Source organism: Gouania willdenowi, chromosome 18 (genome assembly GCF_900634775.1).
Source record: "Gouania willdenowi chromosome 18, fGouWil2.1, whole genome shotgun sequence".
NCBI lineage: Eukaryota > Metazoa > Chordata > Actinopteri > Blenniiformes > Gobiesocidae > Gouania > Gouania willdenowi.
Window position 1 is genome coordinate 7,729,133 of NC_041061.1, and position 51,001 is coordinate 7,780,133.

The window sequence follows — 51,001 nt, forward strand, 5'->3', positions numbered from 1 at the left end:
AGCTTTGGCGTAAAAAGGGGGACAAAGATGATCCTGGGGTTCATGTCTTCTGTCCTCCGTCCATCGTCATCACCATCTGTATCACCGACTGATGAATGAGTTTACACGAAGACAGAGTGACATCATTGCGGTCCAGCCTTTTCCCAGCGAAGATCAGCTGCATGTCGACCACGATGTCAGCTAAAGGAAAAGAAACACATGGGTGAATTAGTTTTGACGTATACTTACATTAAAGAAAAGCAGATAAATAATAAGTGCAAAATAAAAATGTGCAACTTAATTTTTTGTTATATATTCAAGCTTTGACAATTTGCTAAAAAAAGATTTACTCATTTCTTTAAACGTGGCTAATGGGATAAAATGAACATAAAAGGTCGACAAATTATAATAACATCCCTTTGTTGTCAATAGAAGGGAAGATTGAGGACATTATGAAAGTATTGTGTAGTGCAGTGGTTCTCAACCTGCTATGGTTCAAGTCCCCCTTTGTTTGACTACAACATTTTGCTCAGAATACGATATAAAAACAACTACAGAGCATAATGATGGAATGAATGAGTGATCACACACACTTTTTATCATTTCAGGTCATCACTAACTTTTGTATTTTAAGTTCATGTTCTAATCGAGATCATTTCTATCATTTTGTGTATTTTGTTTTTGTGTATCTGTTGTTTTTATTATTCAGTGTAGTTTTCTCTTATTTTTGTTGTCATTTTTGTGTGTTATTGGTATTATTTATATTATTATCTCAGTGTGTGTGTGTTTTTGGTGTCGTTTGGTTATTTCTGATCTTAAGTCCTTTTGTATGTTTGTTATTTTTGTGTATTTCATAGTGATCTTGTGTGTTGTTTTTACATTTACTGGTAATACTAAGTATTTTTCTCTCTTCGTGTGTGTGTGTATTATGTTGTTTGTCTGTTCTTTTTATTATTCAGTAGATGTTTTTCTTATTTTGTGTGTTTTTTGTCGTTTTGTGAGTTGCTGTAATTATCATTTTTAAGATAAACATTATACATTTTTAATGCTTTTGTTTGTTAACTTTCCTCTCTTTCTCTCTCTCTCCAGTACTTCCTGTAGTGCCGGTGCGTACCCCTAGAGGTACACGTACCGCCATTTGAGAAACACTGGTGTAGTGTATGTATAAACCGGCATAAGTGATTTAATTTGAATTGCTATATACTGTAGTCGTACATTAGCTTGGTCAAATGATAGTGTGAAGAACAAATGAGCAAAGAGAAAGTAGAAGAAGGAAGAAAAGAGTGAGAAAAAAAGATAAAAAAATAAAAATGTTGCTGATAGGTTTACATTTTATACATTTAAAAAAATCACATTTCATATATGGACGTGCTGGTTGGATGTTTCTTATTTCAGCGTAAATCGATTGATGTACATTATTCAACACAAATATTAAAAAGATAAAATAAAAAAATACAATTTCGACGCGCGTTTGTTAATACGGTGCTGCGTTCAAAGACGGCTCGGTTGTTTCCGACACTCACTTGAAGTCAGGTTCATCTTTAGGGCGATTTTCTGCTTCAGGTGCAGCACGGTGAGCTTCTCCATCTCTTTCTCGGAGCTGCAAAGATCCACCGTCATCCTCTCCTTGTTGTAGCCGTAAACTATCACCTGGATCACCATCTTTGCTGCGGGACGAGTCTGAGTTCTGAGGCTGAACACGGTTTGATCCGCTTTTAACCATTAAACCACACGGTGACGTTGCTCTCTCTCTCTCTCTCTCTCTCTCTCTTTCTCTCTCGCTCTCTCTCTCGCTCTCTCTCTCTCTCTCTCTCTCTCTCTGTAGTTAAAAAAAATAAATTCTTTACGTAAAAAATAATAATTTCAGTAAGTTTGAGTCAATAAACAACCTTAACCACAAGTTTTAATGCACAATTTGTGTTTATCTACGAAAGCAAAATTAGTGCCAATTTTTAGGGAGAATAATTTTGGGCAAATCAAGAATAAAGTCGAAATGTTAAGAATAAAGTCGAAATGTTAAGATTAAAGTCGAAATGTTAAGATTAAAATCGAAAAGACAAGTTTCCAAAAATAAACTCAAAATACAAAGTCAAAGGTTTGCTAATGAAGCCGATATGTTGAGATTTAAGTTGAAATGGCGAGAATAGCGTTGAAATCTTGAGATTAAAGTTTAAATTTTGAGAATAAACTTGAAATATCTCAAGATTAAAGTTAAAATTTCGAGAATAAATCTGAAATATGTCGAGATTAAAGTCGAAATTTTGAAAATAATATTGTGATAAAAGTCAAATTTATGGAAATGCACTAGGGCCAATTTTAAAGGTAAAATATAATGTTGAGATTAAAGTCAAAATTTTGAAAACGCTTCTCTAATTTCTGGCTATTTACAATTTTAAAAATGCAAAAATTTGACGCGCCAGCGCCCCCAAGTACGCCACGAATGCATTACGAGATTGGAATTGCCAAAAAAATTGAGTCATCGTAGAATCGTGAAAATTGACACAGAAGTAGACCATGACAAGACAAGTAAAAAATATTATCAAGACCATGTCAAGACATACACAGGAAGTCCAGAGTCTTGAATTGAATATTAAAAGTAGCAAAATTGCTATTCGTTGTATTTTAACGCATTTCTCCGAGGGCGTTTCACTGACGTTTTTAAAGAAGTCAAAAAATGGACACAGGTGTTTTTAGTAGCTGGAATTTAAATACAAAAACAACTTGTTTTAGCCTTGTTGCATGAAAGAAACTAATACACTCAGCATTTCTACAACCTTTGGACTGTGGGACAGTTCTTTATACGCGTGCTGCTGCTACTTCCTCGTCTCTCCACTTCTGTGTCCTGGACACAGTGTACAACATCAGCAGGGTTGTAAATATTGTTCGATCTTGATTTAAAAACTAAATAATCCACTCATTTGTATGTCTTTGCTTGAGTAAAGCTTATGTTGGTGTTGATAGTAGAGCAGATATGGGCAACTGGTGGCCCGGGGTCTGATTTTGTGCAGCCCCAAAACAAATCAGCAAACTTTAATTAAAAAACCACAATAAACAAAATCACTGGAAATGACCACATATTATATAAGTATAAGTATTATTGCTCACATTGATCAGAATTCTACATTCTGAAAATGAATGTTGGTAAATGACTCTTCCATTAACCAACAGCAGTGTAAAAACTTAATTCAGTTCAAAAAATTAAAGCATAATCATCCTAAAAATCCTTTTTTTTAAAAAAAAAAAATTCTGTTTATTTAGTCACAGGTTGTAAATGAAACCTAACCCTAACCCTGCTTTAAAACTTTTTCTCAACATGTTTTTGGTGATTGTTCACGGTGAAACAAGGAGCCAAAATCAACCAACAAACCATTTAATGTCAGCTTTCCAATGTTCTTTAAAAAACAAACAAACAAAGTTTTAATGGGTGATATCTGATGTGTAGCTTGTTTTTTTGCACAGGAAGTTAGGATTTCCAATAGATTTGAATGCAGCACTAGGTGGGCTGGCCCTTCACTGTAAAGAGTGAAACCAAAGTGTTGAATGAACATCTATTTTTCTCAGTGACACTTACTCTGCTGCTGGAAACCTGAGGTGAACAGGATGCCCGGGAAATCACGGAGGAAAGCTGCACAAAAAGGTCCTCCTCCTCCTGATGGTGAGTTTGATACTGAAATACACTGTGGTCACCAACATGGTGCCAGCGGGCCCCAGCTAGCCCACGTGGACCTTGTGAGGTGGTCTCATTAGCTCTAGTCATCAATGAGCTCCATCTCAAATCTGATTAATTTTCCAGGATTCAAACTCACAAACATATGATAGATGTGGTTGGTACCTAGTCACTGTAAATACTGCTGATCAAGTTTTACTATTAATCTTTAAATGTTTATTTTCACTAAAACATTGTGACAAATGTTTTAAGTGACGTTTTTTGCGCTTATCATATGTATATATATCATATTATCATATGTATTATTATTATTATTTTTTTTTTTCCCGCTATTATCCTATGTCAGTTTTTTTCATTTTGCATTACTTGCATATGGTTTTTTTTTTTTTGTTTTGTTTGTTTTGTATTTTGCACTATTGTCCTGTGTCTGGATAATAGTGCAAAATAAAAAATACTATGTTGTGTTTTTTGCACTATTATCCTATGTTGGTATTTTTTAGCACTATTGTCCTATGGTTTTTTGTTGTTTTTTTTGCACCATTATCCTATGGTGCTATTTATTTTTTGCACTATTATCCTATGTTGTTTGTTGCACTATTGTCCTGTGTCAGGATATACTATGTTGATAGTCAGTAAAATAAGAAGATGAGAATTTTCTATAAAATGTAATGAAAATGAAACATTTGCATAAATTAGGAGAAATAAAGTGTTACATGTTGAAACTTCAATATTTCCTATCTTTTTAAGTTACTGCTAGCCTTCCTTATCATCCTAGACTCAAATTACAGTGAAACCGTGAACATTTAGTATTTAAGACGTGCTTTTCTAACCGGTGGACTATTCAGTACCTCTGACGTAGCACACAGTTTCAGAAAGGTTGGTGACCCCTGATCTACGTGTTTTATCTCCTAAGGAAAGACTAGGAAACATGGCCTCTACAACCAGGGCTCCACCTGTTACCTGAACAGTGTCCTGCAGGTTCTGTTCATGACCCAAGAGTTCAGGAAAGCTCTGGAAAGGTTGGTTACTGCTCTGTCATTCTTTGGTATGTTTAGGTACACACTCATTATCGTTTGTGGATGTGATAAACAGGTCCTCAGCACCAGATACCATGGACCAGCATCTTCTTACACTGTTTAAAGACTTGGAGAAAAGAACAGCCAGCACCACTGAAATCATAAAAACACTACAAATCAAAGGTATCGCACATGTTTGCACAAGACAAACAGTCCAAAGTGTGGGTTTAAAACCTCTACACTGAATAGTAGCAAAGCTTAACAAATCAACTATTATTATTATTACTACTACTTTCTGTTTGTTTACCTATTTACTCCAATTTTATATTTTTCTGTTCAAATGTAGCCAAGTTAGTAGTTACCATAGACTGTAAAAAGAAAGGACGGGACAAGCTCCCCGGGGGAGTGAAGCTTTTATTTTTAGCTCCCCCTGCTGACTGGCTGCAGTATAGGTCATAAACCCCGCCTCCTCAATGATAACAGATGGGATGTGAGTCAAACTGTAAAGTTAAAACACTCGTCACCTAATGTTTTTTCTAACCTAAGCTCTGCTGTGATCATTAGTTATTATCACCTTACATTGTGTTCAAGTGTTCATTTTTCTGTGAAGTTTGTTTTAAATAAGTTATGAGGTTGAAAAACTGGACTTTACGTCATATATGATGATGATTGACAGCCGTGGATCTTGAGTAGCTTTAGTTTGTGAATAGCAGTTACGTTGTGAAGGAAAGCTGAGACGCTATTTAACTAAATATTTGAGTTGAAATATGTCGTGGTTTTGTACCAACCTCTGTGATCTGAACAAGCCGTCGGTATTAATTCCAGCGGGAAAGATACGTTTATGTTGTTGGCGTAGCTGGACTTGCGTAAGTCATCAGGGCACGATGCTAAATGGGCGGGGCGTGTTACCAGGGCTCCTCCCGCTGGACCCTACTGCGCAGACTCTGGCTCCAAATGATGTCAAATTTGCAAGATGGAAACGCCCCCAATCGCTGTATTTTGGCTTCAAGAACATTGAGTGGGAACAGCTACAGTGCACGCCCACTAATAGTTACTGATACGTTCATATTTAGCAATTTCAGTGCGTTGTCAACTGAAAATTGTACAAAAAAAATAAACAAATAATTAAAAGAAAAAATATACACGTAAAAAAATTATAATTGCATAATCCTCCACAACACTAGTTTGGAGTAGGTTTAACAATAAAGCTACAATAACAAACGAGTCCCAAACTTGCATCAAAAAACTACACGTTAAATTTTTCATCAAACTACACACTCCTGCCAAGTTTCATGAAATTGTAGCCCCAGGAAGGGCCTCAAAAATCCAAGTAAAGTGGCAGTAAAATAATAATAATAATAATAATAATAAGTATCCGTACGGGAACAATAGGGCCTTCGCGCTAGACTTGAAAATGAATGTAAAAACTGTTTTAATTGAGGGGTACGGTGGCACGTCCGCCCCACAGCAAGAAGGTCCTGGGTTCAAGCCCTGGGTTCAAGCTTTCTGTGTGGAGTTTGCATGTTCTCCCCGTGCTGCGTGGGTTTCCTCCGGGTACTCCGGCTTCCTCCCACAATCCAAAAAAAACATGTTGATTGGGTTGATTGGGGTCTCTAAATAGGAGTGAATGAGGGAGTGAATGCTTGTCTGGCGCCCTGTCCAGGGTGTACCCCCGCCCAGCGCCCTATGAGAGCCGGAGATTGGCACCGGCAGACCCCGCGACCCTGTTAAACGGGAATAAGCGGGTATGAAAATGGATGGATTAAAGTAAAAAAATACTTAGTGAGGATGCATTGTTTGAACAACTTCATTGAAGCGTCCCTCCCGAGATTTGCTCTCCTGTGCCCTTTGTCTAACTACAACATTTTGCTCAGAATATTGTGAAAAAACAACTATAATGATGAGTGAAATGAAATTTCAAAAATTTCATTTTGTAAATAAGTGAAATTTCATGAAATTTCAGTTCATGTTCTAATCAAGATAATTTCCATCATTATTATGATTATCCTTTTTAACTAAAAAAGGGGTTCGCAGTTTTCCCATGCTTACATCACTAGAATGCAGTCATTTTTAATTGCAAATTGTGGGAAAAGCTCTTACTTTTTCCGGAAATCTTGAAATTTCTCACAAACGACTCCAGAAAATTCCTCTAAAAAAACACAAAAATTGTTTACAAAATCAAGAAGTTGTGAAGTGAAGATCCTACAGGGACTGATACAGAAAACTAAGGCACAATGAAGTTAAAATAGCTCGTTTCCCCCCGACCTAAAACCTGCAGCCCACTTGAGATCAAACTGGTCGATATTTGAACCAGAATGAGTTTCACACCCCTGTTCTAGACCTTCTATGACAACTTTCACATTGAGAATAACTCCAGTTGATGGTTACTACATCGTTAACCTCTCGACTAACCTGCCTTGTCATTAATTAGCACAATGTGTGCTCCTATAAAACATTAAATACATATTTGACTTTTTGTCCTTTTAACCACAGTTAACCAACAGCGTGACGCAGCAGAATACTTGGAACAGATCCTAATGCGAACCAGTGCAAAATCCTCTAAGGTAACCACTTTAAATACCAATAGAAAACCAGTTTGATTACTACTTAAGCTGTTACTTTACTTTGAAAGATATTTGAAGGAGAGCTGACGGCAAAATGCAGGTGCCTTACGTGTGAAAATGAGTCCAGGACCACTCAGCCCTTTTGGAGCTTGCCTATTCCATTGGTGGTGTCAGGCATCAATGACTGTAAAGTGGTGAGATCACAAACAACGTTACATCACCTGCTTAATTTGTGGTTTAAAAAACGTGTAATGTCCTAGGAGATTTTTGTTCAGCTCCAGAAAAGACACTTTGGTTTTTCAGGTGGACGGGATTGAAGAGTATTTTAAAGAGTCGTTAATCACTGGTGAGGATCAGCTCGACTGCAACAACTGCAAGTACAAAACTAACTCAGCTTTTGTAAGTAAGACTCTTTAACAAAGTTTTAATGTGTAAAATTAATATATGATTTATTAATATTTGATTCACTTCATATTTTGCCAACTTGAGTTTATTTATAGTAATAAACCTATAGTAAATTAGTTGTCTAGTTCAGTGGTTCTCAATCTTTTCAGCCCACAACCCCAAAATCAAGGTTCCAGAGACCTGGGACCCCCACTGTACCTGACAGTGGTTGAACCCAGACATGAATATTAAAAAACTGTCATGTGGAAACTACAGAAATGGATAAAAAGTTGCAAATTAGAGTGGACAAAAACTGACAGAAAAAGTAGTAAAAAAATGGTTCAAAGTGTCAATATTGGAACAATTAGTTTAAACTAGCAAATAATGGGCTTGGCAAATCATGAATGTGGTTAACTAAGCAAAAAAAGCATCAAATATGGTGAAAAGCAGTTAAAAGTGACAATAATGGGTCAACATATGTGACATTAGGTGGGAAAAGTGGTGGAAAGGGTTTAAAAGTGCCGAAAATGTCTTGAAAGTGGATTGTCCCATTGTCTCCCAACTCCAAATGGGGTCCTGGCCGCAAGGTTGAGAACCCCTGGTCTAGAGCTTCAGTTCAGGCTCTGGTTTAGATTCGGTCTCTAAAAATTTACTTCCTTGTTATAAATGTACTTTAAAAATGAATGCTTTCCGTCTTGTTTTATTCAGAAACTTGCCATGACCCATCACCCTGAAGTTTTGACTTTGCTGTTGAAGAGGTTTCACTTTGACAACAGTAACAGGATGTACATAAAAAACCAACAAAGTGTGGAGGTTCCCTTCAGGCTAACAGTCGAGGTAACCTTTGTTACTTGATGTATCGTCCGTCTTTTATTTGTCTACTTGTCGAGTTTATTCCTTTTTTTAAATTATTTGTTTCACTTGTTATCAGAATCAGAAATATGAGCTGTATGCGTTTGTGGAGCACTTTGGAGGTCTGAAAGGTGGACATTACACTGTAAACATCAAGTCTCAGGACGATGAGATGTGGCATCTCTTTGACGACAGTGTCGTCACGCGGGTGAATCACAAACTGCCTTTTTCTTGTGTTTTCTGTTCACTGTGCGGTAGATAACATGTTTAAATTTGCATTTACAGTTGGATTACCAACCATTCCAGGTGGATTGCAGCCAAAGGTCTGTTCATATCAATTCATGATCTCATCAGTGCCTAAAAAGAAACAATAACCACTGTTTATGTCCTCCAGATCTGAGAGTGCGTATCTTCTATTCTACAAGGCATACAAAAGTAAGAAACGTTTTCGTAACATGTATTTCCAGCTGTTAGGATATCAATTAAAACAGCTTTGTTTGGGTCCTTTTTAAGATGACGACAATTTGACTCAAAACTTTGAAGGTTCCCCTGCTGGAGACCCACCAAAGACGAGTAGAAATACTGTTGAGAAAGACATGGACTCAGAGGACAGACATGAAAGTGACGACAATGAAAGAAATAAGAGGAAACGTCATTGTTTCAGCCAATTAGATAATGATAAACAAGGAATAACTTCGGTAAAAGATGAGAATATAGTTGGGAATTTGGACAAACCGAGAGATGATGCTACATGTGTGACCGATGTGGAAATGGAAAACTTAAACCGAAAGACCGTTGATGACCGGAAGGAGGCTGGAAAGAATCAAAGGCCTTCCTATGGTAACGATCGGGCAAAAATCACACAAACATCAAGCACAGGTTCTCAGAAAAAGACAAAAATAAATAATAAGGCTCAGGGGAACCAACAACAGGAAAAAGACGAGGAACCAGGAACATGTGTAGGAGATAAAGGTTTAAAAGTTCAGACAGTTAAAGAGTTGAACTCTAGAGATGAAAAAAATGATAAGAAATCAGGACAATGTCTGAACCTGGATGACCAAGAAAAGAGAGATTATCAACACAACAGAGAGGAAGAAGACCTGAGTAAGGCAAACAAATCTTTATCAGGAGAACATGGTGCATCTCAATGTCCACCTGAGAGGAAGAAGAAGAATTCATTTAGGGATGAAAGAGATGAAGGCCCAACTCCGACGAGAACAAAACCAGAAGGACTTTTGAATGAGAAAGGAGAGGCTCAATGCACGTTCCAAAGGGAACTTCAAGATGTTCCTAAAGGGGAAGTTGAAGAGATGGTTGAGGAAAGACAAATCAAAGTGGATGAAAACACAGGGAAAAATAGAGACGAGTCTATTGTAGAACTGGTATCAAGAAGTAAAGCAGTTAACACAAAGATGGATAAACCAGCACAGGTGTTTTATAAAGCAGTCTCTATGGATAAAACTGACTTAGATACAACCATTGACAATAGAAAAGACAACCCAACCCAACAGGCAAGTTTAAGAGAGAAACAAATGACTAAAGTAGAGGAAGCTTTATTGAGAGCTAAAACAAGAGACACAAAAAGAACAGGAACTGTAGAGCAGATAAAACCCTCTGTGAGTGATGAAACAGATTTGAGTATTTCATCCAACACGGCTAGCGTCCCATTCAGGAAAGCTGAAACTCAAGAGATACTTGACCCTGAAGAAACAAGACATCCAAACTCACCCAAAGGTTTGACTAAGTCGTACCATCATGACCTCTCCTCACAAAAGAGTTCAACAGAGTCAATGAATCCTTCGACCACAGAAACGCAACAGTTTGGGGTTATTGAGTCTTCAGGAGTAGAATGTGTTTTTTGGAAAAGACAGATCGGAGAGGACAGAAAGGCAGGAGAAAACGGAGAATCTTCATTTGCACAACATCTGTGTGAAAGCAAAGGACAGACGGAACCAGCTGAGGAAGGTAAACCACAGCAGATTCAAAGTAACAGTGAGAATCTAAAAGACTGGCCTCTGACTGGACTTCCTGAACAAACTGTGGGTAACCAGCCTGAAGTGAAGAGCTCTACAGAGGCAGATATTAAAAGTGGCCCTGGTTCTGTAGTAGAGAAAAAAACTGCAGGTCAAAAACCGAAAAAAGATAAAAAGTACAAAAAGTTATTTTCTATATCCGCTCCCACACCCCGTCGTTAGCAAAAAAAAACCAACAGATTAAACACACTGAGTGTCTTGAGAATAAGAATCAAGATATAATCCAATGTCCTTGAAACCTTGAGTAGCAGAAGAAAACAGACTTACAATTTCATACGTCATTATATATAATGTAAAATAGTATTTTATTGATGTGGGTTGTATTGGTTTTCAAGATGTATTACTTAATTTAATTCAATGAATGTTCTCTATACCTTAACAAATGGTGTCGAATGTAAGATATTGTGTTGTATTTAAACCTCTCATCGATTCATCCAAAATTGAATGTATAGCTCATAAGAAATAATTAAAATAATGCATTCAAACTTTATTGAAGAAGTTTAATAATGGCCTAATTGAAATGCTGTGATTTTTAGATGAGCTTATTTATATTCTGTTAGGTTGTTGCTTTTTCTATTTTAGTTTGTGGATAGGTGGTAGATGAATAGTCATATAAATCTGTGAATAATTTTGGAGGTAATAAATGAAGGTAATTGAATAATGTTAGTAATATGATTTTTTGTACTTTATTTTTGCTCAATTTTATCAATTAAATCATATGTTAATATCAGATTTTAAAGGGGATATTTCAGATGTTTCAATATTCATCCTTTCCTTGAAGACCAAATTCATGCAATATAATAAAAGCTAAATTCTGAAACCTTTTTTCCCTCCTAATTTTTACTTGTTTGAGTAAATGTGTGTGTGTTTTTTTTTTTTGTTTAATTAATTGTTTGGTTAACAAATAATTGGTTGATAAGGTGCAAACTTAAGGGTTTAAAATATTTGTTTATAGAGATTTTTATGGGGGGTTATAAACTACACAATAACATATAATAATTATAGAGTGTAGTAATTACAACATTGGCTAAAAGATTAATATTGTCTATCAGTTAATTAGTTATCAAGTAAATGACTAAATTTTTTCTTTTTTTTTGATGTTTCAACTACTTTAATGAATTTTTAGCTTTTTGTTTCCGGCAGTGTTTTGTCATAACAAACCTAATTCACTCATGATTCTATGAGCTTCTGTCATATTGATACTTAGTTGGGTGTCAATGATATATCATCTGATAAAGTGTCGATGAATAATCCAAAATAATCAAATGTTAAAAAAAAAAAAAAGGATCATTTGTAAAAGCACGTTAAACCCAACAAGTGTCAAATTATATCAAATCTGTCATTAACTATTACATGTTCCACAAAACTGGGGAACCATGTTATATTTCTATGGTTTACACATATTTGTAGTTGACAATTATTAATACATGTTTAATTTCAAGTTTTCCTGTTAGTTCTGTTAAGGATCAATATAGCATTTAAAAAAGAAACAAATTGAGGGGTATACTGACAGAAAAAAGGCTCATACACCCACACCAAAAACATTATAATCAATTATTTTATGGACAAGGAAACCTAGGTAACAAAGAGATGAGAAACGAATTAGATGATAAATAATGGGGTTTTTTTGTGTGTGTGTATTTTACAGCTGATTTAAGACATGGGTCAAACTGATAAGAGATGCTAACAGAAAGCTAACGCAAGAGAGGTTATGTGATTATTTATAATGGAACTTTAGCAAATGAGAATGTAACTGTAATTTACTTTTAGGGGAAAAATAATAATTGTAATTTTAATTCTACTTGGGAAAAATGTCGTTCAACGTGATCGTAATTGAACGTGGATAATTGAAGATGTAATTTAAAAATGTGATTGACCCCAACCCCCGGTTACATGTTGGATAGAAAATACCTGATCCTTTTTATCCAGTTTTGAACGATAACATATTGATTGAGTAGAAATTGTTATCTTCATTTAATTAAGTTCATTTTACGGTTATTATTTTTTGTTTTTCAGTGTATTAAATGGTCAACATGTGATTCTGAACCCAACCAAACATCACTGTAATACATTTGATCATGTTTCTTCATGTTTTATTATAAAGATTCTTTTAAGCTACTTTACCCATGGCTGAATTACACGTGTGGATGTTTTTCTATCCACTTGTTTAAATGCTAATGCCAAAGCCGACTCGTCTGAAACTACGAACAACATAGAATTCCTGAGTCCTTTATCACACTTCCACCATCTCGGTTGAAAACAAATTAAACAGGGTGTGGGAAGGAAAGGGCTGAATCAGCAGACTTCCTTAGCTGATTGCATCGGTTACCCAATTAGACTGACGACTGGTATCTGCAATGACAATCGCACGGTTTGGGCAGCAGGGATAATCCACAGATCACTCATAGTTTTAAATACTTTAGTTACGCTTGATGGTAGCTAACATGTTATTAAACTGGATGAGATCACTCCTCTCATATGGACACACATCAAGTCCATCAGAGACGGTCACTCGTAGTCAACTCAGGAACTCTGATAACCAATAACCCAGGGAGAACATGGAAACTCAGCAAAACATAAGAGAAAACAAACAAAGGTGTACAAATCGTACTGAAAGATTAAAACTTCTTATTTTTTACAAAAGTCAAATTGTTTCGCCAAGTAATTTTTGTTTTTGTTTACATTTTTGTAATGAAATATGTTGGCGTTGCCAGATTGGTCTGATTGGTCATTTTTAAAGGTTAGCCATTGTTGTATTCATCCAGGTGTAATAGAAAAAAAAAGTTTTAGGGATTTTACAATATTTTTAATCATATTAAAATTTACTTCCTCTTTTTACCCGTCTTCTATAAGCAGAATGTGCATGTGTTGTCCTTTGTACGCGTAATAAACATTTTTCACAAAATTAAACATTAACTAGTGTGCAATAAAGATGGTCAACTTTAAGGACATCATGTAGATTTATTAATATTTACGTGACAGTTTGTGTATTTGCTGTAATTGTGACATGGAAAGAAAGTGCTTATCAATACAATTAAATAATAAATCATTACATATAGTATTGTATTATAATATATATTATAAATGATATACATATACATTAAACTCAAGATCTGTGGGTAAAAGCTGGTCGGTCAAATTCGGAAATGGAAAAGGGCCAATTTTGATGGAGAAAATAATTTTCGGCAAATCAAGAATTAAATAAAAATGTTGTGAATAAAGTTTAATTTCAAGATCAAAGTTGAAATTTCGAGAATAAAGTTGAAATATAATATTAATATTAAAGTCGAAAAGACAAGATTAAAGTCGCAATCTTTAAAGTAAACTCAAAATACAATATTGTGATAAAAGTTGCAGGTTTCTCAAAATTTCAACTTTAATCTCAACATTTCGACGTTATTCTTGCTTTGCTCAAAATTATTTTGTCCATCAAAATTGTCCCGAGTCAGCTTCCGTAGTCGGAGCATCTGACTTGACCTGCATTATGATTATATATATGTTTTAAAATAAATAACCATTAGTTAAAACACTATATCCTCATGAAAGGCCAGCCTTATTCATTTCTAGACATATTTTTTTGCTTTGTGCTCATGTTTTAATAACATTAAATGTTACGAATGATGGTACATCTTTTTTTGTTTTGCTGCAGCAAAATGTCAATGTCAGGAAAACTGAACTATTTTTTTTATGATATTGTTTTTAACAGTAATTCTATCTATTAAAAATATATAAACATTTATATTTATTATAGTACATTTATATCTTAAAGGGTTTATCTTTTTTCAGAAAGATAGAAGTTTTTTCAAATATGTAAACGTCAATTATAACAAAAATGAAAACACTAAATATTAGCTAATGATAAATAGCTTGCTAGCTTGTTAACATTCAAAATTGTGTTCTAAAACTATTTTTTTTTAAAGTAAAAAAAACACTTAATGTATTTTCTGTTTTAAAACAGTTAATTTAACAAATATCACTTGTTTTTACTCATGTTTCACAAAATTTTAAATCGTAATTGTCGCTTTAGCTTCGAAGTGGCAGGAAAATTAAGTTAAATGAAATTAAAAAGATACTTCATGGTTTTCAGGAGAATATGAATAATGCTCGATATCTTTGAACTCACAATGGTGTGAAGCTTTTAGTTGAAGTGCTAAATAGAGTTGTTTACATGTTGAAGAGGCAAAACTAGGACATTTAACTTATTCCTTAAGAATGAAAAGATTATTACTGTTTTACTGTGTACGGTTAAGATGTACGATGGAACGGGCACTAATTAGACTTATTCCGATGACATTGAACGCATCATATCAGCCAGTTTAAAGCAGAAAGTTACAGCGTTTACTGTGAAAGTATCTGCGTGTGTTAGCTTTCACTTTCGGTTCAGGCTCTTTTAATATCTACTCTTCAGTTTCTCCTAATGTTACAGACCCTCTGGCAGGCTTTTATTAATTTTATAATGTCGTTTTTAAACGGTTTTCGGTCTTCTCCAGGTGGGAACTGCACCGTTAATGAGCCAGTCTGTGAGTTTACCTGTGTTTTTCTGTAACGTGTCGGTGTGTGTTTGTGTTCTATTTTATTTCAGGTATAACGTATTATGGTCTGTACAACCAGGGAGCGACATGTTACTTGAACAGTGTTCTACAGGTGCTGTTTATGACCAAAGACTTCATGGAGGCACTGGAACGGTTAGTAACGCCGTATCGTATACGTAAATATCGCGATTATTTTTGACATTTTGGTGGCTCGGATTCGTAAAATTAAATTTTGTCCGGTTGAATTTTAAAATTACTCTTTAAAAAAGACATGGTAATATTAGCAACTAAAGTAAAACGTGTCGTGAGCAGGGCTGGCTTTAGGTCATTCATTGCCCTCGACAAGAGCGGACTTTGCCCCCCACCCTCAAATAAATGAATTAAACTGTTTTTTTTTTTTGTTTTTTTTTAATCTATATACGCAGTGTACACATTATTTTAAATATCAAGATTAAATAATGCAATTCTGCTACGCAACAAACAAATTAGAATACACTTTAATTCAATATAACACCTACAGGTATAGTCCAACAGCAACAACAATGGTGCAAAATCCAAAAGCAATGCAAAACCGTGCAAATCAAAAGTTAAAATAAAATATAAAGTACAAGGACATTTTTACTTTCCTGTTTAGTTGTACTAGTCAGTACAGTAACACAATGTAATTATAAAGAACAAGAATTAAAATAAAATAAATATAGATATGCATAAATATAAGCAGAAGATCAGCAGGTGTAGATACAGATTTTTAATATTAATATATAATTAAGAGAAAACATTGACAGTGATTGTAAAGGATGTTTCACATTTATTATACCTTTTTAAATTATTATTATTATTTTTGGGGGGGTGCAATTTGGCACCCCTTCAGGAGATGCCGCCTGGGTTGCCCAGCGGGAAGGCCGTCCCTGCTCGTGGATATGGTAATAAGCCGTATTAAGTCATATTAAATACTGAGAAACTGTAGAGGTTGATATCTATTTCGCTAATACGATTAATGATTTAGTTCCATTGTGTAAATTGTCCCTGTCAAATAAACATAGAAGTGCTGTTACTTGATTTAAACTGTACTCAAGTGCAAGTAAGTCATACATAAAATACTTAAGTACAAGTAAAAAGTAGCTCAATTAAATAGTATTCAAAGTAAAAGTTACTTGTTTAATTTCATTTATTTTAATTCTGTCATGGTAAAAAAAAAAATCACAATTTTTTCACAAGGAATATAAATATTTATTACGTTCCATGTCCAGAAATGAGCAGAGAAGAAATTTTTTTTTTAATGCCTACTGCTTACTCAATCGAAAAATATTAAATAACTGGTCTGCCAAGTTTACACTAACTGATATAATGATATTACAGCATTATTTAAAAAAATGCTGTTTTGGCACGGTTCATTACGTTTAATCTGATTGGTCGGCTATGATGTGATGCATTTGATTGTTGTCTGGTTATTTCATTTTATGTAGTTTCACAATATCCGTTCATCATTTTAAAACAAAAAAAAAAAGAATTTACTCAGCAAAGGTTGGGTGTAGGAATGTAACTAATTACTTTACTTGTTTTAAAACATACTTAAATACAAGTAAAATGACTGATTTAGAAATAGAAATAACCATAAAAGCAACTCATTTACAGTATCGTGAGTAATCCATTTATTTGGTATTTATTCATCATTGTTTTATTAACATGTTGATACTGAAAGTTGCTTCTAAAACTGTAATTATTGATACAGATCTCTGTTATATTTCTACAGGTACAGCATCCTTCACAGCAGTGACACGTTGTGTCTTGACGTTGGACTGTTTATATTGTTTAAAGAGTTAAAAATACAGACAACCCACACAGATTTCATCACAGACTTCCTGGGCATCACCAATGGTACAGTGACTCTTCTACACCAAAGATAGAACTTATAAATGTGACATTTTCCTACTAATATGAATACAATAAAACCAGGGGAAATACTAAGTTGTCTAAAGTTATCAGATAAAAAAATCTGTTTTCAGTGTAATTTTTTACATTTTTACAACAGAACTTTTCTTATACCTACTCACTGCATCAGTAGGTAAATACTGACAAACAAGTGACAAATTGCTTCCAACAATAGATGGGAAATTGATCAAAAAAAACAACATTCCTTCAAAATAAAAGCACAACTTTTTTTTTTTTTGAAAATAATTTGCATATGAATTATTGTACTAAACTATCTTGATCCTGATTTGTATTTTCTCCTCAGTGTTTGTCCAGAGTGATGCTGCCGAGTGGTTTGAGAGGATCATGGGAAGTCTGAGCAGCTCCGAGGCCTCTCAGGTATTAACAGAGTGTTAAACTCACACAGCTGTTATAGTTCACTACAGTCAGGGTCACAATGATGTGTTTTTGTCTCCTTTAGATATTCCAGGGAAAGTTGAAACACAGAAATAAATGCCTCACATGTGAGAAGGAAACAAGCTCTGATGCTCCATTTTGGAATCTGCCTCTAGAACTGGATGAAACTAAACATTGGACCATCAGTGTGGTAAGAAATAACATGGTGCACAGTGGTGTCAAACATTAGGTTAAAAAACTCACAGGTAAAATAAAACACACACACACACACACACACACACACACACACACACACACACACACACACACAGAGGACACACACACACACACCCAGAGGACATACACAGTAGACCTTTAATCAGGCCAGAAAAAGAAGACCTGACCCAATAGAACACGACACTAACCTGTCCGACCAGAATGAAGCCGACGTCTCTTTAAGGCCGAACACATTTCAATCATATTCACATCTGTGTTCACATGTAGAATGATCTGCTGTGAGTTATAAACATGACTAGCAGCTCCATGAGATGCTACATGCTACGTCCATGTTGAAGGTACACCGTTTATATTAGACGTATTTACGCAGAGGATGCAGACAGGCAGCATTGGGGGCAGCTAAGTGGCAGCAGGGGTCCTCAGGTAAAGAATCAGAATAATTTATTTTTGGCCACACATCATAGTTGGTGGAATTAGTTTTCGGTAGAGCACATCATGCTCACATCTCCTGTGTCAGTCACATACAGTACATAGTTACATACATACTATGAGACGGGAGCATCTGAGCAGATCGCCTGTATTAAATAGACAATGCAGCTGATAAATGTGTTTCTGAGTTATTCAGATTAAAAGGAGAGTTTAAACAACCATTGTACACCTGGAAGTTCCTTTTGTGTCCAAGTGTGCAACAATTATTATAACGTACCGATTAAAAAAGGAATAAACAACAGAAAATCCCTCTTATGTTGTTTAAAACTGAACGTAGGGGGCGCCATCGCTCCGTAGGGGAGAACATTTACAACGTCGGTGCCCCTACGCTCAACAGCGCTGGCGAGAACCCTGCTACCTGTTTGATTATTTTATGTTGTCTATAGAACAATGATCAGTGACATAATGACTGTTTTCAGGTGGACAGCATTCAGGAGTTCTTCAGAGAATTCTGCTTCACTGGACCAGACCAGATATTCTGTCAACATTGTCAACAAAAATCTGATGCTGCAGTTGTAAGTCATTTATTCTGGTATGGCATGTCATTTTGAGCATTTCTGTTGCCAAAATAGATTTGTTTTTTGGCTTAGTTGGGTTTAAATAAGCCAGAAATATTGGGGTTCAGTGTTTTCTGCCCCTCAACCCCGTTTATGTCACCGTTTATGAATTTATTGAATATGCCACATAATGACTCTTCTAAGTTACACACAATCACAAACTTTGTGTCTGAACCTATGTTTCTGATTATGAGAAATGGAGTGGCAGCCATTTTGAAAATCCAGTATGGCCACCAGAAAATATGACATTTTAAATAGCTTTTCATCTATTAGTGCCTGGATGGTTTATATACATTTGGCGAGAATTTTTTTAGACTAGAGTCAATAAACCAGTGATGTTTAGGTTAATTTCTAGTGATTTTCATTTATATATTAACATATTGGCTATTTTAAACTTCCAAACTGGCCAAAAGTCTGTCTGTAACTTAGAAGAGTCATTATGTGGCATGTTGTACCTGGAGGTGGTCATTTTGAAAATTATGTCATAAAACAAGGTTGAGGGGCGGGAAACATTTAACCATAATATTTCTGGTTTATTTGACCCCTAAACAAGCACTAAAAAACATTAAATTCAATTTTGGCAGGAACTTTAAATTTTAGGCATATTTCTGACATACGTACCAGACTTATTAGCCGTCATTATTCTGATTCATAATCCTGTACACAGGTTCCTTCATCATTTATTCTTAATTATTGTCCTTGTTTTCCTCAGAAATGTGAGATGGTTCATCCTCCACAAGTTCTGACTCTGATGTTGAAGAGGTTTAAGTTTGACAACCGTTTCAGGCACTTTGTTAAAAACAATCAGAGTGTGGAGGTTCCCAGAACGTTTACAGTTGAGGTAACATGTAGAGAAAGAATTATTTATCATCAGTCATTATTCTCTCTTTGATCATTACTTTTTTTATCTCCAGGAGAAATATGATTATGAGCTTTATGCATTTGTGGAACACAATGGAACTTTGAGATCTGGACATTACACTGTGAAGATCAAGTCACAGGATGATGAGAAGTGGTATTATTTCAATGATGATCATGTTGGATTGGTAAACATCATTTTTGAGTAGAACTTTTGTGAAATCATCAATAATTCATGTTTTTGTTTCTGCAACATGACATGATTATATTTGATGTTTTATCTACAGATGGATTTCCAGCCTTTCCAGGTGGACAACAGTGAGAGGTTTGTGTTTATAACATCACATCTTCATCATCTCATTATTCACTTCCTTTAAATAACTCATGTTTACTTCCTCCAGATCCTGTTATGTTTATCTTCTGTTCTACAGGAAAATACACAGTAAGAACAATATTTACTATTGTGAATATGACTGAAGTTATAACTTTAAGCTGCTTAAACAGACCTTTAAACATGGTTGGGGACACAGCATTAAGTTGCAGTTCTCTAACTGGTATAACCAGGACCTGCTCTTAAGACTTAAATTTAACATTAAAATATTTAAATTAAAGAAGCATAGGGCAGGATTTGTGAAAAAATGAACATTATTTTTTAGTCTTTTAATGATTATGGGTGATGAAGCGTTAAAAACCAAAAAGAATGAGCCCACACACACATCTCCCTATTGTCATGAACAGACTGTGTGATGCATTTTGTGCTGCGATTCCGGACCCAAATTTTGCTGATGCGCGTTCTTGACGTCTTGGAGAGGCGTCCACTCTGCCACAAATGAAGAAGAAGAAGAAGAAGGTTAGGAGACTGGAAGAACACAAGCACGATGGACCAAACTCTGAATATGTTACCACGGTAACATTCTCCATGAACTGAACCTACTCATTGGCAGGTTTTGTATAAGAAACCCTGGGTTTCTACCTGGCTCCGCCCACCTGAACACCAGCCAGTCATGGATTGTCCGGTCATTCCAAATCTGATCGATGTTGAGGCTCAAATAATTAGAGATGCTCTACGTCATGAGAGGTGTTTCCATCCAAGACTGGATATTTTTTATTTTCCTGAGGAATATCTTTGGGAACGTTACTTCCTCTCTAGTACAACTTAATTTACCTTGACACTTCTTGGACCACACATTTGTAACATCAAACACAGCGCTGACATGCGCTCACATTGTTACAAAGGTTGTGTGCTGGTTTACATTTTTTTGCAAATGGTAGTTTTCTTTACAACATTAAGGATGCAGAGCATTTAGGGAAAGGACCTGTATGCAGATCAATCAGAAAGGTTGTTCTTGTATTAAAACGCCAACTGCTGTCTTTTGTAAAGTTCCCTGGATACAAACCTGTTTAGCTTTCAATCACTTTTTTTTTTTTAATATATGTCCATTTAAAGGAGTAAACATTATTAACCTTCAATATGATACGATAATTTAAAAAGTTAAATTAAAATCTAAGTATGGTGAGATGATGACCTAAATATGCAATACCGTTCTGAATAATGTTTTTATATTTCATTTTTAGCTGCAGCCAAGTGTGCTTTTCTCCTGTCAAAATGACCCTAAATAAATATCTTTTTTACCAATTATTTATACATGTTTGATAAGATCTTAAGTACGGTTACCTGTTGAGTGTTTGAGTTACTGCTTTCACTCGAGCAGCATTTTTCTCCCAATTAAGCCTGTATTCTCTCCTTGGCAGTTGCGACTGTGTTACATTTTCCATTTAGAATAGGCTCATGTTCCCCACTCACCTGCAGGAGAACTTATAGCTCCATCGAGGTTAAATTAGTCGCTCTCTTTTGGGTTGTTGCCATGGTAGCTCGAGGTATTTTTGCCTCATTGATGATGGCTTTTTATCGTGCTCGTGCACGTGAGTAACGAAAGGTTTACATACTCAGAGTTGATTGACCCACTTCATACCAGCTGTAATGGAACCGGATACTCAGTTTCCCATTGCTGGGTATGTTAACTCAGAGTTTATGGATAGACTCAGAGTTTGTTGAACCCCCTTTCTGAAATACGCCCCGAGTGTGACGTTGTTTGCTTGACTTTTCTCTACATTTCCTCCGTGTGTAGCAGGAAACACTGAGTCGTCCCCATCCAGTGTCTTCAATGAGAAGACTGAGACAAACAGAAACGTTGTGGAGACTGAAGAACAGAAGGAAGACAAAGTTTTGGGAGAAAAAGATTCATGTGTGAAAGAAAAGAAACATGAGGTTGAGAGACAGAGACATTATGTTTCTGTGGATGGACGAGAAACACAAGATGAAACAGGACAAAGTCTGACAAAGGATGATGTAAACAAAGCAGAAAGAAAAGAAAATCATCCAGGGACAGTTGTAAATAACACAGGAGAGAAATACAACAACACAGAGAGAAAATGGGACAATAGAGAGATGAAGGATACAGGAGGTGAAGAAAGTAGCAACAAAGTGGAAAAACAAAGTGAAAGAGAGAAACATTTGATGGAAAACCATAATGACAAAGAGATCAGTGATGGTGGAGATGAAGGAAGACGTAACAATCTGAATGAACAGAGTGATGAAGGGAAAGCTTTGGACCATAACAAAGTAGACTCAGACTGGAAGGCACCAGATGTGGAAGGTTACGGAGGTGATAAAGGTTTAAATGCCCAGGAAGGTGAAACGTCTCACTCAATTTCACAAAAAGATGAAGAAATCAAACTGAGACCAGGAAAGAGAAATGATGAGGCCGACTATTTAGAAACTGGTTTTCCAGAAACAAAGAAGAAAAAAAAAGAGAGTGAGGCAGAGACAGACGATGTCTCTACAACGAGAAACCACGGGATGGTTTCCTCATTTTCGTCCCTCAAAGGATCGTCTCCAGGTACGAACTGCAGCATTAATGAACCAGTCTGTGAGTTTACTTGTGTTTTTCTGTAAAGTATCAGTGTGTGTGTTTTCTTTCAGGAGTAAAGTATTATGGTCTGTACAGACAGGGAGCAACATCTTACCTGAACAGTGTTCTACAGGTGCTGTTTATGACCAAAGACTTCAGAGAGGCACTGGAACGGTTAGTAACGACAAGTATTGTGATAATTTGTCATTTATACGCCTCAGATTTGTGAGATTCAACTCATTAGTGCCTCTCATTAATAAAACAATGACATTACAGTAAATGTAAGCCCTGATAGACGTGGTGAAGGTGATATTTATTAGTAATGCATTGGTTTTGACTTTTCTAATCAGTTGCTGTACTTTCTACAGGTCCAGGTCTAGAAGGGATGATCAGTGTCTTGATGCTGGACTGTTGTCATTGTTTGATGATTTACAAAAAGCAACGACTGAAACTGATTCCATGACACGCCTGCTGGGCATCACAGATGGTACAGTGACTCTTCTTCTTCATCTCTAGATGTTTCACAGAGCGAGCAGAGACACTGAGAATGTTCTACACATGTTGTAGGTGTTTGTGTGAAAATAATAATTAATGTGTTGGTCTAAAGCAGGTTTGTTGACTCAATCAGACCACATGTATAAATTAATGATGTGAATAAATGAAATAAACTTTATGCAATACAGTAAAATGTAGATTATTAATAATAAATGTGAAGTTATTAGATACGAATAGAAATAAACTAGTAACACTTAAATAAGGTAAATCAATTTCTCACTACGTTATTGATTGTGAGGCAAATTAAAACAAATCCTAATTGTTTTTTTTCTTTCTTTTTTTTAATCATGTGAATGTGTTTATTAAATACAGATTAAACGTCAGTGTTTACAATTTACTGAATCATTTTTCAAGGTAACCATATATTATATTTTATATAGAACTATCCATGTACGACAGAGTAGAATAATAGAGTAACAGTGAAGTCTCCTCAGTGTTTGTCCAGAGTGATGCTGCCGACTGCTTTGAGAAGATCATGGGAAGTCTGAGCAGCTCTGAGGCCTCTCAGGTACTAACTGGAACTTGAAGTTCTTTTATTTTGAAATCCTTTGTGATGGTAGATTAAACCAAAGTTTTACAACTTTTCATTTCCAAACATTCACAGACCAAGTTTTAAATAGAAATTAGTTGTATTTTGTCTCCTTTAGATATTCCAGGGAAAGTTGAAACACATAAATAAATGCCTCACATGTAAGAAGGAAACAAGCTCTGATTCTCCATTTTGGAATCTGCCTCTAGAACTGGATGAAAAACAATATTTGACCTTCAGTGTGGTAAGAAATAACATCAGTGGTAAAATAAAACCTGTGATATATGAAAATTTACCTGTTTAACTTATTTTACATTCACCATAAATCAATGATCAGTGACATAATGAATGTTTTCAGGTGGACAGCATTAAGGAGTTCTTCAGAGAATTCTACTTCACTGGACCAGACCAAATATTCTGTCAACATTGTCAAAAGAAATCTAATGCTGCAGGTGTAAGTCATTAGTCATCATTATTTTTGCTTCTGTATACTTATTTAATTTGCAAAGGTTCCTTCATCATTTATTCTCAATTATTGTCCTTGTTTCCCTCAGAAATGTGAGATGGTTCATCCTCCACAAGTTCTGACTCTGATGTTGAAGAGGTTTAAGTTTGTCAATCGTTACAAGGTTGTGATAAACAATCAGAGTGTGAAGTTTCCCAGCAGGTTAACAGTTGAGGTAACATGTAGAGAGAGAATTATTTATCATCAGTCATTATTATCTGAGTCTCTGATAACTTTATATTTTTTATCTACAGGAGAAACATGATTATGAGCTTTATGCATTTGTGGAACACGGATTTGGACATTACACTGTGAAGATCAAGTCACAGGATGATGAGAAGTGGTATTATTTCAAAGATGCACATGTTAGATTGGTAAACATCATTTTTAATTTCAATTGTTGTGAAATCATCAATAATTCATGTTTGTTTTTCTGTTTCTGCAACATGACATGATTATATTTGATGTTTTATCTACAGATGGATTTCCAGCCTTTCCAGATGAACAACAGTGAGAGGTTTGTGTTTATAACATCACATCTTCATCATCTCATTATTCACTTCCTTTAAATAACTCATGTTTATTTCCTCCAGATCCTACGATGTTTATCTTCTGTTCTACAGGAAAATACACAGTAAGAGCAATATTTACTATTATGATTCTTGATTTGTGTTGCTCTGATTTTGATTTTGTTAAAAAGTTATTGTTAAAAAGGTTTTTGGGGAAATATCTGATGATGCAAAACATTGAAAATAAGTAGATGGATTAATGGTTAAATTGCTTGTTTTTTCTGCCAAGGAGGTACAGTATTGATTTCACCAGCATTTATTTATTATTATTGTTTGTTTGTCTGTTTGCAGGATTAAGTCAAAAGTACTTAACAGGTTTGGACAGAATTTTAACCAAAGATTGACTTTACGTCATAGAAGATTCTATTCAATTTTGCAGGAGATCCAGATCAATTCACTGATTCTGGATCCGTTAAAAGTAATATCTCGTTTCTTAGCAGAGAGTAATAAATTAGAAGATCCTGTAAAATAACCTCAATAAATCCAAGAAAAAACAATATATATTATATCTGAGATTTTAGATACAAGACATTTTTCTGATATTGGACCAATATCAGATATCAGTATTGTATCAGGACATCCTTACAAGATATGTAACAACTGATCAGCTGTCATATTTCCTGAGTCATCTTTAGCAGCTGGAGTGATCAGACAAATGGAATGCATTAACCTGAGGCTCTGTCAGTAAAAATCACGCTCTATAACTGAAACATCAGTTCTCCACCTTTGCTTTGATATTTGGACTCTTTGTTGTCATGATATAAGCTGTTTATTTCACTTTATTCATGATTCAGCAATACTGCTAGCATGACGGTGGTTTGACTTTCCTCTACGTTTCCTCCATGTGTAGCAGAAAACACTGAGCCGTACCCATCCAGTGCCTTCAATGAGGAGACTGAGACAATCACAAATGCTGTGAAGACGGAAGAACACGAGGAAGACCAAGTGTCATTAGATAATGTCTCTGATAGACAACAAACACAAGATGAAACAGGAAACGTGGAGAAAAAAGGAATTGATGACAAAGGAGAGGAAAGATTGAATCTAATGAAGGATTATGAAAGCAAAGCAGACAAAAAAGAAAACACACTTGTAAATAATACAGGAGACAAGTACAACAATGTGATTGAGGAGGCAGAAAGCCAAGGTGAAAACAACGTGGACCAACAATGTGACAGAAATAAACATTTGAAGGAAAAGCAGATCAGTGATGGTGGAGACCAAGGAAGATGTAACAATATGGATGAACAGAGTGATGAAGGGAAAGATTTGTACCATAACATGGTAAAAGACTCAGTTGTTAAAGCAGCAGCTGAAAAACAAAGGCTTAGTGAGAACCCAAAGGTTTTACAGAAAAACACACTCTGGAACACTCAGACACCAAGCACAAGGTCAGAGGAAAATAGTAAAAGTCCTCAAGATGAGACAGCAGATCAGAGAAATCACAAAGGTGATCAAAGTCTAAATGAGGAGGAAGGAAAAATGTTTGACAGTCAGAGTGTTGATGGTAACGATGAGGGTCCAAAAGACCCTAGAGATGATCTGAAACAGAAAGAAGGAGAAAGAGAGCAGTTTTTATCAGCTTTATGTGGAAGTACAGAACTGTCTGAGACCAAGAGATCAGATACAGAGAAGACACAGGGACCTGTGAGAAATTTATCTGAGTTTAAGATTCCCCCTCAAACACTGGCCAAATTAGAGGCAAGTAATATTAACATTAAAGTAGTGGAAACTAAGACAAGCGTGAACAATTTGTCTGAAAGTTTTAAAAGTTTATCACTCAACGACTCGCCCTCATCCAGAGTTCAGGGTTTGACCTCTATCAGTGACCCAACACAAAACAAAACACATCACACACTAATCAACCAAACACACACCACAAGACGCTCTTTGTCAACTATAGGTGACGGATTGTATCAAATGTCTCAGTCCGGTTCAACTCCTGATCCAGTCGTGCTAACCACTGGTCCACCACTTCACCCCCCAAAAACTACAATCAACTAAGGATGGTCATAAAATCTGAAAGACAAGAAGAGAGAGAACGAAGAGAGAGGTCTCCACAGACGGTGGATGCTTTTAAAAAAGGACTAAAGACCTTCCTTTTTAAAAAAGCCTGTAGGTAATTTTAACTTGTCCTGCTTTTATTGTTGTATTGTATTGAATTTTTATCCTGTTTTACTATGTAGCACTTTGAGATTTTATTTGAAATGTAAAGTGCATTATAAATAAAATTCATTATTATTATTATTAAACACTCTTGTCATGGAATCCTTGCAGTAAAAAGTAGAGTTTGAGGGAAAACTGCAAAAAGTGTCAAAGTTTGACCAAGAACAGTTTTACTGTCAGTTATTAGGACACGACTTTAGAAACAGGTTTTATTAGAAATCAACAGTGTTTTTAAATTCTGGTGTTTTTAAATCTTTGTGACTGTGTTGGTTTGATCTAATGTTTGACTGTTTCTCTGTTAAACTCATGACTTCTATGAAAAAACACTGACATGTAACATTCACAGAGAAACTAGTGGAATCAACTTAATGATTATTTGTTATTTAAATATTTATGATTAAAGCATTATTTAATTATACACATATATTATTATGTACCAGGCACAGATGTATTCAGCTTTATTGTAAATATGGTTAAAATAATGTGAACATAATTTGAATGTCAGGGGATCTTAAGGACATCTTTAATGTAAGTTTTCGTACTTATTTTGTAAATAACTATTTTAACTACTGCTTTACATTGTGTTGTTTGTATTTCAATGATTTTAATCATAGTTATTTTTGCCATTTCATTATGGTTCATAAGTTCTTTTCTGTTAAAAAATTTAAAATGATGTTTTTATAAATAAATTTTATTCTTATTTCATTCTAAACATTTGTGCTTTTTGGTATTTGTCCAAAACAGCTTTGTTTGTTTGTTTGTTTGTTTGTTTTATAATCTGAACCAATAGAAGATGTAGTTACTGCTCCTGCTTTACACTTTAAACCTGTTCAGAAATGTATTTGTTGGAATGATTGTAATGAAGTGTTTGTTATTATAAAAGGATGATTAATGGTCACGTTGTCTTACTTTCACTTTCTGTTCACAACGTTTCCAAGAATCAATATGATTTCTGTGCAGGTTTATTAATGTGTGTTTATCATTTGGTTTGTTTTTGACTGTACTTCCCTCTAGTGTTTCACTAATATTACTGACTTATTTTGAACGTCTTAGTGCAGAAATGTGCAACTTTTATCACAGTGGGGGCCACAAAAATGTCACATTATCAACATTCATGTCAGAATTTAGAATAATTACCAATTTGAGCATTAATACAAGCAATTTTGTGTATTTTTCCTCTCATTTTGTGTGCATTAATTAAGATTTTGATGTTGTCTGTGTTTTTGTTGTGTATTTTCTGGTTATTTTGTGTGTCTTGCAGCTATTTTTGTGCATTTCTGTTATTGTTTTGCTTATTTATCTGTTATTTTGTGTACTTTTGTAGCAGTAATGTGTTTTCAGATACTGTTTGTTGTCATTTTATGTATTTTTGTTGTTGTTATAAGATGTTCCAGTAACTGTCATTCTAAACCACTACAGTGTTTTCAATGATCACCTAGAAACTGAGGATAAATATTTTTTTTTTTAATAAATATAATAATTCATTGTTTTAAACCAGATGTTTTCATGTAACAGAAAGAATGTGATTAATGTCCAAGAACAGGATCAACCAGTGAAGCAGACAGTCACATGGTTTACCATAAGTCATTGCTGTGTTCACTTTCACTTTCTGTTCAGGCTCATTTATTATCTTTTCTTTAGTTTCTCCTGATGTTACAGAACCTCAGGCAGGGTTTTAATCAGACGATGTCATTTTTATCTGGTTTTAGGTCTTCTCCAGGTACGAACTGCAGCGTTAATGAACCAGTCTGTGAGTTTACTTGTGTTTTTCTGTAACGTGTCGGTTTGTGTTCTATTTTATTTCAGGTATAACGTATTATGGTCTGTACAACCAGGGAGCAACATCTTATCTGAACAGTGTTCTACAGGTGCTGTTTATGACCAAAGACTTCAGAGAGGCACTGGAACGGTTAGTAACGCCATATTTCACGATATAATCATCAATATTTAGACACTAAAAGTAAATTGTATGTTTGTACTCATTAAAAATGTTAAAAATATTTTTTGAAATCAGCACCAGCTGACTCCTGTGGGGGTAATGCACAGCCAGAGCTATGTTTTATTTTGTGTGGGATTTTAGTTAAAGGTGAGCAAGAAAGTCATTAGTCATAGTTGAAGATTTAAATGCTTTATGTAATGTCATGGAATGATCACTGAATACTGTATTCCTCAAAAATATAAACATTTTCACTAAGAAAACATTTACGATACTGGGTGAAATGGTCCTTCCATCCTGAGAGTAGTCAATACATTATGTATTCATAGAAAGAAGGATTTGTTATTTTTATATTTGATGTGCATTCAAGGTTGTGGGGGCGTGGCTTTGGACTGAGCACTGACGGGAAGGGGTGGAGCTAAGAGGAGGATTCTTTACCCGATATATTATACTTATTAAAAAGTAATTATAATCAAAATATGACAACACATGACAAATTAGAGTTGTTTTTTTATTTTCAACTATGCCATGCCTAACAAAATAATATTAAAAAAAAAAAAAAAACTACCATGATTGGATCCTTAAACTATAAACTGTCCAAAAAATGTTTAAATGTATTTATTTAGGTGATCTTGGTCTTTCGTTCACCCATTTCTGGGACTTTTGTGTCTTCCCTGGTGAAAGCATCGTGTCATTGACACATGAACAGATGCAGGAGAGAGGAACAAAAAATGGCATTTTTCAGTTTGGTAAAAATGATCAGCTGACTAAAATATTTTTATCACCATATGCATTTCTTTGAAAATCACCACTTTGTGCACCTGTAGAAAAAAGTGGGCTTTGGAGTAGGAGAACATGCACACCTCCTAAAACATCAGAGAAGATGCTGAAGCTACCCCAGAACCCAGGACACTCTGACACACACAACTTCATTAAAATAATGTAAATACCTTTCATTGAGTGACAATTACCTGCTGATAATGTTCTAGGGTTTTCAAAGTTACTGTAAATAAGTCATTTATTTTCCTAAAAATGTTTTTATTGTTGTTTTTTATCTGAAATATTGGACTAAACTAGTTTGATCCTGGTTTGTATCTTGTCCTCAGTGTTTGTCCAGAGTGATGCTGCTGAGTGCTTTGAGAAGATCATGGGAAGTCAGAACAGCTCTGAGGCCTCTAAAGTACAGAGTGTGATAAAGGATGATGTGAACAAAGCAGAAAGAAAAGAAAATCATCCAGGGACAGTTGTAAATAACACAGGAGAGAAATACAACAACACAGAGAGAAAATGGGACAATAGAGAGATGAAGGATACAGGAGGTGAAGAAAGTAGCAACAAAGTGGAAAAACAAAGTGAAAGAGAGAAACATTTGATGGAAAACCATAATGACAAAGAGATCAGTGATGGTGGAGATGAAGGAAGACGTAACAATCTGAATGAACAGAGTGATGAAGGGAAAGCTTTGGACCATAACAAAGTAGACTCAAACTGGAAGGCACCAGATGTGGAAGGATACGGAGGTGATAAAGGTTTAAATGCCCAGGAAGGTGAAACGTCTCACTCAATTTCACAAAAAGATGAAGAAATCAAACTGAGACCAGGAAAGAGAAATGATGAGGCCGACTATTTAGAAACTGGTTTTCCAGAAACACATAAGAAAAAAAAAGAGAGTGAGGCAGAGACAGACGATGTCTCTACAACGAGAAACCACAGGATGGTTTCCTCATCTTCGTCCCTCAAAGGATCGTCTCCAGGTACGAACTGCAGCATTAATGAACCAGTCTGTGAGTTTACTTGTGTTTTTCTGTAAAGTGTCAGTGTGTGTGTTTTCTTTCAGGAGTAAAGTATTATGGTCTGTACAACCAGGGAGCAACATCTTACCTGAACAGTGTTCTACAGGTGCTGTTTATGACCAAAGACTTCAGAGAGGCACTGGAACGGTTAGTAACGACAAGTATTGTGATAATTTGTCATTTATACGCCTCAGATTTGTGAGATTCAACTCATTAGTGCCTCTCATTAATAAAACAATGACATTACAGTAAATGTAAGCCCTGATAGACGTGGTGAAGGTGATATTTATTAGTAATGCATTGGTTTTGACTTTTCTAATCAGTTGCTGTACTTTCTACAGGTCCAGGTCTAGAAGGGATGATCAGTGTCTTGATGCTGGACTGTTGTCATTGTTTGATGATTTACAAAAAGCAACGACTGAAACTGATTCCATGACACGCCTGCTGGGCATCACAGATGGTACAGTGACTCTTCTTCTTCATCTCTAGATGTTTCACAGAGCGAGCAGAGACACTGAGAATGTTCTACACATGTTGTAGGTGTTTGTGTGAAAATAATAATGAATGTGTTGGTCTAAAGCAGGTTTGTTGACTCAATCAGACCACATGTATAAATTAATGATGTGAATAAATGAAATAAACTTTATGCAATACAGTACAATGTAGATTATTAATAACAAATGTGAAGTTATTAGATTCAAATAGAAATAAACTAGTAACACTTAAATAAGGTAAATCAATTTCTCACTACGTTATTGATTGTGAGGCAAATTAAAACAAATCCTAATTGTTTTTTTTAATCATGTGAATGTGTTTATTAAATACAGATTAAACGTCAGTGTTTACAATTTACTGAATCATTTTTCAAGGTAACCATATATTATATTTTATATAGAACTATCCATGTACGACAGAGTAGAATAATAGAGTAACAGTGAAGTCTCCTCAGTGTTTGTCCAGAGTGATGCTGCCGAGTGCTTTGAGAAGATCATGGGAAGTCTGAGCAGCTCTGAGGCCTCTCAGGTACTAACTGGAACTTGAAGTTCTTTTATTTTGAAATCCTTTGTGATGGTAGATTAAACCAAAGTTTTACAACTTTTCATTTCCAAACATTCACAGACCAAGTTTTAAATAGAAATTAGTTGTATTTTGTCTCCTTTAGATATTCCAGGGAAAGTTGAAACACAGAAATAAATGCTTCACATGTGAGAAAGAAACAAGCTCTGATTCTCCATTTTGGAATCTGCCTCTAGAACTGGATGAAAAACAATATTTGACCTTCAGTGTGGTAAGAAATAACATCAGTGGTAAAATAAAACATGTGATATATGAACATTTACCTGTTTAACTTATTTTACATTCTCCATAAATCAATGATCAGTGACATAATGAATGTTTTCAGGTGGACAGCATTAAGAAGTTCTTCAGAGAATTCTACTTCACTGGACCAGACCAGATATTCTGTCAACATTGTCAAAAGAAATCTAATGCTGCAGGTGTAAGTCATTAGTCATCATTATTTTTGCTTCTCTATACTTATTTAATTTGCAAAGGTTTCTTCATCATTTATTCTCAATTATTGTCCTTGTTTCCCTCAGAAATGTGAGATGGTTCATCCTCCACAAGTTCTGACTCTGATGTTGAAGAGGTTTAAGTTTGACAATCGTTACAAGGTTGTGATAAACAATCAGAGTGTGAAGTTTCCCAGCAGGTTAACAGTCGAGGTAACATGTAGAGAGAGAATTATTTATCATCAGTCATTATTAGATGAGTCTCTGATAACTTTATATTTTTTATCTACAGGAGAAACATGATTATGAGCTTTATGCATTTGTGGAACACGGATTTGGACATTACACTGTGAAGATCAAGTCACAGGATGATGAGAAGTGGTATTATTTCAAAGATGCACATGTTAGATTGGTAAACATCATTTTTAATTTCAACTGTTGTGAAATCATCAATAATTCATGTTTGTTTTTCTGTTCCTGCAACATGACATGATTATATTTAATGTTTTACCTACAGATGGATTTTCAGATGAACATCAGTGAGAGGTTTGTGTTTATAACATCACATCTTCACCATCTCATTATTCACTTCCTTTAAATAACTCATGTTTATTTCCTCCAGATCCTACGATGTTTATCTTCTGTTCTACAGGAAAATACACAGTAAGAGCAATATTTACTATTGTGAATATGACTGAAGTTATAACTTTAAGCTGCTTAAACAGACCTTTAAACATGGTTGGGGACACAGCATTAAGTTGCAGTTTTCTAACTGGTATAACTTCAGGACCTGCTCTTAAGACTTAAATCTAACATTAAAAAATTTAAATTAAAGAAGCATAGGGCAGGATTTGTGAAAAAATGAACATTATTTTTTAGTCTTTTAATGATTATGGGTGATGAAGCGTTAAAAACTAAAAAGAATGAGCCCACACACGCATCTCCTATTGTCATGAACAGACTGTGTGATGCATTTTGTGCTGCGATTCTGGACCCAAATTTTGCTGATGCGCGTTCTTGACGTCTTGGAGAGGCATCCACTCTGCCACAAATGAAGAAGAAGAAGGTTAGGAGACTGGAAGAACACAAGCACGATGGACCAAACCACTGTTTCGTTCCACAGATCGAGCTGCAATTTTTGGTCCGAGTCCGACCTTGACCTGACAGAGCAAAAATTAACCTGACAGGCATTAAGATATTTATATCCAAGCCTGACACAAAACCGACATATTTACGTTTGTTTTAGTGGTGAACCTGCTTTTATTAACAAACAACTGTCAATGTCAACATCAGATCAGATCAGCGCACGGGGTAACGAGTGAACGTCAAACACAAACAGGGACACAATCCTTGCATCAAAGAAAAAATTGTTCAAATGCAACTTTTTGGATCTGAAATATTTTTCTTCTTACTTTGTTGCTTTTTTCTATGATTGAAAAGTTTTTTTTTGATTAAAGAATTTTTGTTTCTTGAATAATAAGCAGATAAATCTAACTCCTTTGTCTTCTCACTGATAAAAACAAATGATAATGTGAAAAACAAATAAGACTAATGAATGAAACATGGGTCTTCATCCTTTTCTTTGACATTTATACTCTTTGTTATCATGATATGAACTTCAGAGCTCTTTATTTCACTCTATTAAACATTCAGTAATAGTCCTAAAGGGTATTTCAGAAAGTGGGTTATGCTCAAATTCTGAGTATGTTCATGGTCAAATAAGAGAAACTCTGAGTTACCAGTTCTAGGAAGTGAGGTAAGTTCTACTCTGAATATGTTACCACGGTAACATTCTCCATGAACTGAACCTACTCATTGGCAGGTTTTGTATAAGAATTCCGAGGTTTCTACCTGGCTCCGCCCACCTGAACACCAGCCAGTCATGAATTGTCCGTTCATTCCAAATCTGATCGATGTTGAGGCTCAAATAATTAGAGATGCTCTACGTCATGAGAGGTCTTTCCATCCAAGACTGGATATTTTTTATTTTCCTGAGGAATATCTTTGGGAACGTTACTTCCTCTCTAGTACAACTTAATTTACCTTGACACTTCTTGGACCACACATTTGTAACATCAAACACACCGCTGACATGCGCTCACATTGTTACAAATGTCGTGCTGGTTTACATTTTTTTTACAAATGGTAGTTTTCTTTACAACATTAAGGATGCAGAGCATTTAGGGAAAGGCCCTGTATGCAGATCAATCAGAAAGGTTGTTCTTGTATTAAAACGCCAACTGCTGTCTTTTGTAAAGTTCCCTGGATACAAACCTGTTTAGCTTTCAATCACTTTTTTTAATATATGTCCATTTAAAGGAGTAAACATTATTAACCTTCAATATGATACGATAATTTAAAAAGTTAAATTAAAATCTAAGTATGGTGAGATGATGACCTAAATATGCAATACCGTTCTGAATAATGTTTTTATATTTGATTTTTAGCTGCAGCCAAGTGTGCTTTTCTCCTGTCAAAATGACCCTAAATAAACATCTTTTTTACCAATTATTTATACATGTTTGATAAGATCTTAAGTACGGTTAACTGTTGAGTGTTTGAGTTACTGCTTTCACTCGAGCAGCATTTTTCTTCCAATTAAGCCTGTATTCTCTCCTTGGCAGTTGCGACTGTGTTACATTTTCCTCTTAGAATAGGCTCATGTTCCCCACTCACCTGCAGGAGAACTTATAGCTCCATCGAGGTGAAATTAGTCGCTCTCTTTTGGGTTGTTGCCATGGTAGCTCGAGGTATTTTTGCCTCATTGATGATGGCTTTATATCGTGCTCGTGCACGTGAGTAACGAAAGGTTTACATACTCAGAGTTGATTGACCCACTTCATACCAGCTGTAATGAAACCGGATACTCAGTTTCCCATTGCTGGGTATGTTAACTCAGAGTTTATGGATAGACTCAGAGTTTGTTGAACCCCCTTTCTGAAATACGCCCTGAGTGTGACATTGTTTGCTTGACTTTTCTCTACATTTCCTCCGTGTGTAGCAGGAAACACTGAGTCGTCCTCATCCAGTGTCTTCAATGAGAAGACTGAGACAAACAGAAACGTTGTGGAGACTAAAGAACAGAAGGAAGACAAAGTTTTGGGAGACAAAGATTCATGTGTGAAAGAAAAGAAACATGAGGTTGAGAGACAGAGTCATTATGTTTCTGTGGATGGACGAGAAACACAAGATGAAACAGGACAAAGTCTGATAAAGGATGATGTAAACAAAGCAGAAAGAAAAGAAAATCATGCAGGGACAGTTGTAAATAACACAGGAGAGAAATACAACAACACAGAGAGAAAATGGGACAATAGAGAGATGAAGGATACAGGAGGTGAAGAAAGTAGCAACAAAGTGGAAAAACAAAGTGAAAGAGAGAAACATTTGATGGAAAACCATAATGACAAAGAGATCAGTGATGGTGGAGATGAAGGAAGACGTAACAATCTGAATGAACAGAGTGATGAAGGGAAAGCTTTGGACCATAACAAAGTAGACTCAGACTGGAAGGTACCAGATGTGGAAGGTTACGGAGGTGATAAAGGTTTAAATGCCCAGGAAGGTGAAACGTCTCACTCAATTTCACAAAAAGATGAAGAAATCAAACTGAGACCAGGAAAGAGAAATGATGAGGCCGACTATTTAGAAACTGGTTTTCCAGAAACAAAGAAGAAAAAAAAAGAGAGTGAGGCAGAGACAGACGATGTCTCTACAACGAGAAACCACAGGACGGTTTCCTCATCTTCGTCCCTCAAAGGATCGTCTCCAGGTACGAACTGCAGCATTAATGAACCAGTCTGTGAGTTTACTTGTGTGTTTCTGTAAAGTGTCAGTGTGTGTGTTTTCTTTCAGGAATAAAGTATTATGGTCTGTACAGACAGGGAGCAACATCTTACCTGAACAGTGTTCTACAGGTGCTGTTTATGACCAAAGACTTCAGAGAGGCACTGGAACGGTTAGTAACGACAAGTATTGTGATAATTTGTCATTTATACGCCTCAGATTTGTGAGATTCAACTCATCAGTGCCTCTCATTAATAAAACAATGACATTACAGTAAATGTAAGCCCTGATAGACGTGGTGAAGGTGATATTTATTAGTAATGCATTGGTTTTGACTTTTCTAATCAGTTGCTGTACTTTCTACAGGTCCAGGTCTAGAAGGGATGATCAGTGTCTTGATGCTGGACTGTTGTCATTGTTTGATGATTTACACAAAGCAACGTCTAAAACTGATTCCATTACACACCTGCTGGGCATCACAGATGGTACAGTGACTCTTCTTCTTCATCTCTAGATGTTTCACAGAGCGAGCAGAGACACTGAGAATGTTCTACACATGTTGTAGGTGTTTGTGTGAAAATAATAATTAATGTGTTGGTCTAAAGCAGGTTTGTTGACTCAATCAGACCACATGTATAAATTAATGATATGAATAAATGAAATAAACTTTATGCAATACAGTAAAATGTAGATTATTAATAATAAATGTGAAGTTATTAGATACGAATAGAAATAAACTAGTAACACTTAAATAAGGTAAATCAATTTCTCACTACGTTATTGATTGTGAGGCAAATTAAAACAAATCCTAATTGTTTTTTTTAATCATGTGAATGTGTTTATTAAATACAGATTAAACGTCAGTGTTTACAATTTACTGAGCTAAAATGAATCATTTTTCAAGGTAACCATATATTATATTTTATATAGAACTATCCATGTACGACAGAGTAGAATAATAGAGTAACAATGAAGTCTCCTCAGTGTTTGTCCAGAGTGATGCTGCCGAGTGCTTTGAGAAGATCATGGGAAGTCTGAGCAGCTCTGAGGCCTCTCAGGTACTAACTGGAACTTGAAGTTCTTTTATTTTGAAATCCTTTGTGATGGTAGATTAAACCAAAGTTTTACAACTTTTCATTTCCAAACATTCACAGACCAAGTTTTAAATAGAAATTAGTTGTATTTTGTCTCCTTTAGATGTTCCAGGGAAAGTTGAAACACAGAAATAAATGCTTCACATGTGAGAAAGAAACAAGCTCTGATTCTCCATTTTGGAATCTGCCTCTAGAACTGGATGAAACTAAACAATATTGTACCTTCAGTGTGGTAAGAAATAACATCAGTGGTAAAATAAAACATGTGATATATGAACATTTACCTGTTTAACTTATTTTACATTCTCCATAAATCAATGATCAGTGACATAATGAATGTTTTCAGGTGGACAGCATTAAGAAGTTCTTCAGAGAATTCTACTTCACTGGACCAGACCAGATATTCTGTCAACATTGTCAAAAGAAATCTAATGCTGCAGGTGTAAGTCATTAGTCATCATTATTTTTGCTTCTGTATACTTATTTAATTTGCAAAGGTTTCTTCATCATTTATTCTCAATTATTGTCCTTGTTTCCCTCAGCAATGTGAGATGGTTCATCCTCCACAAGTTCTGACTCTGATGTTGAAGAGGTTTAAGTTTGTCAATCGTTACAAGGTTGTGATAAACAATCAGAGAGTGAAGTTTCCCAGCAGGTTAACAGTTGAGGTAACATGTAGAGAAAGAATTATTTATTATCAGTCATTATTATCTGAGTCTCTGATAACTTTATATTTTTTTATCTACAGGAGAAACATGATTATGAGCTTTATGCATTTGTGGAACACGGATTTGGACATTACACTGTGAAGATCAAGTCACAGGATGATGAGAAGTGGTATCATTTCAATGATGATCATGTTAGATTGGTAAACATCATTTTTAATTTCAATTGTTGTGAAATCATCAATAATTCATGTTTGTTTTTCTGTTCCTGCAACATGACATGATTATATTTAATGTTTTACCTACAGATGGATTTTCAGCCTTTCCAGCTGAACAACAGTGAGAGGTTTGTGTTTATAACATTACATCTTCATCATCTCATTATTCACTTCCTTTAAATAACTCGTGTTTATTTCCTCCAGATCCTACGATGTTTATCTTCTGTTCTACAGGAAAATACACAGTAAGAGCAATATTTACTGTTGTGATTCTTGATTTGTGTTGCTCTGATTTTGATTTTTTTTAATAAGTTATTGTTACAAACTTTTTTGGGGAAAAATCAGATGATGCAAAACATTGAAAGGAAGTATCTGGATTAAGGGTTAAATTGCTTGTTTTCAGAGTTGGCAAATACTTTTTACAAAGTCATCTCGTTTCTTAGTTGACCAATCTTTCTGAAATTTGACCAAGTTATGTTGGGTTAGTTCCTCATTTACCACACAGAGTTTCATCCAGCAGAGGTAATAAATTAGAAGACCCTGTAAAATAACCTCAATAAATCCAAGAAAAAACAATATATATTATATCTGAGATTTTAGATACAAGACATTTCTCTGATGTCGGACCAATATCCAGCTGGAGTGATCAAACAAATGGAAGGTATTAACCTGAGGCTCTGTCAGTAAAAATCACGCTCTATAACTGAAACATCAGTTCTCCACCTTTGCTTTGACATTTGGACTCTTTGTTGTCATTATATAAGCTGTTTATTTCACTTTATTCATGATTCAGCAATACTGCTAGCATGACGGTTGTTTGACTTTCCTCTACGTTTTCTCCGTGTGTAGCAGAAAACACTGAGCCGTACCCATCCAGTGCCTTCAATGAGGAGACTGAGACGATTGAAAATGCTGTGAAGACAAAAAAAGACAAGGAAGAAAAACTTGTCAAAGACAAAGTTTCTTGTGTGAATGAACAGAAAGACGAGTCAGCAAATAAGAGAGATCACAAAAGTGATCTTGCTCTCGACGAAGGCAGACGCTTCCCTCTCTGCTCCCTCTGTGTCTTATCTGTCCTTGCTGCTGCTTGTTTTGTTTTGTGCTGTCATTTCTTTCCAAAAAACAAAATTATGGAATTGATCATCTGGTTTCTCAATACAATCGACCAAATTTTTTTGACCAAAAGAACGAGCAGAGGTGAGCCCATCTCTCCTGGCGGAACGTTTGCGGCGGGATGCACGATGAACTCTTGGGGTTTTGCGTCCATCCTTTCCATTCAGAACGTGGATGAATTCTACTTGATTGGAATTATGATAGTAGGCATTCTGCTGATTGGAGCAGGCAGTTTTATGACCTATCGCAATGTCTGGATTACGTCGTTAGCTGGTTTGGTAAGGCTTCCAGTCATTTCTGATTTTAACGCTCAGACTCATGCGATAAACAAACTCAAAAGTAAGCAGGAGGCTATTTTGGAACGTCAAAGCAGGTTGGAATCTGACATGGAAAAGTTGATTGCTCGGCTTCCGAGATAAAGGTCACCATATTGGAGTCACTGCTGAGAGATCGACCCCAAAGGCTGACGAAAAATTGTGCTCAGCTGGCCGAAAACAAATTGTTATCTTCATTCAGCTCCCCCACAGCCAGCCGTTCAAGGTGGGCTTATCTATTCTCCAAAATGTTTGTGTCAATTGATGCTCCGTCCCCTCCTCCTCCTCCTCCTCCTCCTCTTCTTCCCCCAACACCACCTGTGAACTTTGTTTGTAATTGTGTTTCATTGTTTCTGTGTGTGCTGAGGTTTTTTTTTCCTAATCCCACTCTGTACTCCATAAAGGAGTTTTGCATATTGAGGGCAAACTGGAAAAAGTGTCAGAGATTGATTAAAGAAAGTTTCACTGTCAGTTATTAGGACGCGGCTTTGAAAACAGGTTTTATTAGAAATCAACAAAGTCTTTTTAAATTCTGGTGTTTTAAAATGTTTGATCTAATGTTTGACTGTTACTCTGTTAAACTCATGACTTCTATGAAAAAACACTGACATGTAACATTCACAGAGAAACTAGTGGAATCAACTTAATGTTTATTTGGTGTTTAGATTTTTAATTATACACATTGTTATATACCAGAGACGGATTTATTCAGCTTTATCCTGCATTATTGTAAATATGGTTAGAATAATTTGAACATAATTTGAATGTCGGTGAATCTTTAAAACACCTTTAATGTAAGTTTTCCTATTTGTTTAAGAGTGGAAATTGTTTGTCATGATAAATATATGTTTTGCTTCTTCATGATGGGTCACAAGTTCTGTTAAAAAGTTTAAAATGATGTGTTTTTCTGAATAAAGTTGATTCTTTTTTCATTCTAAACATTTGCGCTGGTTGATATTTGTCTTTGTTCGTTTGTTTTATATTCTGAAACAACAGAAGATGTAGCTGACTGCTCCTGCTTTATGTTTTAAACCTGTCCTGAAATATATTTGTTGTCATTATCAAAGTCACATCTCTTACTTTCACTTTCTGTTCTAACCGTTTCCAAGAATCAACGTGTGTTCTGTGCAGGTCTGTGTCCTAGTTTATGTTTAACTCTACCGCCCTCTACTGTTTAACTAATATAATTCATTTGTTTTGAACATTATATACACTGGGTTTAGCAGCAACTGTAAAAGACTGTCTCTTTAATAATTACAACATCTCGTGTTTTTTAACAAGATGATTTTTTTCCGTGTAACAGAAAAAATGTTGCGTTCAAATTAGTAGAAAGAAAGTAGTAAAATGTTCAGTTTCTTAATAAGTAAATATCTAACGGAATGATTCCAGCATTGAAGGCACACAAACAATGAACGTCATAAGTTTGTCCTTTTGCGGATTCCGTAGAAGCCAATTTCCCGCTGAATCGGCCGCCATTTTAAATAATAATAGAAAAAAGAAATACAAATTGAAAATAATTACATTAATAAAATGAACTGTTGACAGTTACAAATATTTTTGAGATTATGTCATAAAAACAAAAACATAATATTGAAATTTGTAAACCTCTACATTGACTAATGATTAGGCTTTGTATTTTGATGTATTATTTTATATATTTCAGTTAAATAAGATGATAAGGTGTTATTAGTCAATCAATGTTTAATGTCATTTTTAATTCATGGACTATCTTGTACTACAAATGAAATGTTTCAGGCTCACGTTTAATGTTTTTTTTTTTTTTTTTAATATATATATATATTTCAGTTTTATGTTGAGAAATGTATTAGTGGCTCAGTGAAACTTGAATATTTGTGAGTTTGTTTATCATAATTAGTTGAATAGAACTATTTCCCTTGTGCTTTTTTTTTCTCTCTGATCTAAAAATTCAACAATGTTGGCCTGTATTTGGGATTATTTTTATTAACATTCTTACTATATTACTGTGTAAATATGATTGTTAAATCTTTCATGTTAATGGTTTTATTCATATTCCTTTATTATCTCTGTACTGTGTACAGGCCCATGTGTGTATACAGTATAGCTTCTTTTTTTTATGATGCTGTTTTTATTTTATATTTATTTTATTTATCTGCTGCTGGAACTGTGCAAATTTCCCTTCGTGGGAAGAATAAAGGTTTTCTTATCTTTTATAAGCTACTTATCATGTTTTAAGCCATGCATGAAATTTAACACAAGTTACTTTGATTCCAATAAAAATCTTTATTTTGTAAGGTGGTAATCATGATTAACATGACATTAGGATCCATTAAGCAACAATTAAAGCATTACCACACGACACTCTATGAACAAAGCAGCCTTAGTAATAGTTTAGCATGAGACAATCACTGAATATGTTTAGACTATATATCTATAAATGTGAGGTTGATGGATGTGTTTTTGCTTCAGCGTCGTCTCCACACAGGTATGGAGGTTTGTTTCGGGGCCACACCAGCGCTGCAGAGGTTAAAGTAGGTGCTGGTCTTCAGGCATTCTGGTGTGAGCTTCAGACACACAAAGCAGAACTCCACCTGACAGCGAGGGCATATGATGTTCTTACAGCCCGTCCTGTCGTGCTCCGCCCTCTGACCACAGGTGGGGCAGGCCCTGAGGGAGGGGCAGGCCGTCACCCCCGCCACCTGTGGTAGGTCGGTCATTTTACAATCCTGAAGGATCTTCACGTCGTGATTGACACAGCCGTCGTTGGCGCAACGTTTCGACGTAGGAGCTTTGCCTTTCCACGGCTTCATACACTGCCAGCAGAAGGTGTAGCTTTTGTTTTTATCGGTTTTGCAGACGGTGCACTGCACACACAGGTTGGTCAGGTCCTCCCTTTCCACATAGGTTTTACAGCCAGGGCACTGTTTGAACACACATTCAAGATTAAAAACATCATTTTAGGATCAAAATGTTGACATACTTCTTTATTCCAATAAGTTGTTTATAGATCTCAGCTACCTAAAAGTGAGCATACACTGTTCGATTTTTGGCCCATTTTGAGCTGATTTTACACTCGTACGTTTATTTTTGGGATCGGGCCGAGTCTTGGCTAAATCGTGTCGTTTATCGTGTAGTGTACATGGGGTCATAAGAAACTATTCACACCTCACGACCAGCTCCTGATCAACAATCATATGGTCGCAAGAAAATCAAGCATGTTTGAAGTCCTGGTCGCCCCTCGTGAGGGTGTTGCACTGTTGACGCAGTGCCACGAACCGGTTTACCTCAAACTCTCGCACCGCATGTGCACAAACGGACCGCTGTAGAATTGACGGACTGTACTGCCCAGCATATTTTTCGGGTCCACGCATGTTGCCGCTTTTTCTTTTTTGAAGCTTCTTCGCAGAAAATGGCACAACTTGTCAAGGCAGCACATTTCTTTTTACTTAGCATAACAAGTGTCTATCCACTTCAGGGTTCTTCTTCTTCCGTTTTAATGGTGACGCTTTAGAGTTCTTCTTTTACTTTGCATTTCCGGATACAAGACTCTGACGTGTCGTGTATGGACGTACAGTCTGAGCAGTCAGGTCGCGTCAATGTCGGTCCTAATAGTGTGAGAATATGAATCGTGAGCTGCAAACATTCAGATTCTGCATTTGGAGCTGAGTATGATTGGGAAAAAATCACACAGTGTATGTCCATCACTAGGCACGCATGAGCAAATAGCAGCCCAGGGGCCACATGGAGCACGCAGTCTCATTTCGTGCGGCCTCCAAAGTAAACACTCAGAATTACACAAAAACCTTCACAAATTCCTAAAGTGACTCCAAAAAATAAGGTTGAGCATCATTTGAATTTTAACAATTCTGATTCCTCGTTTCACTTCCGGTTCCTTAAAGATTGGAATTTTGGATTTATTTAAAATGTAATGAGTGAGTTTTTTTATTTTACTGAAGCAAGTTAGATATCATTGTTGAATAAAGTAAATAACAATTCCATCGATTTTAAAATATCTTAAAGAAATACATGTAAACTTTGTGTATCTTTTTCTGAGGCAAAAACAGGAATTCTGATGACACTCACGGTTTTATATTCAAAGTACTCAGAGGTGGCCAAGCGAGCAATGACTTCCTCAAAGTGCTTCATTTCCTCTACTGTCAGCACTGCAATGCGACGCACTTCCTGGTAAGACCACTCAGTGTCACATTTCTGCAAAGTGCCTTTCATTAAGGCGGGGCACTTGAACTTGTACTGACCCTGTAAATAAGAACGACACAAAGCATTGAATGGAGCTGAAACTCATCAAACGTGTGCTTTAGTAACAGAATTAGTACGGAAATAACTTTAATGGCCTGTTTCCACTTTTTGTATCATATTTCATTTTGAAAATTGTTGAGATTCTTCTGTTGGTTTGAGTTTCAGATTGGAAGGAAAACAAATAAACTTATGTGGTGTGGGAATGACCTGATCCAGGAGGCTGCGACACCATCCAGTGAGGGACTCTGGGGTGACGGCATGACCGCAGGACATTTCAGCTCGCAGACCTGGATCTCCATCTTCTGGGGCTAAAAATGACAGCAGAAGGTTACATCACTTGGTAAAAGCGAGTAAACAGGGAGAAGATCTTACACATCATACCCTCCATATTCTCACTGTATTGGTTTGACTGAGACGATATGGTTTCGTCCTGATTTGATTTTATCACGATACTTGGTTGCGATTAATGCAATTATCGTGATCACTTCCTGATCTTCCTTAACCAAAAACAAAGGTTGAATCAGGGTTGGGGTCAATTACATTTTTCAGTTACAATTACATTTTCAATTACCCATGTTCAATTATAATTCAATTATGATTACAGTGACCAGCATTCTTTCCAATTCCAATTAAATATCAATTATTTTTTTATCCTCAGATAGTCAATTACAATTATGTTCTCAATTACTTAAGTTCAATGACAATTGATCACAATTGTACTGAGCCTGAAATAAAAGCTAAGAAAAGTTAAATTTCCTCTTATGTTAGCTTTTTGTTAGCATCTCTTATGATAACGGGTCCTAAATCAGCTAAAAACAAGTATCTATCATCTAATTTCTTTCCTATCTATTGGTTACGTTGTTAGGCTTGAAAATATTGGTATTAATATTTCTCGTGAGCCTTTTTTGTGTCAGTGTACCCATAGATTTATATTTTTCTAAAATGGTAAAATGTGGAAAAACTTGATATGAAACATATTTCAATAATTGTTAACTACGACTAAGCGTTAAATTATAATTGACAATTTCTATAAAATTTTCATGGCAATTACAATTTAATTACAATTATGACAGCAACATATTTTTTTAATTACAATTACAATATAATTACGCCATAAATGTTATTGTCAATTACGCGATTAAAATTATAATTGACCCCAACCCTGGGTTAAATCACACACTTCTAAAAACAATATATATCAGTCATAAAGTTCCAAAAAAACAATGCAATTTATTTTAACATTTATTGTTATAAATCGATTCTTAGGAGAGATATTGATTTTTTTTTTTTTAAATTTCATCACAAAATGTTGCAAAAGACTATCATAATTTACAGTACATAATGCATTGTGTAAATAAGAAATAATATGATATTAATATGTGATATTGTTTAAAATGAGCATACCGCGTTGCCAAATCATTTGTTTTCCCGCATGTTTTATCGGCCTTCAAATTTATTTTTCTAAAAAAAAAAAGTACAAGTACGTTATTAGAGACTTTTAACGCCATAATCTACGTTGTTGGACTTTTAAATGCTTTTAATTCATATGAATCCTTTTATTCTATTTTACCTGTTGTTTAATTTAGTGATTTACATTTTCCCTCCATGTTAAAGTGTATTTCCTATATTAAAGCACATGTATCAAGTGCTCTATGATATATCACGTAGAACATGATAAATAATAATACTGCTTAATTTGAGCAACTTTACTGTCTCCTTCTTTAAGTTACAAGAGGTTGTTGAACATTTCAAGCTGCATTTGGGATTTATTTTGTCAGGTTCATAATACAGCTTTAGAAACTTATGTTACAGAAATGAGAAATAATAATAACAGTTAGAAATTGGTGCATGTGTTTTTATTCCTTATTTGTGAAGCGGAACTGGAGACGTTATATATATATATATATATATATATATATATATATATATATATATATATATATATATATATATATATATATATATATATTTATTTATTTTTTTTTTTTTTTTTAATTTATTTTTTTTTTGCTGCCCCTCCTGCCAAGAATCTCAAACTCCGCCTATGGTTTTGTGATGCGGAATTATCAGTGGTATCTGGCAACCGCCCGTGAGCCTCCTGTATTTTTCCGTTTGTCTACTTTTGTAATTTTTTCCAACAAATTGTTGAGTAAATGTGACAGTATTTTTTTTAAAACACACATGCACTGAGGTAAGTTATGACACAAACACACACATTAAAGTCTTACACGGCTTTGTTAAAAGAAAGATTTTAATCTCTGTGTTATTAATATATGAATATAATGTATATCAAACACTTACGTAGTGGATCCAGGTCATCAGGTCTGTTTACAAACTTTAGAGTTGTGTCTCTGCGATCGTATCTTTTCTCTGAAGTGCTCATCTTGACTCTGTTCTCTACTGCTTCTTTCACTGAACTGATCAGATGATTTTTACCTTTCACTTTCTTTTTTTACACTTGTGAAAAACAACAACACCCACTGAGCTCTTAGAGGAAATCATTTACTGTAAAAGAAAGATCAGGGGATTTCAGAGAAATGTAGTTCACAAATAATCTACAACTCTTTCTTTTTCTTTCTCTTTCTTTCTTGTGAACTCTTTATTTGTTCTATAACATAAAACATAATGTAAATTATTATTATTTATTTATTTATTTATTTTACAAAAATTAGTGCCCTAGATGATATTTTGCTTGTATTATATAATGTATATGTCCGGCATTAGGTTACATGCTATAACATATGATGAACAAGATTTTCATGTTTTTTTTTAAATACTATATTTAAAAATGTTGCAATATTATCAATGCAATTTTTATTTTGTTTCTACTGTCTGCTCTTGTATAATTTATGTTGCTGCAAAATAATTATATGTATACATATTCAAACTTTCATATATACAGTATATATTTAATTTCTTAGACAGCTTGAGATAAGTGTGTATATATATATAGATACATATTACATACTGTATATAAGTGTGTAATTATGACAACATATATACTATATATATATATATATATATACAGTGTGTATAAATATATAATATGTATATATATACTGTATGCATATGTGTATATATAGATATATACTGTATATGTGTGTGTAATTGTGACAGCATATATATATATATATATATATATATATATATAATATTATTGACTTCCAGATCATTGTCAAACTCACTAATCACACTCCAATCATCATCATCAGCTATACCCACCTGACCTTTATTTATTTATTTTTTAAACAATGGCCTATATATTTACGTAACATCTTTTACTAGTTATGTAAGACAACTTGTGACTAGTAACGAATAAGTGGAGACATTCTCAGATTTATTCCCATATGCAACATTTAAGACCGCAGATAGTGCTTGCTCGCGTCAATGAGCTTTTATTTAGGGACTTCCGGTGAATTTGCATATGAGCTAAATATTTAATTTCATCCATGACATTTAAATTTAACATTTTGATTTTGATTTAACATTTACCATCCATCCATCCATCCATCTTCTCCCGCTTAGCCGTTTCCGGGTCGCGGGGGCAGCATCCTCAGTAGGGAGGCCCAGACTTCCCTCTCCCCGGCCACTTTCTCCAGCTCTTTTGGGGGGACCCCGAGACGTTCCCAGGCCAGCCGAGAGACATAGTCTCTCCAGCGTGTCCTGGGTCTTCCCCGGGGCCTCCTTCCGGAGGGACGTGCCCTGAACGCCTCACTAGAAATTTAAAAAATCAGATATGTTTTTTAAACGTGGTTTGTTTCCTAATGTTGCAAAAAGTTGCTGTTTATTTTAGCATGCGCAACTTTACAATTGGCGCCCCATATTCCAACAGTACAATTTTCATGGTACACATAACATAAATCATACATTTTAACTGAATATCTACTATGTGGGATAATCTTGTGTATTGCTGTGTGTTGTTTCAGAATAAAAGTCGACTCATCGGATTAGTCAAAATAAAATTCCCCTTCATGTGTCTTGAGTTGCATTAGAAAGTGAAAGTAATGACAGAACCATTACAGACACAGACACAGACGCAGCAGCAGCAGCAGCAGCAGCAACAGGAACAAACATGGGGAAGATCTACCAGGTGGAGGTCTATGGTCTGAGGGGAGAGAAGATGGTGGTGGACCTTTGTAACACAGAGGAGCAGATGAAGAGCATGACTGTGCTGCAACTCAAGGAGAAGATCCTGGAGAGGCTTCCTGAGGCTGCAGGTAACACACACACACACACTCACACACACAAACACACACACACACACACACACTAACACTATAAGATACTTGAACCTATAACATGTGAATGGTTATTTTGGGAATATAGATAAACAAAAGTAACTGTTAATCTGTGACGTTCTTTTTTTATCTGTGGGGACTAAAAACACTTTAAAGTCATCATTTACTGCCCTCTAGTGTTGGAATTGTTAAAAAAGGACGTCATTCTTCTTTTTTAAAAACAAAAACAAAACATGTATCTCTTTTGTACCTAAAAATACACAATTTATTACACTCTAATGTTAAAGAATGGATGTAATTCTTAAAAAAAAAAAAACATGTTTCTTCTTGTTTAATAATAACAATAATAATAATGAATTATAAACTGTTTTGTACCGTTTTTGATCATCTTTCCAAACCCTACTGCCAGATTTATTTGCGTCATATTATGTACTCATCTTAAAGATGTAAATCCTTGTTTTAATAAAAAAAATAATAATAACCTGGGTTAAATGTGACCAAAAATGGTGAAAAAGGTGTTGAAATGGGATTTTAAAAACCACAGAAAGGTGAAAAAGTTTTCAAAGGGTTAATATTGGCTTAAAAGTGGCAGAAATGGCAGTGGGGAGGTAATGTCATTTAAAAAGCAGGAACAATTAGTTTAAACTGGCAAAAAATGGACATGAAAAAACGGGAAAGTAGTTAAATGAATAATGATGAATGAAATAGGTTAAAAATGAAATATGGAAACTTTTTATCTTATCAAAACTTTGTGTGATTTCCCACCTCTTTGAAGCTAAAACTGACTATTTGTATTTTTAAAGTGATTTAATTCTTATAATATGAATGAGAACAATTTTCACAGTGTGTGTAAAAAAAAAAAAAATGAGTGTGTGCCCAAAACTTTGAATGTACACAAAAGTATCGTGCTAGTTTTAAATGAGCTAACCCAATCCTCCTAAATCATAAAAATGACCTGATAGGTTACTAAATTATAAAAACCTATCATGGAATGGATGTCATTCTTTTCAACAAAAACAAACAAAAAAAAACTTTCTTCTTATTTTAAACAAAAACTAAAAATACACAAGTAAAAGGTATAAAAACCTACTTTGCTACAGTTACAAAGCATATGTCAATGACGGCGTAATATCCTTGACAGAAATATTTACGTATCCCACCAGTTTATCATTTTTTTTCCAAGAAATTTCCTATTTTCCATAAAATAATCCACAGATAAATCACTCTGGCCAATAAGTCGTACACCTGACAGCCTTGATTTGGCTCAGTGTAACTCAAGATTGAAGCTTTTTTTTTTTTTTTTTTTAGCTATTACCTGCTTATTTTGCTTACATTGTAGCTAAGCTATTAGCAAATGAAAGTGACAATAATAAAATAGACTCAGCCAATCAGAGGGTGTGGGTTTGATTCCAGTCAGACTCCAATGATGAACGGGTTTCACTGCATTCTAGTGAGCACAATGTCAGCATATCATTCCATTTATTGTTTTTCATGCTCATTGTTCACCGTAATCAGACTACGCTCACTATTTAGAGCAGTAGTTCTCAACCTTTTCTGCTCCATAGTATATAATCATCCTTGTTTTAATCAAAAATAGAAATGGTTTAAAAGTGACCAAAAATGGTGGAAAAGGTGGTGAAATTAGATTTTTAAAAACCACAGAAATTGGTTAAAAGTTGCAAAAACAGGCAGAAAAAGTGGTAAAAGAAAAAAAAGAGTTTAAAGTGTCAATATTGGCTTAAAAGTGGCAGAAATGGGAGGAAGGAGGTAATGTAATTAAAAAAAAGTAGGAACATATAGTTTAAACTGGCAAGTAATGGGCATGACAAATCATGAATGTGGTTTAAATGAAAATTTAAAAGGCCAAAAATGGACAGAAAAAGTTGTAAAAAAGGGTTCAATGTGTCAGTATTGGAACAATTAGTTTAAAGTGGCAAATAATAGATGAATGTGGTTAAATTGGCAAAAATAAGCATGAAATATGGTGAAAAGAGGTTAAAAGTGACTATAATGGGTCAACATGTGCAACATTAGGTGGGAAAAGTGGTGGAAAGGGTTTATAAGTGCCTAAAATGTCTTGAACGTGGAAAAAATGTGCAGAAAAGTCATTGATATTTAATGGAGAAGTACCAGAAATTGGAGTAATGTAACAAAAATGCACTTTCATGCAAAAATGTGGCAAGAGAATATATGAAAACAAGTTAAAATATGGCCAGTTTGGTGTAGTTGCAGAAAAATTGTCAAATTATGCAAAAATGGGCTCAAATTGTTTGTTTTTTAAAGGTATCTGGTGACCCTCTGCCAGTGTCCCCAAATGGGCTCCTGACCCCAAGGTTTAGAACCACTGATTTAGAGGACTATTGGTCATTTTATTAGTAGTTTTTTGGGTGAAAAACTATTGACTTAGCAGACAGGAAGACGTACACCAACAGTATCTGTGACCATTCAAACATTGAAGGTCATAAACGTGTTTTTCTGCAGGAGAAGAATCCCTCCGTCTGGTCTTCACAGACAAGATGCTGGATGGAGACACCACGCTGTTGACGAGCTACGGCGTGCAGCACATGTCTGTCATCCACATGGTGCTGAAGGTCCCAGGAGGAGCGGTTTGACCCCCAGACGTCTGTTCTTCTACCTCCATCATCTACTGCTGCTGATTTCTACCACGGCTGGCCTTCTGTTTTAATCGTTGGAAACTGTTTGTTGGTGCAAATTTGATAAATAATGTGTTTTTAAAGATTGAATTTGTCTTTCCTTGATTTATTTGTCCTTCTCACACATCTGAGTGTACAAAATATATGAATCTCACTAAGAGCAATGTTTTTTAGTCAATTTCTGAATGTATTACTCACTATTTACAGTACATGTCCACATTGAGCTTATTGATGAATACAGTGGGTTTTATCAGATGTATTTACATAATTAATCTGCAATGAACTGGTTTATTCATTTAGTTTGTGTTGTTTTTTTTAACTTTTTATCATGTTTACCATCTTTTATTTTAACTGAGGAGCATTATTGCAATATTCCATTCATCTATTTTCTGAACCGCTTGCTCCTTTATCATATATTTTGTATTATTTTAAATGATCATTTATTATTACATTGTCAAAGGAAAGAAGAAAAAAAAAAAAATTCAAAAGAAAAGAGATGTCTTGTTTTTTTTGGACTGAGATGAAATTAAAGCAAAAGAAATATTCAAATTATTTTTAAAATAATAATTAGAATGTAATCTCTGATAAGTTTATTTAATTAAAATAATGATAATGATTTAGAAACAATATTTTGAACAGCTTTTTTTTTTATCATCTTTCCAAACCTTTGGTATAACCTGCGAATCAGTGGGAAAAATGCTTTTTAATTAAAATCTTTGTGTGATTTTCCAC

At 35.0% G+C, this 51,001-nt stretch overlaps 4 protein-coding genes across 6 annotated transcripts; 3 read left to right on the plus strand and 1 right to left on the minus strand.

The window, feature by feature from the left end:
* The first annotated feature begins 1,546 nt into the window (after positions 1 to 1,546).
* Positions 1,547 to 27,423, plus strand: LOC114480055 (uncharacterized). Of its 3 annotated transcripts, XM_028473845.1 has the most exons (22): positions 1,547 to 1,681; positions 3,541 to 3,634; positions 4,560 to 4,665; positions 4,739 to 4,845; positions 7,156 to 7,226; positions 7,295 to 7,420; positions 7,530 to 7,625; positions 8,319 to 8,447; positions 19,532 to 19,663; positions 19,763 to 19,800; positions 19,877 to 19,917; positions 21,605 to 22,375; positions 22,459 to 22,561; positions 22,756 to 22,874; positions 23,377 to 23,450; positions 23,590 to 23,715; positions 23,830 to 23,925; positions 24,026 to 24,151; positions 24,231 to 24,350; positions 24,456 to 24,493; positions 24,570 to 24,610; positions 25,396 to 27,423. In XM_028473845.1, exons 2-22 carry the CDS (start codon positions 3,580 to 3,582, stop codon positions 26,547 to 26,549), a joined length of 3,669 nt encoding a protein of 1,222 aa, XP_028329646.1. In that variant the 5' UTR covers positions 1,547 to 1,681; positions 3,541 to 3,579; the 3' UTR covers positions 26,550 to 27,423. The 3 variants fall into 3 exon arrangements, with proteins under 3 accessions (XP_028329646.1, XP_028329647.1, XP_028329645.1); XM_028473844.1 differs by lacking the exons at positions 1,547 to 1,681; positions 3,541 to 3,634; positions 4,560 to 4,665; ... (3 more) ...; positions 7,530 to 7,625; positions 8,319 to 8,447 and adding exons at positions 14,818 to 14,985; positions 15,078 to 15,180; positions 16,781 to 16,905; ... (2 more) ...; positions 18,480 to 18,575; positions 19,330 to 19,458; XM_028473846.1 differs by lacking the exons at positions 1,547 to 1,681; positions 3,541 to 3,634; positions 4,739 to 4,845 and having other exon boundaries at positions 4,588 to 4,665.
* A 561-nt stretch (positions 27,424 to 27,984) lies between these two features.
* On the plus strand, positions 27,985 to 33,110 carry LOC114480808 (ubiquitin carboxyl-terminal hydrolase 4-like). The gene is made up of 12 exons (XM_028475232.1): positions 27,985 to 28,431; positions 28,518 to 28,620; positions 29,475 to 29,589; positions 29,754 to 30,401; positions 30,485 to 30,587; positions 30,782 to 30,900; positions 31,390 to 31,463; positions 31,603 to 31,728; positions 31,843 to 31,938; positions 32,039 to 32,164; positions 32,244 to 32,363; positions 33,075 to 33,110. Exons 4-12 carry the CDS (start codon positions 29,795 to 29,797, stop codon positions 33,108 to 33,110), a joined length of 1,407 nt encoding a protein of 468 aa, XP_028331033.1. The 5' UTR covers positions 27,985 to 28,431; positions 28,518 to 28,620; positions 29,475 to 29,589; positions 29,754 to 29,794.
* A 3,935-nt stretch (positions 33,111 to 37,045) lies between these two features.
* LOC114480058 (uncharacterized) lies at positions 37,046 to 40,080 on the plus strand. Its single transcript, XM_028473848.1, has 7 exons — positions 37,046 to 37,063; positions 37,178 to 37,273; positions 37,374 to 37,499; positions 37,580 to 37,699; positions 37,805 to 37,842; positions 37,919 to 37,959; positions 38,564 to 40,080. Exons 3-7 carry the CDS (start codon positions 37,383 to 37,385, stop codon positions 39,244 to 39,246), a joined length of 999 nt encoding a protein of 332 aa, XP_028329649.1. The 5' UTR covers positions 37,046 to 37,063; positions 37,178 to 37,273; positions 37,374 to 37,382; the 3' UTR covers positions 39,247 to 40,080.
* Positions 40,081 to 41,383: 1,303 nt separating this feature from the next.
* LOC114480059 (uncharacterized) lies at positions 41,384 to 45,814 on the minus strand. The gene is made up of 4 exons (XM_028473849.1): positions 45,679 to 45,814; positions 43,585 to 43,685; positions 43,204 to 43,377; positions 41,384 to 42,041 (listed from the first exon to the last, which is right to left on the minus strand). The coding sequence occupies exons 1-4, from the start codon at positions 45,758 to 45,760 to the stop codon at positions 41,586 to 41,588; spliced, it is 813 nt and encodes a 270-aa protein (XP_028329650.1). The 5' UTR covers positions 45,761 to 45,814; the 3' UTR covers positions 41,384 to 41,585.
* Between the last annotated feature and the right edge of the window lie 5,187 nt (positions 45,815 to 51,001).

Coding starts and splice junctions, on each gene's coding strand:
- LOC114480055 (XM_028473844.1), top strand. CDS start 14,913: ATGTTACAGACCCTCTGGCAGGCTTTTATTAATTTTATAATGTCGTTT. Junction 23,716..23,829: donor AATATTTGACCTTCAGTGTG/GTAAGAAATAAC, acceptor GAATGTTTTCAG/GTGGACAGCATTAAGGAGTT. Junction 24,152..24,230: donor CCAGCAGGTTAACAGTTGAG/GTAACATGTAGA, acceptor TTTTATCTACAG/GAGAAACATGATTATGAGCT.
- LOC114480808 (XM_028475232.1), top strand. CDS start 29,795: ATGGGAAGTCAGAACAGCTCTGAGGCCTCTAAAGTACAGAGTGTGATA. Junction 30,901..31,389: donor CCTGCTGGGCATCACAGATG/GTACAGTGACTC, acceptor AAGTCTCCTCAG/TGTTTGTCCAGAGTGATGCT. Junction 32,165..32,243: donor CCAGCAGGTTAACAGTCGAG/GTAACATGTAGA, acceptor TTTTATCTACAG/GAGAAACATGATTATGAGCT.
- LOC114480058 (XM_028473848.1), top strand. CDS start 37,383: ATGGTTCATCCTCCACAAGTTCTGACTCTGATGTTGAAGAGGTTTAAG. Junction 37,500..37,579: donor CCAGCAGGTTAACAGTTGAG/GTAACATGTAGA, acceptor TTTTATCTACAG/GAGAAACATGATTATGAGCT. Junction 37,843..37,918: donor CAGCTGAACAACAGTGAGAG/GTTTGTGTTTAT, acceptor TATTTCCTCCAG/ATCCTACGATGTTTATCTTC.
- LOC114480059 (XM_028473849.1), bottom strand. CDS start 45,760: ATGAGCACTTCAGAGAAAAGATACGATCGCAGAGACACAACTCTAAAG. Junction 43,378..43,584: donor GTCGCAGCCTCCTGGATCAG/GTCATTCCCACA, acceptor TCTTATTTACAG/GGTCAGTACAAGTTCAAGTG. Junction 42,042..43,203: donor AGTACTTTGAATATAAAACC/GTGAGTGTCATC, acceptor GTGTTCAAACAG/TGCCCTGGCTGTAAAACCTA.